Below are 72,089 nucleotides of genomic sequence, written 5' to 3' on the forward strand. Positions count from 1 at the left end.
GACGAACACTCTCCCCTCTCGTTGCTATACCATCACCATGATCTTGCGTGTGCGTAGGAAATTTTTTGAAATTACTACGTTCCCCAACACCACCCGTGTCATTGTAAATGTCCATGACAGCTCCCTGGAAATCAGATGCGATCCACATATTTTGAAGAAGAACTTTAGCAAGTGAGAGTGCCTCATGGCAAGCAAGCGTTTCAAGCACTGTAGGATTTGTCATTCCATGAGGAACTAGAGTTGGTGACCCTATATCATGGCATACTGAGCTGATAACACCAATTTGGTTCGGCTCACTAATAGCCCCATCGAAATTTATCTTAAACACACTAGTTGAAGGCGAGATCCATCTCTGTGGCTAAGCAGGGATCATCCTAATGTTTTGCTAGGATTTAGGTGGCATCGCCAACTCAAGGTCTGGGAGAAATCTCTTGGTGAACATATGTGTTGACACAGGGCTTTGATGACCACCTTCATGAATTAATTTCCGACGAGAAGTCCATATAGCCCAGAGGGTCACCATCATATTAGTAAATTATGCATGCGATAGTGAATCCATCATGGAAAAAAGCTAACCTTTTTTGCATTAGACTCAGCTGATGACGACATGTGCTCCACTAACTCATGATTTTACAGAGACCACACACATTGCACCATAGTGCAAAGTAACAATGAATGCATCTACTAGTCTTCGTTGCCACATATATCACAACAAGATGCCATCGACATATTTCTATGATTCCTGACATCATTTGTAGGCAAAGAGCATCGAGCTAATCTCCATAAGGACACCTTTAGTTTGGATAGGACATTAGTTTTCCAAACTTTGGTCCAACTCTTCTGTTCTCTTCCATTGTCGGAATTGTCAGCATGACCCTGAAGCCATGCTTCTCTACTAATTTTGGTTGTCACCAGCATTTTATAGGCCGATCGTACTGAAAAAACTCCTTTCTTGTCATGCCCCCACGCCCAGAAATCATCCTTCTGACGTGTACTTAGAGGAATATTTAGGATCAAACATACGTCAAAAAGGCAGAAATACTTCCCTGACCTTTTGCTCGTACCACCTTGCTGCAATCTCGACAATCAGCACGCTAGCCATTTGTGGGCGATCAGCAACCAAGCAAGCGATATGCCACATGTCGTGTGCTCTAGGTATCCAGTTCTCCTGCCAAATGTCATTGTGTTTGCCATCTTCAACTCGACGGATCAAACCGTTTGTGAATACCTCATTTCCCTGATTCCCTAGCACTCCAAATCTAAGAGGGTTGGTTGCCTAGTTGTGCCTCTAGAAAACCAGATGAAGGCAAATATCTTGCCTTCAAAATCTTTGTGCTGATATTGCCCGGGAACTGCAAGGTACACCCCAGCGTACCTTACATACTTGGCCAACCCATGTAGGAGATAGTGTCTAGCATCTCTTCCACCCAGTTTTGTGAACATTCCAGAATGTTCCGCTCATGTTTTTTTGGTTTCCCTTTCGGCTCTATCTTTTGATTTTTTATTTTCCTTTCCTTTTTTCCGCTTTTATTTTCTTTTCTTCTTTAGTTTCTTCATTTTCTTCATGCTTGCCATTTTTTTTCCAAATTCACGAAATTTGTGTCAAATTCATGATTTTTTTAAATTGATGGACATTTTTCAAATTCGCAGACTATTTCTAATGCACGAAATTTTTTCACCTTCGTGAATTTTTTTAATCCAAATTCATGAGATTTTTAAAAATTTGTGAACATTTCGAATTTTATGGACTTCTAATGCACAATGTTCTTCAAATTTGTGTTTTGCCTTTCAAATTGATGAACTTTTTGAGATTCATGGATATTTTTCCAAATTCATGAACTTTTTTAATGCGCAATTTTTTAAAAAAATTCATGAAATTATTCCTGATTTTTTCACATCCATGAACTTGGTTAATTTTTTTGCAATGTCAATGGTCAAGGTCAAACAGACGACCGAGCGAAGCAGCATCGAGCGAGCTGCTGGTCTAGTAATCAATCAAGCGGTCACTTGTGCTTGATGAGCCGGCCCAACAGACCGGGTGGGTGAGCGCCATCTCGGCAAGTGCAACCTCAGAACCTGACGCACGGCTGTGGCTCTTTGCCATGAATGAATCTCTTCCACCGGAGCAATTTCAGTTGATGATTGTTACTTTATGGGCGATTTGGAGTGCAAGACGGAAAGCTATACATGAGGATATATACCAGACTCCGTTTGCCACTGACAACTTCATCAAAGCTTACTTATCAGACATAGAGTCTTTGAAGAAGAAGGAGGAAGCACATGGGATAGCAGTACCACGACCCCACACGTGGATTCCACCACCAACAGATTACTACAAACTCAATGTGGACGCGGCCGTGTCACGCCCGGGTACATTTGGCGCAGATGGTGTGGTTTGCAAGGATGAGAGAGGTTTGTTCATGGGAGCGTCAGCTCTCGTTTTCAGAGGACTGCACACAACCCCCAGGTGCTAGAAGCACTAGCTGTTCGGGAGGCATTAGCACTTTCAGAAGATCTCTATATCAACCATTTACTTGTTGCCTCCGATTGCAAGGTGGTGGTAGATGCAATCAGACAGGGAAGCTCAGCAGAATTTGGAGCCATTGTCGAAGAAATCAAGGATAGAGCAACTACCTTTATTTCATGTTCGTTTGCTCATGAGTATAGGACCTCCAATATGAAGGCTCATAATCTCGCAAAGCATGCGTTATCTTTAGGCTTTGGCCGACACACTTGGCTAGGACAACCCGGCGATCTTCGTTTTGTACCTATGAATATTATGACTCAGTAATAAAGCTTTGTGAGATTCTCAAAAAAAAGGATCTCTCACTCTCGTCTTAAAACCGCGGTAGTTGGCACTCACACAGGCCCTAACGGCCCTCTACCTAGATATCTCTCACAGTCGTTTTCTCTGTTTGAAGTATAGCTCTCAGAGCCGCTTTTCGCTAGCTCTCCCAGCGTTGACAAGCTTACTTCGTCAGTAGCACATCGTACTAGTTTAGGCAAAAAAATCTATTTTTAATAGATTTAAAATCTCATATGTTCAACCTTTAAAAAATCATGAAATTTCAAAAAGATAAATATAAAAATATCATATATTTAAAAATATTCATGGGATTAAGAAATGTTCACAATTTAACATATATTAATGGATTTGTAAATGTGCCTGAGTTTTAGAAAATGACAATTTTAAAAATTGTTGGCAAATTAGAAAAATCTTTTGTTAATTCAGAAAAAAACTAAATGTTCACAAATTCTAAAACGTTCTGGATTTGAAAAAATTCTTAAAAAATTGCAAAACGTCTATGCATTATAAAATGAAATTATGAATTTGAAAAATGTTCACAAATTTAAAAATTATGCACGGATTTAAAAGTGGCCGGGAATTTGAAAAAATATTTGACGAATCTTAAAAAGAAAAAATAAAACAAAAAGAAAAAAATGGAAAAAGAAGAACTTCTGAAAACTTCTTGGAACAACCTAAAACCAGTGCAAAGAGAAGTCCTACATGGGCCGACCCATCGAAACAGAGTGAAAGCTTCGACTCGTGGGTGCTATTTGACACGTTAAGCACCAAATAGAAAATACAAGCATCTGGCAGTCATCAACAAACAAAACATTTTGCTTCAAGAGTAATTATGTTTCTTTCTCTTTGTTTCAGAATCAACCCATTCATGACACTAGCCCTGGGCATGAGAAGTCCAACCAGACGATAAGACCCGAGCTCGGCTAAAAAAGGGTGTGACCGAGTTGTGCTTGCCTCTCAGGCTGGGCTCGAAGGTTGTTTTTGCAGCTAAAAGACAGTTCGCCCATACTCGGACTTCTATTTTTAAGGTTTTGGACCGGGCTTTCATACTTAAGTATTGAAAAACAGCGTGCGGGCCATACTTTCCTTGTTCAGCATATTGTCATCGAGTCGAGCTTGGGCTTCTAGTTTTGGGGCTTTTAGGTCGGTTTCCACGCTTAAGGACTAAAAGTCATTTTTTGGGGTGGGCTTTCACGCTTAAGTACCGAAAATCAACGTTTGAACGGGCTTTCACGCTTAAGTACTAAAACTTAGCCTCCGTACTTCAGGCTTGAGAAAAAAAAATGGGGTCTCGGGCCATGCTTGGACTTGAGAACAAAGCTCTTTTCGGGCTTCGGGCCAGGCTCAAGCCTATTTGAGAATGAGCTTTTGTAAACCAGACCCGACCCGATACATGTGCATGTTTGCTTGAAACAATTTATAGCTGGGTGGGAGAAATTAAAGAAAGAGTTGTGACCTTCATATTAATTAAAGGTACGGCAAGACACAACACGCTGGAGCCGTGTGGCTGGACCATTGAATAATTTGAAGCACATGACAGCAAATATCGCCATACAACAAAAAAACCCTAATGCCACCTCTTCAAAGAGACGACGGTAACCTACGCCAGAGCTCCATCATCTACGTCCAGAAGGACGTACTCGAGTAGGATCGGAGCCTAAAAGACAAACTCAAAGAAGAAGTGTCGCCATCCACCCAAACATAGCACCTGCGAGTACTAAAAAAATTCTAACCTAAACTACTAACTGGGGCAGAGGCACCGGGATTCCCCTCCCCTCCACCGGCTGTCGGAGCGGCAGGCAAAGGGAGGAAAATCCACGGGCTCACTGATGAAATCTGGAGGGAAGAGTTTGCCCTAGCCGTCAAGGGATAGGGAAGGATACACTAGTTCTAGGTTTCTTCTTTGTTTACATTGTTCCTCGACTATGACAACGACAACAATGTGTTGCAAAATGATTGCCATCCTTCTCCTTTAACATGAGGGCCTTGCCTCTAGTTGGTGTCGATCAAGATGTGGGGTTTGTGTCATGTCGATCCTGGGTCTTAGTTTTCATGACAGTGACAATGGATCCTCTCAGCCATGGTCGGGGAGATGCCCTTTCCAATGCGAGAAGATTTTTTTTAAGGTATCCCCTCATATGACAGATTCCTTAAGTATTGGATTTCAATAGACCACAAAAACAACGCCACAAAAACCAACTCTACCGGTCTGGAAGCTTCGATAAAAAGATGCTACCTAATCATATATGTGAAACTACAATAAAGAAAGTTTAACCATATGTTTAAAATATCTCTACCATGATATTTAAATTTTAGAAATATTAAGACACACCCACACCCACACTCACACCCACACACACCAAACACACGATTCACACTATATAATGTGCATTGCCAAAAATGAATTATGGATATTTTTTGTTTTTCAAAATCGGTTTAACTTGAGCAAAACGCAAATGGCTTTGCAATTGATATTATTACAGTTGTATAACAAATATTGCTACATATAATATTAATTAATAGTTTAATATGTGTAACTACATCAACTAAGTAAACTATACTTGTTAATACTACACAATCATAAAAATAAGTTATATTGAATTATAAAAGTTAAGTATAAACTGTATTAATTCAAGTTTGTGCTGACTCGAATTTGATTAGTTTTTTTTCGACAAAGGGTGTTCTTTATTGACTTAAGATATAGCATCGAGGGATACAATTATAGTGAGTACACACCCTGCCTCTGCATATCAAAGATGCACACAGCCAACACTAACACACGCACACAAAGTACCACGCCGGCAAATAGCAAAGTTATTAAAGACCGAAACTATGCATAGGCGGAGACAAAAGAAGGAAAAAAATCCCGTAAGCAATGAAAACAACGATTGATGACATACACCAATGACCATCCGCACCAACCATCTCTTGACAGCATGATAACTACGATGAAGATTCTCCAAAAGCGATGCCTTCGGGAAGAGAACGACACGCAAGCGCTGCCGTCGCCCGATCCAACCACAGAGGTTAGACCGTGGGTTTTCACCCTGAAGATCAAGTCCGAATAAACTCCAAACAATGCCTTCATCAAGGTAACGACGCGAAGAACGTCGCCATTGTCTGGTATAACCAAGGGTCAGACCTATGGTTTTCACCATGGAGCTCGAGACCATCCAATCGAAGTCATTTTATGTTGTCTCCTCCACTTGCCTCGATCCCAGCAGCTGCATACGCCCATGGTCTTGATGACGTGTTGAGGAGCCATGGTGAGAGCTGGTCGCGACAACACGACAAAGTATTTGACGGAGAGGAATGACACCGGCATGGCCAAAATCCCGACTCCGGGACGCTTCGAAGACCGTGTACCGTCCTCACAAGTAGCAGTCAATGGCTGATCTGCATCAGACAACACCACCGCCCACTGCTACTAGCTCTGTCTTCCTCATCGCAAAGCATATGTGACGCAGGAAATTGCCGTTGTCGCCGAATCAAAAGGTCGATACCGCAGGCCACACTGTCTAGCCGCTGCCACAACCACTTGGGTCTAAGGCAGTGCCATAAACAGCATATGGCAAGATCCATGGCGGCTCCAGCCTTGAGTCGGAGCGGAAGACCACCATGGCCGCCACCTCCCGACGGGCAGCTTGGGCGACGGTTGCGACCTGTAGGCTGGCCACCGCCTAAACCCGCTGCACCCTTGCGTTGGCACCCCAAGATCTCGTCTTCATGGCGGCTGTATCTCCCGCATCTCTCTCGCGTGATGCACCTGCGCCTTCAGGGAAGGGACGCGGAAAACCTCCGAGGTCGCCGCCCAATCCCGATCCGGCGTCGTCGCTGCAAGCTCCACCTTCACGGCATCTGATCACTGCTCGTACGCCACCAAAGCACTGCCTAAACGCCACAGGAACGAGGCCCCACCGCCGCCGTCGGCCGCGCACGCAAGCCCGGTGGCGCCGACAGGCGGCGGCGAGGAGAGGGCGCCCGGAGAGCGCGGCCGGAAAAAGGGGATCAGGATCCGCCCGAGCCGCCCAGAGGACGACGGCAGTTGCGGGGTCAAGATTTTGTGATGGGGTGTGTACTCGAATTTGATTAGTAACATTACAATATTTTTCTTTACGCATGAGGGGCGGCTTTTCTCGAGATGGATGTCCGCACTAACACCAACAAAAACATCAACCTCCACCAAGTGAGAATGTTTTGGTGTAGGTAGCTACCCGATATTAACGACATGTCAATGCAGAAAGGGCTTCTTCGATGCCGGCATTGGCGGGACATCATCTGGTGCGCGAAAACAACGTCAATGCAGAGTTATGTCCACGACCCCCAATGTTTTCTCGTTCTCGCTCATGTGAAAAACTCTTAAATGTTGGATTTTCAAGCTGACCACATGTCCTACGCCAAAGCAATGGGAATTCAAGAGTTCCAGGTTGGTAAATACGAGAAATTTTACTTTCATTTGTTTGTTTACTCTTATCTCATTCATTTGTTTATTGTGAGTTCAGTGTGGAAATTACTTCACATGTTTTTTAATATAAAAATGTCCAACTCTTGTAATTCTTTTTGTAACCGAATGTTTTTTTATCTAATTTATTATCAGTTTATTAATGGATTTCTATAGGTCATAATAGGAAATCAAAACTTGCAATTGTACTCTGCCTCGTCCTCTTTCTTGTGATACTTCCTTGTATCACCGGGAGGCTATGAAAGATGGTGTTGGTGTGTTCTTAGATCTTGTTCTTCAGGGCCGGTGTTTTTCCTGCAGCGTTGTCTTGGTCACGCTGCCTTGCGGATGATTATATGTCTTGGTCCTCTGGCTCCAGTTCTGATCGACGAAGCTTGGTTAGTCTTAGTCTCGTCGGAAAGCATGAGAGGTTTGTGTTCACCGACTCCGTATGTCCAGGACTGGAGTTCTACAGGCTCTCTTCGTTGTTTTCTTCTTCAGGGCGGCGATTTGCTATGCGGATCGTGACCGTCGACATCTTCTGGTCTATGTCGACGACTTCTCGACCGCTGCTTTTACAAGCTCCAAGGTTTAAACAGGTTTGCTCCACTGAGACGGAGACGAAGACATAGAGACGACAACGAGCTTTGCTCATGATGTGCCGCCGATGGATGTGGGAGGAAGAGGACTTTGACACTCCCAAGAATTTAAATGTATTCTTTTTTATTTCTACAAGTGTGCTTTTGTAAAGTTTCTGGCTTTCTGCTACTACTTAATACTTCCTCCGTCCCAAAATAAGTGTCTCAACTTTCTACTAAATTTAGTATAAAATTATACTAAACTTGATACATGGAGGGGGTATGACTTTGGCCTTTTCGTGAAATAGACAAAAAATAAATTGTACTCTGCCTTTCCTAATGGCAAAGGTATTCTTTTTTAGGGAAAGGCAGAGCTCCAAATGGCTTTTATTTAGACAAAGAGCTCTAAATGGCTGCCACTCTCCAAGACGCCATGCGTTCATGGCTTTACCAAAGCCCAGCACAAGATGACGAAGACATGGGCTCTTGGCCCGTGCGGCTGTGAGTTTCCAAGTCTGAACTCCACTCCCGACGACCGCTCCAGTGGTTGGTTCATTTGCACCTCTGTGAATCACTACTTCCCTCTGCGAAGGGACTATCTATTTAATTTTATGTTGTGTCATCACCTTCTAAAAACAAGCGCCAGAAACTGAGCAAAGCACAACTGTCATGATTTATGCATTGAGTGTAGTTAATGTTGGTTGCATCATGACTGGATCTTTTCTATCATGAATTGCAATGTTTACTCTCTTGAACTTTGGAGGTGCTCTGCATTTATGTTTTGCGGTCTCAAAAAGGGCTAGCAAGATACCACTGTTGTCATATTATATCATGGTTATTTTGACAACGTGTTGCCGTTTGAGATCTCTTATTATTGCTCGCTAGCTGATTATGTCATTGATATGAGTCATTATAATCTTTAAGAGTTATTGTTAACATGGTTAGTTATAATGTTGACTGAAAACCTGGGTGCTGTTTAAGCTTATTTATGCAAACAAGAGCAAAAGAGTTCGTAAAAGTCACTTTCAATTTATCAACTGAATTGCTTGAGGACAAGCAGCTTGGAGGAGTTGATACGTCTCCAACATATCTACTTTTTCTCACGCTTTTCCTCTTGTTTTGGAATCTAATTTGCATGATTTGAATGAAACTAACCCCGGATTGACGCTGTTTTCAGCAGAACTATCATGGTGTTGTTTTTGTGTAGAAATAAAAGTTCTCACAATGAAACGAAACTTTGCGAGAATTTTTTATATAATAAAAGAGAATTTCTGGAGCCAAGATCCACCGAGAGGGGCCCCTGGGTGGGCACAACCCACCAGGGCGCGCCCCCCTCTCCTGGCGTGCCCAGGTGGGTTGCACCCACCTGGTGGCCCCGCAGACCTCAACCCTGACACTATAAATTCCTATTTTCAGAGAAAAAATCAGGGAGAAAGAATTATCAAGATCCACGAGACGGAGCCACCACCAAGCCCTGTTCTTCCTCGGGAGGGCAGATCTAGAGTCCGTTTGGGGCTCCGGAGAGGGGGGTCTTTGTTCTTCGTCATCACCAACCCTTCTCCATCGCAAATTCCATGATGCACCCCACCGGGAGTGAGTAATTCCTTCGTAGGCTTGCTGGTCGGTGAGGAGTTGGATGAGATTCATCATGTAATCGAGTTAGTTTTGTTAAGGCTTGATCCCTAGTATCCATTATGTTCTTAGATTGATGTTGCTATGACTTTGCCATGCTTAATGCTTGTCACTTTGGGCCCGGGTACCATGAACTCAGATCTGAACCGTTTATGAATTCATCATTATATCGATGTGTTAGATCCGATCTTGCAAGTTATGGTCACCTACTACGTGTTATGATCCGATAACCCTGGAGTAACAATAACCGGGACTTCTTCCGGTGATTACCGTAGTTTGAGGAGTTCATGTATTCATTATGTGTTAATGCTTTGTTCCAGTTCTCTATTAAAAGGAGGTCTTAATATCCCTTAGTTTCCAATATGGACCCCGCTACCATGGGAGGGTAGGACAAAAGATGTCATGCAAGTTCTTTTAGTAAAGCACGCATGACTATTTACGGAATACATGCCTACATTATATCGATGAACTGGAGCTAGTGTCGTATCGACCTAAGTTATAACTGTCACATGATGAATATCATCGAACAAGTCACCGATCCAATGCCTACGAACTTTTCCATATTGTTTCTGCTAAGTTACTACTGTTATCATCACTGTTACACTTGTTACAAAATTACTGCTATCACTGTTACTGTTACCGTTGCTGCTGTCACTACTATCAAAACTATCAAACTACTTTGCTACTAATCACTTTGCTGCAGATAATTAATCTCCATGTGTGGTTGAATTGACAACTCAGCTGCTAATACCTTCAAATATTCTTGGGCTCCCCTTGTGTCGAATCTATAAATTTGGGTTGAATACTCTACCCTCGAAAACTGTTGCGATCTCCTATATTTGTGGGTTATCAAGAGGCATATACATAGCCCATTGGTTAGTGGCGTCGATGTGAGACTTCCTTACCTTTTGTCTTCTCTATATTTACCCCTATCATCATACTCTATTCCACCCGTACTGCTATATCCATGGCTTGCGCTCATGTATTGCGTGAGGGTTGCAAAAGCTGAAGCGCGTTAAAAAGTATAAACCAAATTCTCGGCTTGTCATCGGGGTTGTGCATGATAAATACTTTTATTAAGAAGACAGAGCATAACAAGACTAAATGATTTTGTAGGGATAGCTTTCTTTAGCGTTGATGTTAAAGACATGATTGTTTGTTGGGATGCCTGTGTTGGGGAACGTAGCAGAAATTCAAAAAATTTCCTACGTATCACCAAGATCTATCTATGGAGAGACCAGCAACGAGTAGAAGGAGAATGCATCTACATACCCTTGTAGATCGCTAAGCGGAAGCGTTCAAGTGAACAAGGTTGATGGAGTCGTACTCGTCGTGATTCAGATCACCGATGATCCTAGTGTCGAACGGACGGCACCTCCGCGTTCAACACACGTACAGCTTGACGATGTCTCCCACGCCTTGATCCAGCAAGGAGAGAGGGAGAGGTTGAGGAAGAATCCATCCAGCAGCAGCACAACGGCGTGGTGGTGATGGAGGAGCGTGGCAATCCTGCAGGGCTTCGCCAAGCACCTACGGGAGAGGAGGAGGTGTCACGGGAGGGAGGGAGGCGCCAAGGGCTTAGGTATGGATGCCCTCCCTCCCCTCCACTATATATAGGGGCAGGGGAGAGGGGGGAGGCGCAGCCTTGCCCCTTCCTCCAAGGAAGGGGTGCGGCTAAGAGGGGGGAGGAGTCCATCCTCCCCAAGGCACCTCGGAGGTGCCTTCCCCTTTTAGGACTCTCCCCTTTTTCCTATATCTTGGCGCATGGGCCTCTAGGGGCTGGTGCCCTTGGCCCATGTAGGCCAAGGCGCACCGCCTACAGCCCATGTGGCCCCCCGGGGCAGGTGGCCCCACCCGGTGGGCCCCCGGGACCCTTCCGGTGGTCCCGGTACAATACCGATGACCCCAAAACTTGTCCCGATGGCCGAAACAGGACTTCCTATATATAAATCTTTACCTCCGGACCATTCCGGAACTCCTCGTGACGTCCGGGATCTCATCCGGGACTCCGAACAACATTCGGTAACCACATACAAACTTCCTTTATAACCCTAGCGTCATCGAACCTTAAGTGTGTAGACCCTACGGGTTCGGGAGACATGCAGACATGACCGAGACGTTCTCCGGTCAATAACCAACAGCGGGATCTGGATACCCATGTTGGCTCCCACATGTTCCACGATGATCTCGTCGGATGAACCACGATGTCAAGGACTCAATCGATCCCGTATACAATTCCCTTTGTCTAGCGGTATGGTACTTGCCCGAGATTCGATCGTCGGTATACCGATACCTTGTTCAATCTCGTTACCGGCAAGTCTCTTTACTCATTCCGTAACACATCATCCCGCGATCAACCCCTTGGTCACATTGTGCACATTATGATGATGTCCTACCGAGTGGGCCCAGAGATACCTCTCCGTTTACACGGAGTGACAAAATCCCAATCTCGATTCGTGCCAACCCAACAGACACTTTCAGAGATACCCGTAGTGTACCTTTATAGCCACCCAGTTACGTTGTGACGTTTGGCACACCCAAAGCACTCCTACGGTATCCGGGAGTTGCACAATCTCATGGTCTAAGGAAATGATACTTGACATTAGAAAAGCTTTAGCATACGAACTACATGATCTTGTGCTAGGCTTAGGATTGGGTCTTGTCCATCACATCATTCTCCTAATGATGTGATCCCGTTATCAACGACATCCAATGTCCATGGTCAGGAAACCGTAACCATCTATTGATTAACGAGCTAGTCAACTAGAGGCTTACTAGGGACATGGTGTTGTCTATGTATCCACACATGTATCTGAGTTTCCTATCAATACAATTCTAGCATGGATAATAAACGATTATCATGAACAAGGAAATATAATAATAATCAATTTGTTATTGCCTCTAGGGCATATTTCCAACAGTCTCCCACTTGCACTAGAGTCAATAATCTAGTTCACATCGATATGTGATTAACACTCAAGGTCACATCCCCATGTGACTAACATCCAAAGAGTTTACTAGAGTCAATAATCTAGTTCACATTTACCATGTGATTAACACTCGATGAGTTCTGGGTTTGATCATTTTATGCTTGTGAGAGAGGTTATAGTCAACGGGTCTAAACCTTTCAGATCCGTGTGTGCTTTACAAATCTCTATGTCATCTCCTAGATACAGCTACCACGTTCTATTTGGAGCTATTCCAAATAACTGTTCTACTTGGAGCTATTCTAAATTGTTGCTCCATTATACGTATCCGGTATCTCTACTCAGAGCTATCCGGATAGGTGTTAAGCTTGCATCGACGTAACCCTTTACGACGAACTCTTTTACCACCTCCATAATTGAGAAAATTCCTTAGTCCACTAGTTACTAAGGATAACTTTGACCGCTGTCCTGTGATCCATTCTTGGATCACTCTTGTACCCCTTGACTGACTCATGGTAAAGCACACTTCAGGTGCGGTACACAGCATAGCATACTGTAGAGCCTATGTCTTAAGCATAGGGGATGACCTTCGTTCCTTTCTCTCTATTCTGCCATGGTCGAGCTTTAAGTCTTAACTTCATACCTTACAACTCAGGCAAGAACTCCTTCTTTGACTGATCCATCTTGAACACCTTCAAGATCACGTCAAGGCATGTGCTCATTTGAAAGTACTATTAAGCGTTTTGATCTATCCTTATAGATCTTGATGCTCAATGTTCAAGTAGCTTAATCCAGGTTTTCCATTGAAAACACTTTCCAAATAACCCTATATGCTTTCCAGAAATTCTACGTCATTTCTGATCATTAATATGTCAACAACATATACTCATCAGAAATTCTATAGTGCTCCCACTCACTTCTTTGGAAATACAAGTTTCTCATAAACTTTGTATACACCCAAAATCTTTGATCATCATCAAAGCATACATTCCAACTCCGAGATGTTCACTCCAGTCCTCAGAAGGATTGCTGGAGCTTTGCATACTTATTAGCATATTTCAGGATGGACAAAACCTTTCGGTTGTATCACATACAACCTTTCCTCAAAAATCGTCGAGGAAACAATGTTTTGACATCCTATCTGCAAGATTTCATAAATAATGCAGTAATTGCTAATATAATTCCAACAGACTCTTAGCATTGCTACGAGTGATAAAGTCTCATCGTAGTCAACTCCTTGAACTTGTCGAAAAACATCTTAACGACAAGTCGAGCTTTCTCAATGGTGACACTTACCATCATTGTCTGTCTTCCTTTTGAAATCCATCTGTACTCATACATGGATCCTCTCTCGGATTTTATGGCTTCTAACCATTCGTCAGAATTTGGGCCCACCATCGCTTCTCCATAGCTCATAGGCTCATTGTTGTCTAGCAACATGACTTCCAAGACTGGATTACGTACCACTCTAAAGTAGTACGCATCCTTGTCATCCCACGAGGTTTGGTAGTGACTCGATCCGAAGTTTCATGATCACTATCATAAGCTTCCACTTCAGTTGGTGTACGTGCCACAGGAACAACTTCCTGTGCCCTGCTACACACTTGTTGAAGTGACGGTTCAATAACCTCATCAAGTCTCCACCATCCTCCCACTCAACTTTTCGAGAGAAACCTTTCCTCAAAAAAGGACCCAATTCTAGAAACAATTCATATTGCCTTCGGATCTGAATTAGGAGGTATACCCAACTGTTTTGGGTGTCCTATGAAGATGTACTTTATCCGCTTTGGGTTCGAGCTTAATCCTGAAACTTTTTCACATAAGCGTCGCAGCCCCAAACCTTTAAGAAACGACAACTTAGGTTTCTCTAAACCATAATTCATACTGTGTCATCTCATCGGAATTATGTGGTGCCCTATTTAAAGTGAATGTGGTTGTCTCTAATGCCTAACCCATGAACGATAGTGGTAACTCGATAAGAGACATCATGGTATGCACCATATCCAATAGGGTGCAACTATGACGTTTGGACACACCATCACACTATGGTGTTCCAGGCGGTATTAATTGTGAAACAATTTCCACAATGTCTTAATTCTGTGCCAAACTCGTGATTCAGATATTCATCTCTATGATCATATCATAGACATTTTATCCTCTTGTCACAATGATCTTCTACTTCACTCTGAAATTACTTGAACCATTCAATAATTCAGACTTTTGTTTCATCAAGTAAATATTCTCAACATCTACTCGAATCATCTGTGAAGTAAGAACATAACGATATTCACTGCATGCCTCAGCACTCATTGGACTGCACACATCAAAATGTGTTACTTCCAACAAGTTGCTATCTTGTTCCATCTTACTGAAAACGAGGCTTTTCAGTCATCTTGCCCATGTGGTATGATTTGCATGTCCCAAGTGATTCAAAAACAAGTGAGTCAAAACGGTCCATTTGCATGGAGTTTCTTCATGCATATACACCAATAGACATGGTTCGCATGTCTCAAACTTTTCAAAAATGAGTGAGTCCAAAGATCCATCAACATGGAGCTTCTTCATGCGTTTTAAACCAATATGACTTACATGGCAGTGCCACCAGTAAGTGGTACTATCATTACTATCTTTTGGCATGAAAATGTGTATCACTACGATCGAGATTTAATAAACCATTCATTTTAGGTGTAAGACCATTGAAGGTATTATTCAAATAAACAGAGTAACCATTATTCTCCTTAAATGAATAACCATATTGCGATAGACATAATCCAATCATGTCTATGCTCAACGCAAACACCAAATAACAATTATTTAGGTTTAACACCAATCTCTTTGGTAGAGGGAGCGTGCGATGCTTGATCATATCAAGCTTGGAAAAACTTCCAACACATATCGTCAGCTCACCTTTAGCTAGTCTCCGTTTATTCCGTAGCCTTTTGTTTCGAGTTACTAACACTTAGCAACCGAACCGGTATCTAATACCCTGGTGCTACTAGGAGTACTAGCAAAGTACACATTAACACAATGTATATCCAATATACTTCTATCGACCTTGCCAACCTTCTTATCTACCAAGTATCTAGGGTAATTCTGCTCTAGTGGTTGTTCCCCTTATTACAGAAGCACTTAGTCTCGGGTTTGGGTTTTACCTTGGGTTTCTTCACTAGAGCAGCAGCTGATTTGCCGTTTCATGAAGTATCCCTTCTTGCCCTTGCCCTTCTTGAAACTAGTGGTTTCACCAACCATCAACAATTGATGCTCCTTCTTGATTTCTACTTTCGCGGTGTCAAACATCGCGAATACCTCAAGGATCATCATATATATCCCTGATATGTTATAGTTCATCACGAAGCTCTAACAGCTTGGTGGCAATGACTTTGGAGAACCATCACTGTCTTATCTGGAAGATCAACTCCCACTCGATTCAAATGATTGTTGTACTCAGACAATCTGAGCACAAGCTCAACAATTGAGCTTTTCTCCTTAGTGTGCAGGTTAAGAAAAGTCATCGGAGGTCTTATACCTCTTGACATGGGCACGAGCCTGAAATCCCAATTTCAGCCCTCAAAACATCTCATATGTTTCGCGATGTTTCAAAAACGTCTTTGGTGCCTCAACTCTAAACCGTTTAACTGAACTATCACGTAGTTATCAAAACGTGTATGTCAGATGTTCGCAACAACCACAGACAACGTTCGAGGTTCAGCACACTGAGCGGTGCATTAAGGACATAAGCCTTCTATGAAGCAATGAGGACAATCCTCAGTTTACGGACCTAGTCCGCATAATTGCTACTATCAACTTTCAACTAATTTTTCTCTAGGAACATATCTAAACAGTAGAACTATAGCGTGAGCTACGACATAATTTGCAAAAACCTTTTGACTATGTTCAGGATAATTAAGTTCATCTTATGAACTCCCACTCAGATAGACATCCCTCTAGTCATCTAAGTGATTACATGATCCGAGTCAAACTAGGCCTTGTCCGATCATCACGTGAGACGGACCAGTCATCATCGGTGAACATCTTCATGTTGATCGTATCTTCTATACGACTCATGTTCGACCTTTCGGTCTCCGTGTTCGGAGGCCATGTCTGTACATGCTAGGCTCGTCAAGTTAACCCTAAGTGTTTCGCGTGTGTAAATCTGTCTTACACCCGTTGTATGTGAACGTTAGAATCTAACACCCGATCATCACGTGGTGCTTCGAAACACGAACTGTCGCAACGGTGCACAGTTAGGGGAGAACACTTCTTGAAATTGTTGTAAGGGGTCATCTTATTTACTACCGTCGTTCTAAGCAAATAAGATGTATAAACATGATAAACATCACATGCAATCAAATAGTGACATGATATGGCCATCATCACTTTGCTCCTTTTGATCTCCATCTTCGGGGCTCAATGATCATCATCGTCACCGGCATGACACCATGATCTCCATCATCATGATCTCCATCATCGTGTCTTCATGAAGTTGCCTCGCCAACTATTACTTCTACTACTATGGCTAACGGTTAGCAATAAAGTAAAGTAATTACATGACGTTTAAGTTGACACGCAGGTCACAAATAAATAAAGACAACTCCTATGGCTCCTGCCGGTTGTCATACTCATCGACATGCAAGTCGTGATTCCTATTACAAGAACATGATCAATCTCATACATCACATATATCATTCATCACACCCTTTTTGGCCATATCACATCACATAGCATACCCTGCAAAAACAAGTTAGACGTCCTCTAATTGTTGTTTGCATGTTTTACGTGGCTGCTTATGGGTTTCTAGCAAGAACGTTTCTTACCTACGCATGAACCACAACGTGATATGCCAATTGCTATTTACCCTTCATAAGGACCCTTTTCATCGAATCCGATCCGACTAAAGTGGGAGAGACAGACACCCGCCAGCCACCTTATGCAACTAGTGCATGTTTGTCGGTGGAACCGGTCTCACGTAAGTGTACGTGTAAGGTTGGTCCGGGCCGCTTCATCCCACGATGCCGCCGAATCAAGATAAGACTAGTAACGGCAAGCATATTGAACAATATCGACGCCCACAACTACTTTGTGTTCTACTCGTGCAAAGAATCTACGCAATAGACCTAGCTCATGATGCCACTGTGGGGAACGTAGCAGAAATTCAAAAAAATTCCTACGTATCACCAAGATCTATCTATGGAGAGACCAGCAACGAGTAGAAGGAGAATGCATCTACATACCCTTGTAGATCGCTAAGCGGAAGCGTTCAAGTGAACGGGGTTGATGGAGTCGTACTCGTCGTGATTCAGATCACCGATGATCCTAGTGTCGAACGGACGGCACCTCCGCGTTCAACACACGTACAGCTCGACGATGTCTCCCACGCCTTGATCCAGCAAGGAGAGAGGGAGAGGTTGAGGAAGACTCCATCCAGCAGCAGCACAACGGCATGGTGGTGATGGAGGAGCGTGGCAATCCTGCAGGGCTTCGCCAAGCACCTACGGGAGAGGAGGAGGTGTCACGGGAGGGAGGGAGGCGCCAAGGGCTCAGGTATGGATGCCCTCCCTCCCCTCCACTATATATAGGGGCAGGGGAGAGGGGGGAGGCGCAGCCTTGCCCCTTCCTCCAAGGAAGGGGTGCGGCTAAGAGGGGGGGAGGACTCCATCCTCCCCAAGGCACCTCGGAGGTGCCTTCCCCTTTTAGGACTCTCCCCTTTTTCCTATATCTTGGCGCATGGGCCTCTAGGGGCTGGTGCCCTTGGCCCATGTAGGCCAAGGCGCACCCCCTACAGCCCATGTGGCCCCCAGGGGCAGGTGGCCCCACCCGGTGGGCCCCCGGGACCCTTCCGGTGGTCCCGGTACAATACCGATGACCCCGAAACTTGTCCCGATGGCCGAAACAGGACTTCCTATATATAAATCTTTACCTCCGGACCATTCCGGAACTCCTCGTGACGTCCGGGATCTCATCCGGGACTCCGAACAACATTCGGTAACCACATACAAACTTCTTTTATAACCCTAGCGTCATCGAACCTTAAGTGTGTAGACCCTACGGGTTCGGGAGACATGCAGACATGACCGAGACGTTCTCCGGTCAATAACCAACAGCGGGATCTGGATACCCATGTTGGCTCCCACATGTTCCACGATGATCTCATCAGATGAACCACGATGTCAAGGACTCAATCGATCCCGTATACAATTCCCTTTGTCTAGCGGTATGGTACTTGCCCGAGATTCGATCGTCGGTATACCGATACCTTGTTCAATCTCATTACCGGCAAGTCTCTTTACTCGTTCCGTAACACATCATCCCGCGATCAACCCCTTGGTCACATTGTGCACATTATGATGATGTCCTACCGAGTGGGCCCAGAGATACCTCTCCGTTTACACGGAGTGACAAAATCCCAATCTCGATTCGTGACAACCCAACAGACACTTTCAGAGATACCCGTAGTGTACCTTTATAGCCACCCAGTTACGTTGTGACGTTTGGCACACCCAAAGCACTCCTACGGTATCCGGGAGTTGCACAATCTCATGGTCTAAGGAAATGATACTTGACATTAGAAAAGCTTTAGCATACGAACTACATGATCTTGTGCTAGGCTTAGGATTGGGTCTTGTCCATCACATCATTCTCCTAATGATGTGATCCGTTATCAACGACATCCAATGTTCATGGTCAGGAAACCGTAACCATCTATTGATTAACGAGCTAGTCAACTAGAGGCTTACTAGGGACATGGTGTTGTCTATGTATCCACACATGTATCTGAGTTTCCTATCAATACAATTCTAGCATGGATAATAAACAATTATCATGAACAAGGAAATATAATAATAATCAATTTATTATTGCCTCTAGGGCATATTTCCAACAGCCTGAGTATTGATGTCTCTATGTCAAATTATAGACTCTTTGAATCACTTATGTCTTAATATTCATGCCATGATTAGATATATGATCAAGTTTATGCTAGGTAGCATTCCACATCAAAAATTATCTTTTTTATCATTTACCTACTCGAGGACGAGCAGGAATTAAGCTCGGGGATGCTGATACGTCTCTGTCGTATCTATAATTTTTGATTGTTTCATGCCAATATTATACAACTTTCACATATTTTGGCAACATTTTATATGATTTATTGGACTAAACTATTGATCCAGTGCCCAATGCCAATTCCTATTTTTTTTCATGTTTTTGTCTCGTAGAAAATCAATATCAAACAAAGTCCAAATGCAATAAAATTTTACGGAGAATTATTTTGGAATATATGTGATTTTTGGGAGTTGAAATCACCGCCAAACGGAGGCCCATACAGCCCACAAGACACCAGGGCGCGCCCCAGGCCCCTGGTGCGTGGTGGTGGGTTGTGCCCTCCTCGAACGTCGGTTGGAGCTCTACTTCGGGCGCAAGGAAGCTTATATCCGGAAAAAATCGTGTTAAAATCTCGCAATCAGAGTTACGGATCTCCGGGAATATAAGAAACAGTTTTCGGCCAGATCAGGCGAAACAGAAGAGAACAGAGAGGGAGATGCAATCTCGGAGGGGCTCCTGCCCCTCCGCCGCCATGGAGGCCATGGACCAGAGGGGAACTCTCCTCCCATCTAGGGGGGAGGCCAAGGAAGAAGAAGAAGGAGGGGGGCTCTCTCTCTCTCGGTGGCGCCGGAGTGCCGCCGCGGCAAGGATCGTGACGGCGATCTACATCAATAATCTTGCTACCGTCAACACCAACTCTCTCCCCCTCTATGCAGCGGTGTAACACCCCTTCTCCCTGCTGTAATCTCTACTTAAACATGATGCTCAACTCAATATATTATTTTCCAATGATATTTGGCTATCCTATGATGTTTGAGTAGATCCGTTTTGTTCTGTGGGTTAATCGTGATCTTGGTTGGTATGGTTGTATATTTTATTTATGGTGCTGTTCTACGGTGCCCTTCGTCTCGCGCAAACGTGTGGGAACCCCGTTGTAGGGTGTTGCAATATGTTCATGGTTTGCTTATTGTCGGTGTTGCGGGGATGACAACAGCCTAAACGCGGATAAGTGGGTTATGGCGTATGGGAGTAAAGAGGACTTGGTACTTAATGCTATGGTTGGGTTTCACGATCTTAATGATCTTTAGTAGTTGCGGATGCTTGCTAGGGGTCCAATCTTTAGTGCATATGACCCAACTGGAGAAAGTATGTTAGCTCATGTCTCTCCCTCATATAAAATTGCAAGAATGATTAAAACTTGATCATCGGGAGGTTTATTATCAGTTTATTAATGGATTTCTATAGGTCATAATAGGAAATCAAAACTTGTACTTGTACTCTGCCTCGTCCTCTTTCCGGTGATACTTTCTTGTATCACCGGGAGGCTATGAAAGATGGTGTGTCCTTTGATCTTGTTCTTCGGGTCCGGTGTTTTTTCTGCAGGTTTGTCTTGACCACGCTGCCATGCGGATGATTATATGTATACCTGGCCATACCTCGGGCCGGGCCGGGCCTAGCCAAGCTCAATGCAAAAAACTCAGGCCCGGGCCCGGCACGGGCCGACCATCGGGCCTGTTTTCTGGGCCCAAGCCCGGCCCGAACACGTAAAAGCCCGTCGGGCTTCGGGCCGGCCCATCCCGACCTTCAGAAAAACGTGAAAACGACGGGCCCAGGCCCGGCCCGGCCCGGCCTTCTGGCTCAAAATTTAGGCCCGAGCCCGGCCCGGAGGCAGCGTCGGGCCGGGCTTTCGATGGCCAGGTCTAATTATATGTCTTGGTCCTCTAGCTCCAGTTCTGATCGACGAAGCTTGGTCAATCTTAGTCTCATCGGAAAGCATGAGAGGTTTGTGTTCCCCGACTCTATATGTCCGGGGGTGGAGTTCTACAGGCTCTCTTCGTTGTTTTCTTCTTCCCGGCGGCGATTTCCTATGCAGATCGTGATCGTCGACAACTTTTGGCCTACGTCGACGACTTCTCGGCCGCTGCTTTTACAAGCTCCAAGGTTTAAACAAGTTTGCTCCGCGGAGACGGAGACGGAAACGAAAACATAGAGACGGCAACGAGGTTTGCTCATGATGTGCCGCCGACGGATGCGGTAGGAAGAGGACTTTGACACTCCCAAGAATTCGAATGTATTCTTTTTAATTTCTACAAGTGTGCTTTTGTAAAGGTTTCTGGCTTTTTGGTACTACTTAATACTTCCTCCGTCCCAAAATAAGTGTCTCAACCTTCTACTAACTTTACTATAAAGTTGTACTAAACTTGATACATGGAGGGAATATGACTTTGGCCTTTTCACGAAATAAACAAAAAATAAATTGTACTCTGCCTTTCCTAATGGCAAAGCTATTCTTTTTTAGGGAAAGGCAGAGCTCCAAATGGCTTTTTTTTTTTTTGACAAAGAGCTCCAAATGGCTGCCACTCTCCAAGACGCCACGCGTTCATGGCTTTACCAAAGCCCAGCACAAGACGACGAAGGCGTGGGCTCTCGGCCCGTGCGGCACTGAGTTTCCAAGTCTGAACTCCACTCACTCCCGACGATCGCTCCAGTGGTTGGTTCATTTGCACCCACGCCACGCCACGATCCCCCCCGAACAAAAATCCGTCAGTCGACGTCGACGTGCAGGTTCAGATACCTCTGGCCATTCTACCGCGGGCAGGCCGGCAGTGGGCGAACGTGGACGGTAACGCAGCGCGCACGCGTGTGCGAGCTAGCCGCGTAGCCAAGGACAAGAACACGATCGCCATTACCAGGCGTTGAGGTGAGAAATCATCCCATTCCCGTCCCACCGCGCGTTGCTCGACACTGCCCACTCGCTGGCTACAGCTTGGTTGACACGGCCGCCTATGCATGTTAGCGGCTATCTTAGCCTAGGCACCCAGCTAACCCCCCGCGGTTTCCTTGTCCAAGATGTCGTTTCGTAGCCTAGTCCGTTAATACGCGCACTGATTCGAGCTGTCATTCCGCTAGTGCTGTTCCCACACTCGCCCCCGGAAAAGGTTGCATCTCACGCACCTAAGGTTTTTACTGACACGCAACCACAAAAATGAACCACCAAATGTGTGTGTGTGTGTGTGTGTGTTGGAAGGAACCATCTGCCTTGGTTCTTCAAATCCAAGGCAAATCCAGTAAGTACAGTACTGTTTTTACTCACTGGCGTGCAACCGAAGTAACGATCAAATTAACGTGTGTATCGGTTCTAGACTCACCCAGAGCGCCAAGCAAGACACTCCTACGAATGGATCTCTTTTTTTAAGTGCTTCTTGGTAAGGCAGTGACTGGCCTGCGCAAGTAAGTAAAATAGCTTCCCACTGAAACAATTGACCGGTGACTCTGCTCTCCACAACAACAACTAGCCGTTCAGTCTTCAGTGGCAGCAGTAGAAAAGGAAGCCGGAGTAGGAATATACACGCACCTGCAGCCGCAGTCGCCATCCCTGAGCACTGCTGGTGGTGATATAGCTTTATCGGTCCACTAATTATCAGTGCTTTATTGACGCTTAACGAAAGCCGACTAGTATGTTCCAACCAACCCATCCAGAACAACCACACCACATCGACGATCAACGATCGATTGATCGGCATACGCTGGGATTGGATTGGAATCTGGGGTAGGAAACACGGAACATCTCCCTGCCTAACCTGACCTCCCTGGCTGCCTCTGCATACGTTTCAGATGGATCCTCGTGGTGTAACAGCAGGCGGTTTACAGTTCGTGCCCTGCAAGCACCACCAACCGGCCGGTGCTCTGCCTCTGGCGCCCTGCTACTTGCACGCAGGAATCTTCCTCCGCTCACTGTCACGACGCAAAATTGTAACTGAATCCTTCTTTATTGGGCATATATTCACATCAGCATGTAAACCAGCATCGATCGATCACGGGCACATCACCAACACATGAGTAACAATCTAATGAAATGAATGGTCAGGTATGAAGTTAGCTGCTGTAACTGTAACTGACAGGAACTGAGAGAAGAGGAGAAAAGGTGTCTGTAAATTTTGATCTATGGTATACTGCTATACGGGATGTTTGTTAACGGAGACGATTATATCGGCCGATCACATCGCAAGAGCTCTGCTTTTCGGCCGGCCCTTCCGCTTGCCGGCGACGAGGTACCGGTGGGCCGCGACCAGCTCTTCCCGGAACCGCGCCAGGTCGAGCCGCACGTTCTGCCGGTCCAGGTACACCTTCTTGGTCACGTCCCAGCCGCGCTGCGCCACGCCGGCGGGGTCCGTCAGCACGGGGTGGCCCGCGGGGTACTCGCGGGCCAGGGAGCTCTCCTCCGGCAGGATCTTGTACCCGACGTACCGCAGGCCGAGGCGCGCCGCCGGCTCGCCGTAGTACTCGTTTGCCGCCCAGTCCGTGCCCAGCGGCACCACCTGGATGAACACCTTGCCGGGGCGCATGAACAGGAAGTGCGTCATGGCGGCGCCGTGCACGCCCACCATCGCGTCGCTCGCGTTCAGGTCGCGGTATATCTTGCACATCTCCGTGCTCCGCTCCGGCCGGACCACGCGCACGTCGAACCCCACGTCCGCGGCCAGCGCCTTCAGCTCCTCCTCGTTCTCGATCACGCGGGACCCCGTCCTCGACACGATCACCAGCTTCGGCCTCTCCGCCGGCGCCGCCAGGTGCTTGTTCGGGAGGGCGAGCTTCGTGGCGGCGGCGCCGCTGGCGCGGCGTTGCTTGCGGGCGGCCTTGCGCTCCATGCGCTCCAGGTAGTTGATGCGGGGGCGGTAGGCGTCGTCGAGGAGGCGCCGGAAGTCGCGGATGCTCCGGCCCTCGGGGGTCTTGGCGGGGTCCACGGTGAGCTCGCCGTGGATGCGGAGGCCGGCGATCACCTCGGGGAAGCAGTGCACGCGGCGATCGGCGGTGAAGTCGATGGGCGGGAACGCCGACAGCCGGGACACGACGTCGCCGTACTTGGTCATCCACCAGTCGTGGTACTCGACGATGACGAACACCACGCGGCGCTGGAGGTGGCCCGCCGTCACGAACATCGGGAGGAGGCCGTCGTTGAACTCGTGGTACACGTTGCCCGTGAACCCGCCCGTGGAGAGCAGCACGGCCGGCATGTCGTGCCGCACGTCGCAGCGCGCGGCGTCGCCGGCGGACACGCGGTGGAAGCGCACCTCGTCGATGGTCTTCATCACGTGCGCCTCCCACTTGCGCGTGTACGGCCGTATCCGCTCCTCCTCCTCCACCGCCGGTCGCCCGGCGGAGGACACGAGCTGGAACGACGCGCTCGCCGAGTGCATGCGCAGGTCGCCGCGCGCGAAGCACATATCCGCGCGCCTCGACGAGCGGTCGCAGCACAGGGTGTCGTTGCCGATCCCGGAGCACCGCTCGCTCTGCTGCTGCTGCGTGGCCGCCGCCGCGCCGCCGGTGCGCGCGAAGGAGAAGAAGGCGCCCGGAGCCGCGAGGAGCGTGGCCAGGCCGAAAAGGCAGATGAGGAGCAAGCCGAAGAAGCCGCTCAGGCTGAGCGCCCTGCCCTTGGCCGGCTTGCCGTTCTTGCCGGCGGCGCCTCCGGTGCCGTAGTCATGGTAGTAGTACATGATCCGGCGGCCGCCGCCCTTGGGCGGCGAGGCCTTGCATGACAGCTCCTCATGATCAGGCTCCCCCTTGTCGAACTGCACGACGTAGATTCTGTGCTGTTGCACCATGTTCCTGCGGTTCTAGAGAGAGAGAGAGGGGAGAGAGTCGACGGGAGAGAGAGAGAGAGAGGAGAGAGAAAGGTTCTCGGGGTTTTGGACTGACGAAGCGAGAGGAGAGAACCCGGGAGCTATAAATGGCACTGCAGAAGGGAGTAGAAAATTAGCGGCGGTTAGAGGTTGAGGAGCCATGCTATGGCAACCCGACCACAGCACCCATGGAACATCCTTGAAGAAAATTGTGGGTCCTTTGATTGCAACGGAGCATCAATGACGGGATATCGGCGTAAAGCTTTTGTTGGGTAACTGGGATTCATTAGTCAAATGTCAAAATCATAAATGAGCACTTATCTTCTCACATTCTTTTCTCTCAAAATTAAAGCCATTCATACATTCAGACACGACGCTTCTATCGTACGCTATCGCTATTCGACACCGATACAACTCAGAAAAGGCGAGTCTTCTCGCTTTTCCCGCGTCAGATCGCTTGATTTGTAGCCGCTCCGTGCATGATACATCTAGACTGACAGAGAATAGTTGTTCAGATAAAGCGGTGTGGTCTATCTCTTGTGATGGTATATCGTGCTCGATTTGAAACAACTCACAAATGCAGGATATCATAGCGACGATAGTTGTCTGGATGGTCGGTCCATATCTTGTTGTGCTCAAGTGTCGCATTAGATCGGTATCTCTTGTATATCCTCCTCGGTTTGAAACAACTCACAAGCGCAAGACTTCAGAGTGACGCTAGTTTGTTCGATGCTAGATATATCTTGTTGCGCCTAAAGTCACATTGCGCCCAGATGTCGCATTAGATGATAGACTCATATCTTGTTGCGCCGAGTGTCGCATTAGTTGATAGACCCATATCTTGTTGCACCGCATGTCGCGTTAGATGCTAGGTTTGTGTTCATTGTACAAATGTTTATTTTTTGCTATTCTTTAGTAAATTTAAGAATACCAAATATGCATCTTGTGTCCTTCTAGTGTGCGCCACCACCCTCAAAACAAACACCTACAAAGAAGGCAGAAGTATACATAGACAATTTATGTGAATCCCTCATATGTCGGATGATTTACTTTTATGACACTGGAGGCCTTCGGAAAAACACACATACATGGCTTATATATGGTGCTAGTTGACCAAGCATCTTTATTCAACACCGATATAACCCAGGAAACGAGAGTCTTCTCACTTTTCTTGCGTGAATTGCTCGATTTGAAGCAACTCCACGCGTGACACATCTTGGGTGACAATAGTTGACCAAATAAAGCGGTGAACACTATATCATGTGATAATATACAATGCTCGTTTTGAATCAACTCACAAATGCAAGACATCAAAGTGACACTATTTGCTCGAATGGTAGATACATATCTTGTTGCACCAAGTATCGCATTAGATCAATATCCGTTGTATAAATACATGTCCTTCTAGCGTGCGCACCCACCTTGAAAACAAAGAAGTCAAAAGTACACATAAACAATTTATGTAAAGCCCTTAAATCTCGGATGCTTTTCCTTCATGAAAAAGACTGGTGCTTGGCCAGTTCGGAACAAACCGTAAATGTCACATGCATATACGCAACTAATATACGGTGCTAGTTGACTAGATGTTCTAACGGTAGCACTTTACCTCTTGTGCCCGACGGTGCTTGTGCATTCAACAAAACACCGTGGTCTAATCTTACGCCGAACCCATTCTACCCGGTTGTGATATGATGGTATTTCTTTTGCGTGGCACTTGGGTGTGTGGATCTAGCGTTTTCCATGTGAGATTGGGGTTGTTTTGAGTTGGCAGTGTGCCAGGCTGGAGGGTGGTTTGAGCAAAGCATCGGGGCTAGCCAGGGTCCATGTGGAATTATTATTTCCGAGGGGGTTCCAATCCAAGCCATCTCAGTTCCATTTGACCAAGCAACCCACCACCCGTCTGCATGTTCTCTCACATTTTTTCTCAAAAGCAGCACCGCGTACGTCGGAGAAACCTTGGGATCCTTGCAAAAACAAGGGAAAATACACAGGGAGGACGAGGAGGAAGAGGATGCACTTGCATTGGCCACTGGGTGCGTAATTTCTCCAGTTTATAGTGCAAGCTGTGTTTGTATGGTATTATTTTTTCACGAATACGCAAAAATAATAATTACTCCCTCCGTTCCTAGATGTAAGTCTTTGTAGAGATTCTACTATAAACCGCATACGAATGTATATAGATGTATTTTAAATATAGATTCATTCATTTTGCTCCGTATGTAGTCCACCTTGTGCAATCTCTACAAAGACTTATATTTAGGAACGGAGGGAGTATGTATCATTGCATTGATAGACAGAAATGCTTGTACGGTAGTTGATGTAAGTTAAGATGGCGGATCCTAAGTAACATCATCGCATTTGGCGCCGGTGTGATGAACACGACGGTACTTGCACAATGTGTATGGGATGCTTTAAGAACGGGCTTCATACCATTGGTACTTAGGCGGAGTTAAGTGGTTTATTCATTCACTTTTCTTGGATGAACTTGGCAGCGGAAGGAGCTGGCAGATCAGTTGAACTGTTAAGTTCGGTTGGTGTCTAACTCTGCAAGTACCAACTCAGATGGCTAATCACACTCCAAAGGCGTATCTTCATCGTCTGACCAATGGTTAACAATCCAATAATGCATGATTTTACGTGTCACAAAATTAATATTATCTCTGTATCAAAATATAAGACATTTTTTTGACACTAGACTGTCAAAAAAGTCTTACATTCTGATGCGGAAGGAGTGCTGTTGAAGTCCTACATAAAATCATTCAAAATAATGGAAAATAAACAATACAGGAATCAAACTAGGGCAGTCAAGGAAGCTTTACTTTTTTTCTTCTGGCGAACAGAATATATATGCTCCATGTGCTCAGAAATGTCAAACGTTCATTTGGTTCGCGATGGACGGAGAGGCTCACGAAAGAAAGAAGAAAATAAGGAGATAAATTAAGATCAACCATTCTTCTCTTGATTTGTTTTGCCGAGCTTTTGACCAGTTTTAAGTGTCCTGTAATGTGAACTTCAAAGGAAGCAATGACGTACACCTTTCCATGGGCTAACTTTGCGATGCATGCTGCTGGTGCTGATGATAATAATAATGTATCCATGAAACTGACAAATGAAGCTGTGATCCGTGCCACTTTTTGTTGGATCCAACTAATTAACTATGCTCCGTCCTAATCTCGTGACCTCTCCTTGCAGAATAATATTCATTGTTTTACCAATATATTAATACCTGGTGGTAAAAGAAAGAAAACCGCCATGTTAGTCGCATCCAAAAAGTTGGTTGATCATATATGACGGCAATGTCTGTTGTTTTTAAATGGTGGAATTCACAAATTTGTCTCACAATCATAGCTAAAATAAAAGAGTCAGTGAGTCACCGCTCACATTTCTTTCTTCTTGTTGATCATATATTCAACAACTATCAACGATGGTACCCTCCTGCCCTTCCCCTTTCCCTCCCCATCCAAGTTGATTGGCCTTGCATCGCTGGCTCACCTCTTGACCTGACCTACTCGCATCTTCTCCGTCCGATCCCCTCTCCCCTCCCAACTCCCCATTTGCACTAACTCTAACCATCGTTGTCAGCGGCCATCTCACAGTCACCAATAATTTTGTGAGGTTGAAGAAGCTGATCTGACTGCGATGAAAAACCGAGGTCGCCAACAATACTTTGCAAAAGAGTGAAATAAACCACAATTGGGATGGACCCTAAATTACTTTTTCCTTGCATAGTCATTGTTATTATCACAAAGAACTGCAATTCCCCGCGTACATTCATCAATATTCCCATAAAAACTGAGGCCATAAATGAGACTTTAGAGCTTAAATAAAACTTACATTGAAGGGTATGCGACTAACTGCTTAATTTTAGAGCGTATTCAACTGCCTCAACAACTAGATTAAGATTCACTGTTGTTTCCTTCATCAAACTCTTGACGCCTTCTGACACATACTCATACATTTCTCCTGCTACCACCCCTCCAGCCCCCTCCAAGTCGACATGTCTTGCATCGCTGGCTCACCACTCATCCTACCGTGGCGTCAACTCCACCTTCCAGTGTCCCCTCCCCTCCCCACTCCACTTGCACATAACTCTAACTGTCGTTGTCACTGCTCATTGCACACCAACTTCACGAGTATGAATAAGATGAATTTAACTGTGATGGAAATTGAGGTCATCAACAATACTATGCAAAAGACCGAAACAAACCACAATCAAGGTGGATCCTAAATTACTTTTCTCTTAGTCATCGTCGCAGGAACTACAAATTTCTCGCGTACATTCGTCAACAACCCCATATAAAACAAGGTCATAAACAAGATTAAATGTGATTTTTGGTAGTGTGTAATCGGTACTTGGTCATCATAGGTAGTATTCAAGGACGGCGTGAAAAGTTGCATGATGACTTGTTTTTTCATTGATTACAAAATCATCCAACGATTTTCATGTGATGTCACGGATGAGGACCGGTAAGGTAATCATCCCATTAGTTAATATATGTATAATCACTATAGGAGCAGATGAATGCAGAGTTGGTGCTTGGTAGGGTCATGAGTACAACTTAATTACCAATTCACATAAAACAATATTTATTTCCCCTCAATTTAATGGCACCAAAAGCTCTCAATCATGAGTTGTTAATCTTCTTATTTTGCTTCCCCTCACACACAAAAACAAGCAACCTATGTAGTAGGGAATTTTTCCAAGGAAGCAAATACTTCAAAAAAAACCTATGAAATTTGACTCCACCCTTTTGCCCCTCCTCTTTCCTCACCAAGTCGACCTCTCCTTCACCACTGGCTCAGTGCTCATCCTGCCAGCATCCCCCCCCCCCCTGCCTCAATGGGCACCAACTTTGCGAGGTTGAAGAAGTTGAACTAATTGCAAAAAAAAATCATGGTCACCAACAATACAACAAGAGAGTAAAAAAAAACTGGAATCAAGATGGACACTAAATTACCTTCTCTTACATAGTCATGTCCCAGAAACTGCGATTTCTCACATTTCGTCAACAATCCCATACAAATTTGAGGTCGTAAAAAAGATTATATTTGGTTTTTGGTAGTTTGTAATCAATACCCGGCCATCGTATGTAGTCTAAAAGGACGGCTTGAAAAGTCGGATGATTTCTTGTTTAGATTGAAAAGAAAATCACCTATGTTTAAAAAAAACATCCGGCGATTCTGATGTGATGTCACGAATGAGGACTAGTAAGGCAATCATCTCTTAAGTTAATTAATCACTAGAGGAGCAGATGAACACAAAGTTGGTACTCCGTCCGTCTGGAAATACTTGTCATCAAAATGAATAAAAGGGGATGTATTTAGATGTATTTTAGTTCTAAATACATCCCTTTTTGTCCATTTTGATGACAAGTATTTTCGGACGGAGGGAGTACTTGGCAGGATGAGTACTACTCCTGCTTAATTACAGTTCTAATCTTATATCACATAAAACTCCCAGTACTAGTAGTACTACTAATCTTATCACATAAAACAGGATTTATGTTGCCCTCGACTTAATGCCACACAAAGCTCCCAATCACCAGCCGTTAATCTTCTTTAGTTCCACCGCAAGGGAATAAAAAAAACATTTTTAATGAGGGGAGTTGCGGCTTGCGAATCAACATGGTTATCAAAGACCAGGGTTTGTCATTAGTGTCATAGGGCCATACCCATCCATACGTAGGAGGAGCGGTTGGTTAATGGTCACTTTGGTTCGGTTAGGCCAGCCACCAGGCAATCAGGCGCCAGCAGAAAGAGACGCGGGACGCCGCCGCGCACGCACGCGCCCAGCGTAAACCAGCAGGCAGGCTTGCCGAGGAAGATCGTCCGTGCTGGACTGCAGCCCCAGAGGGGATAAGGACCAGCCAGCGCAAAGCGCCCGCCCGGCCCCGAGGAGCGTCGCCGTCGCCGCCGTGACCCGATCGACGGCGACACGTCCGTTAGCCTTGACCCGTGCGTCGACCCGCTCGCTGTGTGAGTTAGCTCGCGTGTCGCTGCCCCGTTCGCGCTTTCGTTGCGTGCGTGGACGGCCGCCCTTTTACGTGCATGGACGAGGTCTCGCTCGCAAAAGCTGGGTTGGATTCGAGGAAAAACGAGTGATGGCTCGCGCTCAGCTCTGGCCCGTGGTACACGGCTCAGTGCGATAACTTTTTCCGGAAGCTATAAATAATAGGGTCACGATAATTGCCACACGTGTGGCGAAAAAGAAGACGCACTACACATCTCTAATGTAAATGGGTCGCGCTAACTGCCACACGTGTGGCAGGAAGGGAGACGCATCACACGTCTCTAATGTAAACAGATTGCCACGTCATCGTATGCATGCATGCAGGAATCTTTTTGGATTTTCAGTTTTTAAAATGTTTTATCTCTTAAACGAAAAATCCGATTGAAAATCCGTTTTCACCATTAAATCCCTCGCGATGAGATCTTCGAAACTAGATCCCATGTTGATATGTTTTGATGAAATTTTTTTTGGATTAAAAGTTGCCATGTCTATTGCATATGAATTGCCATGATGTTTACACTGAAGTTGCCATGATATGTTTCACCTATTTTCTTCTACATTTAAAAGTAAATTTTGACATTTATAAAACGGGGAATTAAGAAACTAGACTTGCCATGAACCATAAACTAAAATTGCCATGATACATGCACGTAAAATTGCCATGGTTCATAAAAAAATAATTTTCATGGTCAAAGTACTGGAGTTGCCATCATCAAAATACTAAAATTGTCATAATCTACAAACTAAAATTGCCACATGGCAACTTTAGTTTAAGCCATATGGCAACTGCAGTGTAAACATCGTGGCAACTTCTGGCAAAAAAAAAAATTCGTCGAAACATATCAACATGGGGTCTAGTTTTGAAGATCTCGTCGAGACGGATTTAATGGTGAAAACGGATTTTTAGTTCGCTTTTTTATTTAGGAGATACAACATTTTAAGCCGAAAACCAAAAAAATTTCTGCTGATGTCATTTATTCATACATAGCAAAATGAATGGTGATGGAGGCGTGTGGGCGTTAACATTTCCGATGTAAATAGATTGCCACGTCATCGCATGCATGCATGCATGCGAGAATCTTTTTGGATTTTCAGTTTTTAAAATATTTTATCTCTTAAATGAAAAATCCGATTGAAGATCCGTTTTCACCATTAAATCCCTCGCGACGAGATCTTCAAAACTAGATCTCATATCGATATATTTCGGCGAAATTTTTTTTGGTTAAAAGTTGCCATGTCTATTGCGCATGAATTGCCATGATATTTACACTGAAGTTGTCATGATATGTTTCAACTATTTTCTTTTATATTTAAAAGCAAATTTAACATATTATAAATCAAAGAATTAAGAAACTAGACTTACCATGCACCATAAACTAAAATTGCCATGATACATGCACTTAAAATTGCCATGGTTCAATAAAAAAATATTTTCATGGTCAAAGTACTGGAATTGCCATCATAAAAGAACTAAAATTGCCATGATCTACAAACTAAAATTGCCATATGGGAACTTTAGTTTAAGCACTATGGCAACTATAGTGTAAACATCATGGCAACTTCTGGGCAAAAAAAAATTTCGTCGAAACATATCAACATGGGGTCTAGTTTTGAAGATCTCGTCGAGACGGATTTAATGGTGAAAACGGATTTTTAGTTCGTTTTTTTATTTAGGAGATAAAATATTTTTAAGCCAAAAACCAAAAAGATTTTTACTGATGTCATGTATTCATACGTGGCAAAATGAGTGGTGGTGGAGGCGTGTGGGCGATCTGCAAACGCCCACACGTGTGGACGTTAACATTTCCGAAATAATATTATCTCTCTGTTTTTTACTGGAGGGTGTCACGTTCATACGCGGGGGTGATTCGTGACGAAGTCGGTCAACAACACAAGCGTGTGACGGAGCGGTCTCGCGTGTCACTGTCGTCGCGTCGATTTCGTTAATTTTGTGTGCTGGAAAAAAGATCAACTAAACCGGGGGAAACCCCTTCCATTCAAAAAAATGAGGAAAAAGATCGACTACGTAAGAAGAATTCAGGGCAACCGTACACCTCAACGACGTACAGTATCGGCCAGTGGAAGATCTTAACTTGCACCAAAATGTGCAAGTTAAAACGGACAAAATAAATCTAGTAGGCAGCAAACTGTACGCTGGAATTCCAATGAGTGCATATGCATGTCAACAGTTGTTAGGATCCGGCGTTTCATTTCCCTCCTATTTCCCCCCATCACTGCCGACCTTCATCGGAATTGCTGGCTGGCCACTGGCCGTGTACATGCATACATTCCTTCTCGAAACACGCGAGAATGGAAAATGGGGCTGATTATAAGGCCCCGTTGCTTGCGCGCCACTGGATATGATAATGGCGGCGCGGCGGCGCTAGCTAGCCTTGCGATCGATGCTCGGCTGGCTCTCGGCGATCACCCTCGCTCGTGCTTGCAGCTCACACCCAGCTGCCCGGCTACGTACGTTATCTCGATCGCCACCATCCTCGCGTACCAACGAACGAACGGGAGATTTTCCGTCGGTTTTGGACCTGGAAATGGCCCGCGGGATTTACCTGGTTCACCCACGTACGCTTCACCGGCGGGCAAAATTCCAGGACGACTTCTCCTCCTCTCCAGGTGCCACGCTTCCACACGTGTACGTACGTAGGAAACGCGCGCGCGGTACGTGCGTCCAGCTCGACTGAAAAAGAGGCAGGGTTTATTTCCGGGCGACGAAAATTCGTCGAATTAGCTTGACCTAATCCGTTCTTGCGTGCCCGGTCTATTTGGCTGCACTGCACACCGGGTCGGGTCTATTCTGCTGCACTCCATACACGGATTGGTATGCTTTGAACCTGTCAAGACAAGAGACGTACTACTACATGTTCCATTCAGGGAATTAAACGTGTACATTGCCCGCGTTAATGCGCTACAGATACATCAAACTAATCGTGATTACCTGAAGAAATAGTTAGCTTTAATGGCGACCCACTTTTTTTTTTTTGATAGAACCCGCTGGAGATCGGTCTGGATTTTTTTAGCCTTTTTGTAAGGGTCGATTTTAGTGAACAACGACATGCCCTATTCTTTTCGAGAAATGTGTATTTTCTCGGTAACTTAATATATGATGTTTTTTGACACTGTCATAGCCTCCAAAAACGTCTTATAAAAATAGAATGACACACTTCATCATGGCACACACTCTCACAGGACGTCAGCGCAAAAATAGACTGTCAGAGTCGTGAAGTTTCAAGATTGATGAAGTCACCATAGAAATAATTAGGATGCAATATATTCCGAACCCAAAACTTATCTCGCTGAAATTATGAAAAATAATATTCTTATATTAAGGTACATCTACCATGACACAATATTTTAGGTTTGAACCCAATTCAGTAATAAATTCACTAGGTTATGAATATGACCCATTTAATACTGAATTTGACATATTTGTTTCTCGAGCTATGTATTGAATTAAATACTTATTATGATGTATGCATGATCTATATTTTTTAACTAGTAAGGGTGATTTTTGCGGTTGAAAATATCGGGAGCATCAGAACGATGGGAGCCCCGGTACAACCAAAAGTGACCACATTTACATCGCTATCTAGGAGAACATTACCTCTCATTCAAAGAAAAAAATATATCTTACCACAATATATATGGCACACAAGACGTTAAACATGGGTTTTATGTTCACACAGAAGAGTTTTCATGGCGCAAGATGTGTCACACATGAGTAACAAAAGAAAGAATGTGTTCAAAAAATAGAAAAATAAAAAAAACTGTTTTTTTTCTTGCATGGAAGATGTTTGAGTGTGTAAGGTCCGTGCCAATTTTCAACTCGTTTGGATATCTGAGTAACTCTCAACAAAATAAAATTGGGGTATGTGAAAAAGTTTACTGTTTCTGCATTGTTCGGGTCGATTTATTTTGCTGAGAGGTACTCGGATGTTCGAACGAGCTGAAAATTGGCATGGACCTCATGCACTCAAATATCTTTTGCCTTCACTTGCAAAAAAAATTCTTTCATGCAAAAAAGAAATCAGTTTTTTATTTTTTTGGTATTTCTTTTTATTTTACTGTTCATCAAAATCAAATGAGCTCGTGTTAAGAAATGGACATTCGTTCGTGGTGCATGTTTTTATGCCGCAGGCTAGAAATGCAAATTTACAGTAGTGTGACTTCAATGTTTCTAGTGATCTTCAGTCCTTCTCTGCAGAGAAACCACACTATATTATACACACATCAACCAGATACAATGACACAAGCTGAGGTATATATGGTGATCGAGTAGTGGGGTGGGATTACAAACAACAAATTCTTTTAGCCAGGGTGGAAGCTAATCATCGCACTGGATGGTGACCGCCGGCCAGGGTTAAGCTAGAGTTGCCACCAGCATCGCCGAAATCACGAACAACCCCGTGGATTGGCTCGGCCTGTGATGGACAAAACTTGCCGTGGCTATACATGGAGACGCCGCGCGTGACCGGCCGATTGATCCAACCGATGGTGGTTAAAATAAAAATAGAGACGCCGCTCGTGACCGATTGGTATGATATGATCAAACAAACTAATCGTGGTTGCCCGTGACGGATTGGTGGAACCATGATTCGTTTTGATGGGCACTGGCATGGCACGGGCCTCCTCGTCCGGTGGGGGGCGAGAATGACATGGCATCGACTAGCCAGGCTAGGCTTATCATGGGGACATTGATATAGTACATCGAGATTAATAGTCGAAGCCGGCCAACTAGTGGCGCCGGGAGGAACCTCCTGATAAGGACGCGACGTCACACGCGCACGCACGCGCGCGCGCGCCGGTCCGGAGGATGGAACAAGCTAGCTGTCGCGAGTCCATCGATCGATCGGCGCGGCAACAGAGCCCATGAATGAACGCGTCGTCACGCATAGTGGGACTATTATACGCGGGCGATCGGGTGTCGAGTATTCCTACTTGAGAAGACTAACTCGGCGGCTGAAAATTAGACGGGTAAATTTCGTGGGATTTAAGTATGATCGAGCGTTGAATTTTGCGCCGGAATTTCGTGGGTAAAATTCAGGCGGCCGGAACTATGCTATGCATCATTAATCAGATTCAGTTGGCAGTGGCCACTGACGTTCGTTTTCCTCAAAAGAGCTGGCTAGCACCTTCCCTGAAAAAGGACAATGGTGAGTGCTCTATCGGTTTTAGATTTTTCTTTATTCAAATGAGTATTCGGTTCTTCTTTTTTAGTATATCTACATACTCCTGCTGTCCTATACGCATGTAACCATTGCTATCAATGATTTCTTCTCCTTTCTTTCATATTCATTCATGAGAGCCAATCAAACGCCAATAATTGGGCGCCTATGATTGGCCCGCTCCGGCTCCAGCTCTCTCTCGTTTTCACGTTTGATCAAACCTTTTGGCCATTTGCCTTTCTGGATGTCCTTTTGGTTTTGTACGTGCCCACTTATCCACTAACTAATGCCCACACCTCGCAGTTTCTTAGGTATATTATGAGGGATTAGATATAGAGGAACATACAAAAATGAAACTATAGAGCAATACAAATATCAGTTTCAGATGTCAAAGTTCTATAACAAAAAAAAAAAGAGTTCATCGCTCAGTCTCTGTATCACAAGATGCACATGCCCCGAGTTCGAGCGCACATTTCAGATCCTCCCATTTATGCATGATTCTCTCACATCATCCTATTCTTATCCGTTAGCCTAGACTTTGCTTAGGGGAGGCGATCCAACTGTTGCTTAGTCAGCGTAAAGCAAGATGCGTCTTTCAACACTGCAAGTAAGCTAGCCACTGTAATGCTACCTAGTTCTAGCTGCAACATGCATGTACACTCCACTGTCTCTGCATCAAAAGTCACAAGCAGGTAAATATTATTCCGGCGATCCAAAACTGAGCTGCATGCCACACACTTCTGATCTGATCTGATCAGCAGGCGCACTGCATGCAGCTCGATCAATCATCAGGGAGCTGTGCATGCTTGTTAGTATGTTCCTGCACGAGGTGGCAGAACGTACTGTTCTTGGAGGTTCCATCACTTGTTGTTTCACTTGGTCACTCCATCATCATATATCATCTCTCGATCTACTCCCTCCATCCCATAATATAAATGATTTGGTTTTTAACAGGATAACTACTATTTATCTTTTGCAGGTTGTATTCCGTGCTACGGCGCTGATCCGTATGTGGTCCTTACTCACTCCGACGAAGGCCAGGGAGCGTTTGGTTACTGGATCTGTCCTGTGGGAGATGGTAGCGCGGGATATCTTCAACCGGTTTGGTTGGCGGTCATGTAACAGGATAGGCAATTAGTTTTCCTATCTTCATTTTACCAGCCGGTTGTGGCTTATGGCTTTTTCTTGGCTTATGGTTTTTTCTTGATTTAGCTTCGAGGTTCTAGGTGAGTTTGCTTTTATTTTGTTGAAGACTATACGACTTTGTTGAACCTATTTTATTTATTGAGGTGTGTTAGACTGTATTTACATGTGTATATTGTAACGTTGTATACCACCTCATTATATATATATATATATATATATATATATATATATGTGTGTGTGTGTGTGTGTGTGTGTGTGTGTGATAGGCCACCCTTAGAGGGTTGTGCCGGTTCCCCCCAAAGCCTATTGTCTTACATGGTATCACGCTAGGTTACGTCCGCTTCCGCCTAAAAACCCTAAACCGCCGCCGCCGCCACCGCCGCCGCCGCCGCGCCCGCCGTCGCCGTCGCCCGACTGCTAGGACGTCCGCCGCTGCGTCCGGCTCCACCGCCACCGGTTTTCTGCCGGCCTCCCTCGCGGCACTTCTCTCGAGGCCGCTGGATGCCGCCTCCCTTCAGGCGCCGATCGGGACACGGAGCGTCGGCTCCCTCTTCGCGCTCCCGCCGGCTGCTACTTCGCCCGGGCAGGCGCTTGTGGCCCACACCGCCGCCGCCCCGTGAACCGCGGCTATCGCGCCCTCGGCCACTGCGCCGCTGGTGGCGGAGGACGTCGCGCTGGCAGGCTTCGCGGCGTCAACCGCGGCCATCGCGCCCTCTGTCACCGCGCCGGCTGCCCCTCTGACTGTCTCCACGGTGGTCTCACCTCAGCCAGTCTCCTCGATGGGATCGCAGCCGCCGCCGCCGTTTCACTTCGGCCATCTCATCACCATCAAGTTGTCGTCGGACAATTACATCTTCTGGCGCGCGCAGGTTCTTCCGCTTCTTGGGAGTCACTATCTGCTTGGCTATGTCGACGGCTCTCTCCCTTGCCCTCCTGCGCTGGTTGACAGCATGCACGGTCCGGTCTATAATCCGGCTCACCGTGTCTGGACAGGGCAGGATCAGGCGAACCTCTCCTCCATCCAGGGGTCGCTCTCTCCGGCCGTTGCTGGGCTTGTTGTCTTCGCCAAGACGTCCCACGAGGCATGGACTATTCTTGAGCGCTCGTTTGCGGCACAGTCGCAGGCTCGTGTATCTGGGCTCCGTCGCCAACTTGGGGAGTGTCAGAAGCTTGACTCCACCGCCACTGAGTTCTACAACAAAGTCAAGAGTCTCGCCGACACGCTGGCCTCCATTGGACAGCCCCTCACCGACTCCGAGTTCAACTCGTTTATTGTCAATGGTCTTGATGAGGAGTATGACGCCCTAGTCGAGATCATCAATGAGAGAGGCAACTCCACGCCCATGCCAGCACACGAGGTCTTTTCACGCCTCCTGCTTACTGAGCAACGAGTCGAGACGCGCCGATCCAGGGGCAACGGCGCCCTCTCGGCAAACGCCGCCACCAAGGGTGGTCGCTCCTCTGCTTCATCCAGGGCTCCTTCGGGGCAGTCACCACCACCCGCCTCGGCCCCTCCTCCTACTGCGACGCTATCAGGGGCTGGCGGTCCACGTGTGTGCCAGCTTTGTGGTCGCGATGGGCACTGGGCCTCGAAGTGTCACAAGCGCTTCCAGCGGGGTTTTCTTGGTCTCGGCAATGACGGGAAGGATACACGCAACTTTGCTCGTCAGGTCGCCATGGCTGATCGTCCGCCGCCGCAGAAGCCACAGGGACACACTCAGTCCTACTCCATTGATCCCCACTGGTACATGGACTCTGGGGCGACAGAGCACCTGACCAGTGAGATGGGGAAGCTTCACACTCGTGAACCCTACCATGGCTCCGACAAGATCCACACCGCCAATGGAGCAGGTATGCACATCTCTCATATTGGTCAAGCATCACTTCTCACTAGACATGCCAATAGGAGTCTTCAACTTCGCAATGTTCTTCGAGTTCCATCTGACACGTAATCTTCTTTCAGTTCCTAAACTCACTCGTGATAATAATGTGCTTTGTGAATTTCATCCTTTTGATCTTTTTATTAAGGATCGGGGCACGAGGGACATTCTTCTTAGTGGGCGGCTCTGCCAAGGTCTCTATCATCTGGAGCATCCTGGCGTCGCTCGCGTCTTCAGTGGAGTTCGGGTATCTCCGTCACAGTGGCATGCTCGTCTTGGTCACCCAGCCACACCTATTGTCTGGCATGTTTTGCGTCGTCATGAGCTTCCTAGTGTGTCTAGTAATAAAGATGTAGCAGTGTGTGATGCTTGTCAGCAGGGGAAGAGTCATCAACTTCCTTTTTCGGAGTCCAGTCGTGAGGTGAAACATCCTTTAGAACTTGTGTTTTCAGATGTATGGGGTCCTGCTCAGACTTCTGTTAGTGGTCATAATTACTATATCAGTTTTGTTGATGCTTACAGCCGCTTTACCTGGCTTTATCTTATCAAACGTAAATCTGATGTGTTTGACATTTTTGTTCAGTTCCAAAAACATGTTGAACGCCTTCTCAAGCACAAAATTGTTCATGTTCAGTCGGACTGGGGTGGCGAGTATCGCAACCTCAACTCCTTCTTTCAGTCGCTTGGGATCACTCACCGTTTAGCATGTCCACATACACATCAGCAGAATGGTTCAGTAGAACGTAAGCATCGTCACATTATTGAAGCTGGTCTGACTCTTTTGGCCCATGCATCTGTTCCGTTTCGTTTTTGGAGTGATGCTTTCACCACTGCATGTTTTCTCATCAATCGTACTCCCACTCGTGTTTTGAATATGAAGACTCCCATTGAAGTTCTCCTTAATGAACAACCGGACTACACCTTTCTCAAGGTGTTTGGGTGTGCTTGCTGGCCCCATCTCCGTCCATATAACAAGCGTAAGCTCGAGTTTCGTTCCAAGAAGTGTGTTTTTCTTGTTTATAGCTCTCTTCATAAAGGATACAAATGTCTTCATGTGCCCACTAATCGTGTCTACATCTCTCGGGATGTTGTGTTTGATGAGCATGTTTTTCCCTTTGCCAAACTCCCTGTGTCCACTACCGAGCCACCTGTCATGCATTCATCCTCTGTTGCTTCTGACCAATTTGATGATGTTGCATATTCTCCTCTATTGTTGCCTAACCATGGTGCAGGCACTGGTCGTGGGGCTCGTTTGGAGATTCTGGAAGTGCCATCTTCCTCTTCGTCGCCATCGCCTTCATCCTCGGCACCTTCTGTTTTGCATGAGGAGCACATGGCGCCCCTGCATGGCCTCGGTTTCCGTGCTCATGCACGGCCGATCGACGTCCTGGCCCGGTCGCCTCTGGCTTTTGGGCTGCCTTCGCCATCGTGCGCCCTGCAACCCCGTCGACTGGGCTGGCCTCCTCGGTCCCCGTCTCGCCCAGGGCGTCGGGGCAGTCATCACCAGGCCTGGCCTCGCCCGCCCCTGCCTCGCCCAGGGTGTCTGGGCCCTTCTCATCAGGGCCGGCCTCGCCTGCTCTCACCTCGCCAAGGCCGTCTGGGCCGGTGTCACCGGAGCTGGCCTCGCCCACTCTCGGTTCGCCCATGGCCTTTGAGCCCCTGTCGTCGGGCCAGTCTTCGCCATGCAGCCCGAAGTCGTCTGTCCCGAGCTCGCCTGAGGTGATTCCTGCATCTCCGGCGACCGTCACGTCTCCGTCACCTTCGCCTCCGCCGGCTCCTGCTGCTGCTCTACGTCCACATACGCGCAGTCGGAGTGGCATTTTTCAGCCTAAGCAACGTCACGATGGCACAGTTGCTTGGTTAGCGGTGTGCATGTCTGCTGCTCTCGCAGATCCATCCTCTGAGCCACGCACGTATCAAGCTGCTATGCGTATTCCTCATTGGAGAGAGGCCATGGAGCAGGAGTATCAAGCGCTTCTTCGCAATCAGACATGGACTCTTGTTCCTCCATAATCACGGCTAAATGTCATTGATTCCAAATGGGTTTTCAAAGTGAAGAGGCATTCTGATGGGTCCATTGAGCGCTATAAGGCTCGTCTGGTTGCTCGTGGTTTTCGACAGCGTTTTGGACTTGACTATGAAGACACCTTCAGTCCAGTGGTCAAGCCTACTACCATCAGACTTCTTTTCTCTCTGGCTGTTACTCGAGGTTGGTTTCTTCGTCAGCTTGATGTTCAAAATGCTTTTCTTCATGGTGTCTTGGCGGAGGAGGTTTACATGCGCCAGCCTCCGGGTTTCTCTGATCCGGATCGCCCTGATCATCTCTGTCGTCTGTCCAAGGCAATTTATGGTCTGAAGCAGGCTCCTCGTGCTTGGCATGCTCGTCTTGCAATGGCTCTTCGTGCTCATGGTTTTGCATCATCAACTGCTGACTCCTCATTGTTTCTTCTTCAAAGGCCTGAGGTTACTATGTACTTGTTGGTCTATGTAGATGATATCATTTTGGTCAGCTCCTCTCAGTCGGCTGCTACTGCGCTTGTTCGCTCACTTGGTGCTGATTTTGCGGTCAAGGACCTTGGGAAGCTTCATTACTTTCTTGGTCTGGAGGTTACTTCTCGTGCTGCTGGCCTTGTTATGACGCAGAAGAAGTACTCTCTAGATTTGTTGCAGCGAGCTGGGATGCTTAAGTGCAAACCGACGACTACACCCATGTCTACCACTGATAAGCTCAATGCTGTTGATGGTGTGCTTCTTTCTTATTCTGATGCGACAGAGTACAGGAGTATTGTTGGTGGGCTCTAGTACTTGACGATCACGCGACCAGACATTTCCTATGCTGTTAACCGAGTCTGCCAGTATCTGCAGTCACCCCGTGACACTCATTGGTCTGCTGTTAAGCGGATTTTGCGCTATATTCGTTTCACGGTGGCTCATGGTTTGCATATTCGGCCGTCTGACTCTGGTTGTCTTTCAGCATATTCTGATGCAGACTGGGCTGGCAATCCGGATGACAGGCGATCCACGGGGGGTTATGCTGTCTTCTTTGGCTCTAACCTGATTGCCTGGAGTGCTCGGAAACAGGCTACTGTCTCGCGTAGCAGTACTGAGGCTGAGTATAAGGCTGTGGCCAATGCCACATCAGAGATCATCTGGGTACAGTCCTTGCTTCAGGAGTTAAGTATACCCCAATCACAGGCTCCTGTTCTTTGGTGTGATAACATCGGTGCTACATACCTTTCTGCAAATCCGGTATTCCATGCCCGAACGAAACACATTGAAGTTGACTATCACTTTGTGCGTGAACGTGTCTCTCAGAAGCAACTACAGATCAAGTTTATTTCTTCCAAGGATCAACTTGCTGACATCTTCACCAAGCCATTGCCTTTGCCACAGTTTGAGACTTGCAGGCGCAATCTTACCCTTCTAGATTCATTAGAAAGTGGCTAAGATTGAGGGAGGGTGTTAGACTGTATTTACATGTGTATATTGTAACGTTGTATACCACCTCATTATATATATATGTGATAGGCCACCCCTAGAGGGTTGTGCCGGTTCCCCCCAAAGCCTATTGTCTTACAAGGTGGCCGTATGCATCGTTCTGATGTAGAGGCCGGGGAGTCCCCGCTTTTCAAAAAAAAAATCCATAATATAAAAACTACATTAATGTTAAAAACACTCTTATATTATAGGACGGAGGGAGTAGTTAATTAACTAACCTTTCTTTGGCACTTACGTCAGCGCATTATGCAAAATCTTAAGCACCATCGACATTGTTGCACGGAATGTAATTAATACTCTGCAGGAGCTGTACTCTCAGAAAATCATTCTCGGGCATGCAGTTCCATCCAGTTTGTCAAACAAACCTCCCAACAGCATTAACTTTTCAGTTCGTTAGTTGAAGTAGTACTACTTGACCTTCTTGCTGGTCAGAGAGTACTTCGTGGGTAGTACCCATCTGGGAGGTGCCTGGATATTTTTTACCAGAATGGATCATGGAAGAATCATGGAGAAATCTAAGTACAAGCTCACCTACAAAAAAAATCTAAGTAGTGGCGATGGTGCAGTAAAATAACCACCCCTACATGTTGCAGCATGTGGTGGCTATTCATGTGTCTGCTGTAGGTTATCAGAAACTGCCATATGCAAATGCAACTCTCCCACTGTTATCCTGCCTGCCTGCAGAGTCCATGAATCTTTAACATTACTGACGCCATGCTTGTTTAACAATGCAAGTGGTACCTTAACCTGTACATACTACATAGGGATCCAGGACTACTGCCTGCATCACAGGAGCACTTTTGCTGCAAGCAAACTATAGCTAGCTACTCCCTCCGTTCTAAAATAGATTAGTACAAAGTTGGGTCATCTATTTTGGAATGGAGGTTTACTTGGAACTGCTAAGATATTCTCCCAAACCATCAGCTCATGACATGATCTTCTGTTAGTTACCACTAGTACAACACTATCTGAGCTAGAAGCAGCGGCAGCATGGCCATCAATCAAATCTGCTCAGCTAGCTGCAGGTGCAGCTAGGTGCCTAAGTACCGCTGCTGCAGGTATGTGTGGTAGGGCAGCAGGGACCGGTAGTTGAGCTGATGCATAACCTAGTAGTGCTGGACAGCTTGGTGCTGATAATCCCCGTGACCTTCTGAATTAATGGTGATGATTAGTACCATGTAGATACTCTAGCTGGTGTTACTAGGATAGTCTTTCATGGATTTGGACGAGCCTAATGAGATCTAATTAGGTAAACCAGCCGACCTAATGTTGCCATCAGCTAGGCTCTGCCTCTATTGCTCAGAGGGTGCTTGGATACGCTTTAGTCCCATGACTAAAAGTAGTGGGACTAAAACTTGCTAGCCTCACCCATGCTTGGATACAAATACTAAATAGACTAAAATTGAGTTAATGAGCATTTATTATCCTCCAAACCCTCCAATTCAGAACTCTCATGTGCTAAAAGAGAGGAGTTAAATGAGGAGAGAGAGGACTAATCCACATTTTAGTAGGGTTTCCTTGACTAAAATTTTTTAGTCTCAAGACTAGTTCTAGCATTTCTTTAGTCAGGGGTGATTGGAACTTTAGCCTCTAAACGAGACTAGTTTTAGTCAGACTAAAAATAGTCCCTTGGATCGAAGCATGCCCTCAACTACTGGATTGGGTTGCATCAACCGCTAATAATGCATTCTGAGGATGGAGATTAATTATTCAGTGGTTCTAGGTACTGGGGGTGCTTAGGTTGTTATTAGTTCAGTATAATATGGTGGTAGCTGTTTTTGGTTGATACTTCTGGATAGGTAGTGCTGAAATCTGAGATGGGCTCTAGGCCCATATTGCAATTTCTGAAAAATCTCTAAGGGCCCATGTGGGTTATATGGCACTAGGTGTGGTGGGAAGTTTAGTCCCACCCCGGAAGTGGAAGGAGAGTTGGAGTGGTTTATAAGGGTTTCTCTTCTACATGCTATTGGAGCTTGAGAAGAGAAGATGCCCTCGCGCACTCCTCCTCCGCCGCCCGCCTCGCCACGCCACGCCACGCCTCGTCACGACGCGCCGCGGGTGGCGGGTGGCGGGTGGCGGGTGGCGGGATTGAGCCGAGCCGAGCTCACACCTACGCGCTTATTTTTGCCAGTCACTAACGGAGAGTTTTCTGACGGCTGGGCCACGATCTGAGACGTCGGATCGTGGGCTGTCACGGACTCGGACGTGGGTCGAGCCCACGTCTCTCCACGCGGCTGCGCCTATAAGTATGCGGTGTCTCCTAACCCTAGCCGCCACGAACAGATCACATCTGCTCACGCGCACGCCCACCGTCGTTCCTTTGCTGCTGCTGCCGCCGGTGACTCCATCCCGTCCGCCACGTACACGGTCGACGGGAGAGCAGGTCTCCGAAACCACGCCCTTCTGGTTCCTGTACGGGGTGAGGGGCGAATAGGTTTTTGGGAAGCGATTACGCGACTGCTCGCTTCCGATCGTCTACTTCCTCTACGTCCGCGTCGCCTTCATCATCACCATGTCCACCGACGCCGACCGTGCCGCCGCCGAGAAAGCTGAAGCCGACAAGAAGGTCGCCGAGGACGCCGCTGCTGCCACCAAAGCCGCGGCCTCTGCGTGGCCTACTGGAGGGTATAACTCGTTTATCCCGCTCCTGATTATTTTCATATTAGCAGTACTAGCAGTATGTGTAGATTTGTCTACTGTTTGCTTAGTACGTGCATGTTTAGATCAGAGTCAGTACGTCATCAACTTAGTCAATGCCATGCTAGTGATTTACTCATGGATTAATTTAATCGAGAAATTGCCTATTTACTCAACAATCCAAAAACCTATTATGTGTAGGAATTTCTCGGCAAGTGGCTTTGCCGCTGCACTGAAACCGGATAAGTTTACCGGTACATACTTCAAGCGTTGGCAGACTAAGACCACGTTATGGCTCACGGCTATGAACGTGTTCTGGGTCACCGGTGTCTCCATGGGAACGATTGCTCCTGAACAGGAGAAGGCGTTCAAGGAGGCTACCGTTGTGTTTCTCGGAGCAGTTCTTAGCGTGATCGGAGATAAACTGGTCGACGCATATTTACATGTGCATGTCGCCAAGGACTTGTGGGAGGCGCTCGAATCTAAATTCGGGGCCGCCGATGCAGGGAGCGAGATGTATATTATAGAGCAGTTCCACGATTACAAGATGGTTGAAAACCGTCCTGTATTGGAGCAGGCTCATGAGATAATATGCATTGTTAAGGAACTTGAGCTTCTCAAGTGCGAGTTACCGGGCAAGTTTGTCGCGGGCTGCATAATCGCTAAGCTCCCTAATTCCTGGAGGAACTTTGCCACCACTCTGAAACATCAGAGGCGTGAATTCTCTGTGGAGGATGTCATTGGCCATCTGAGTGTTGAGCAGAATTCGAGGGCAAAAGACTCGCACGGAAAAGGGGCCGAAGGGACTTCTGTTGCCAACATGGTGAACCAGAAGAACTTCAACTCCCACAAGCCCAAGGGAAAGAACGGTGTCCAACACAATACCGACTTTAAGAAGAAGGGTAAGAAGACCTTCAAGAAGAACAAGAAGGACGAGGGCTGCTTTACTTGTGGTTCGGTTGAACATTGGGCCAACAAGTGCCCAAACAAGTACAAGAAGTCAGGACAGGACTCCAAGTCTGTCAACATGATTGTGGGCAACAATGAGAATGGTGCATCTGGGTACGGTAATTTATTTACTGTTTTTTCAGTGTTTCAGCCCAACGATTGGTGGGTGGACACAGGTGCAGGTGTTCATGTGTGTGCTGACATTTCATTGTTCACTTCTTACCAGGTCACAGGTCACGGGTCCGTATTGATGGGGAATGGCGCGAGTGCTTCTGTTCATGGTGTTGGCACGGTCGATCTGAAGTTTACTTCGGGAAGGATCGTGCAGCTGAAGAACGTGCAGCATGTCCCTGCCATCAAGAAGAACCTCGTTAGTGGCTCCCTTCTATGTAGAGAAGGGTTTAAGTTGGTTTTCGAGTCTAATAAATTAGTTGTTACAAAATATGGACTCTTTGTTGGAAAAGGTTATGAGAGCGGAGGGATGTTCCGCCTTTCCCTTGCAGATTTTTGTAATAAAGTCGTGAACCATATTCATTCGAATGTTAATGAATCTGAAGTTTGGCATTCACGTCTTTGTCACATTAGTTTTGGTGTTATGACGCGGCTAGCCAAGTTGGATTTAATCCCGAGTTTCACTTTAGCCAAAGGTTCTAAGTGCCTTTCATGTGTGCAAGCTAAGCAACCTCGCAAGCCTCATAAGGCCGCGGAGGAGAGACACCTGGCACCATTAGAACTCATACATTCTGATCTTTGCGAGATGAATGGTGTGTTGACTAAAGGTGGAAAGAGATACTTCATGACATTGATAGATGATTCCACTAGATATTGCTATGTGTATCTGTTAAATACTAAAGATGAGGCTCTACACTACTTTAAAATCTATAAGGCAGAAGTTGAAAATCAACTTGAAAAGAAAATTAAACGAGTCCGGTCAGATCGTGGTGGAGAGTACTTCTCGAGTGAGTTTGATTCCTTCTGTGCGGAACACGGCATTATTCATGAGAGGACGCCTCCCTATTCACCCCAGTCAAACGGGGTTGCCGAGCGGAAAAACCGTACTCTAACTGATTTGGTTAACGCCATGTTAGATACATCGGGTTTATCCAAGGCATGGTGGGGGGAGGCTATATTGACGGCATGTCATGTCCTGAATAAAGTTCCGACAAAGGATAGTGAGATCACTCCCTATGAGAAATGGGCAAAGAGAAGGACGACACTCTCGTACTTGCGCACTTGGGGCTGTTTGGCGAAAGTCAACGTGCCGATCCCCAAAAAGCGTAAGCTTGGACATAAGACCGTGGACTGCATTAATTTGGGCTACGCTAAGAACAGCGTTGGCTATAGATTTCTAGTAGTGAAATCTGAGGTACCTGACCAGAAGATCGGTACAATTATGGAGTCTAAGGATGCTACATTCTTTGAGGATATTTTTCCTATGAGAGATATGCAAAGCACTTCTAGACAGGAATCTGAGGAGACTCCTGAACCTGCCATCCCTATGGAATATTATGAACAAACACATGATGAAAATCCCGAGGAGGATGACGAGGAAACCCTTGGTAGGGGCAAGAGACAAAGGACTGCAAAGACCTTTGGTGATGATTTCTTCGTGTACCTCGTGGATGATACTCCCACTTCTATTTCAGAAGCGTATGCCTCTCCAGAAGCTGACTACTGGAAGGATGCGGTCCGTAGCGAGATGGATTCCATCATGGCTAACGGGACATGGGAGATCACTGACCGTCCCTATGGTTGCAAACCACTGGGATGTAAGTGGGTGTTCAAAAAGAAGCTTAGGCCCGATGGTACGATTGAAAAGTACAAGGCTAGGCTTGTGGCCAAGGGCTATGACCAGCAAGAAGAGGAAGATTTCTTTGATACTTATTCACCTGTGGCTAGACTGACCACCATTCGAGTATTACTCTCGTTGGCGGCCTCACATGGTCTTCTCGTCCATCAGATGGATGTTAAGACGGCTTTTCTAAATGGAGAGCTAAAGGAGGAAATCTACATGCAACAGCCTGATGGCTTTGTGATAGATGGTCAGGAAAGAAAGGTGTGTAGGTTGATAAAATCTTTATATGGCCTGAAACAAGCACCTAAGCAATGGCATGATAAGTTTAATACAACTCTGACATCTGTTGGTTTCGTTGTTAATGAGGCTGACAAATGTGTATACTATCGCCATGGTGGGGGCGAAGGAGTTATACTGTGCTTGTATGTTGATGACATACTGATATTCGGAACAAACCTCAAAGTCATTGAGGAGGTCAAATCGTTTCTATCTCAGAACTTTGAGATGAAAGACCTTGGTGTGGCTGATGTTATCTTGAACATCAAGCTACTGAGAGATAATGAGGGTGGGATCACACTTCTGCAATCCCATTACGTTGAGAAGGTGTTGAGTCGTTTTGGATATTCGGACTGCACACCATCTCAAACACCATATGATCCTAGCGTATTGATTCGAAAGTCCAAAGGCATGGCTAAAGATCAATTGAGATACTCTCAAATCATTGGTTCACTGATGTACCTAGCGAGCGCAACGAGGCCTGACATCGCGTTTGCTGTGAGCAAACTGAGCCGGTTTGTTTCCAAACCGGGTGATGTACATTGGCATGCTGTTGAGAGAGTTATGCGCTATCTGAAAGGTACTATGAACTATGGACTTCACTATACCGGATACCCGTCGGTACTTGAAGGGTATAGTGATGCGAATTGGATCTCTGATGCTGATGAGATGAAGGCCACAACTGGGTATATGTTTACTCTTGGAGGTGGCGCTGTTTCCTGGAAGTCTTGCAAGCAAACGATCTTAACGAGATCGACAATGGAAGCAGAATTAACGGCATTAGACACATCTGGTGTTGAAGCGAGATGGCTTCGAGATCTTTTGATGGACTTGCCATTGGTTGATAAACCGGTTCCGGCTATCCTTATGAACTGTGACAATCAGACTGTCATCACCAAGGTGAAGAGTTCAAAGGACAACATGAAGTCCACCAAACACATAAGAATGAGATTAAAAGCTGTCAGAAAATTAAGAAACTCCGGAGTGATAGCGTTGGACTATGTCCATACGGCTAAGAATCTGGCAGATCCCTTTACAAAAGGGCTATCACGTGTTGTGATAGATAATGCATCGAGGGAGATGGGTATGAGACCCACATGAGTTGCCATGGTGGTAACCCAACCTATGTGATCGGAGATCCCGTGAACTAGGACCTGGGAAAACAAGCCAGTGGTGAACTGAGGAGAGTAACTATACTAACCCACTCCGTTGGAGATGCAATACTCTCGATACTGTATGGTAGGATGACTACGGTCTCAATGTGTTCCAAAGCTTATAAAAGCAAGATGCTATCCTACAGAGCGATCTTTGGAGGAACACACCTATATGAGCCCGACTGCTGGTCACAGTCTATGAGATTGGGGTGATCTCTAGTAAGCTCATGAATAGGCCAGGAGTGTGACTTATATGCTCCACCCGAGGGGTCAGCCTTCGGCAGCCTAGTACTAGTAAGACATGTAGTGAAACTTCTTTACGCCAAACTGACAATTCAAGGCATAGTCCATTGTTCAGTTGTGAAGGAGTGTAGCCACTTGTTCTAGGTGAAGTTCAACCTTAACAGGTCTTTACTGAAACACTGGTATATCGAAACAGCAATTGGAACAGAGGACACAATGGGCCCTCGAGATCTGGTGGGGGATTGCTGAAATCTGAGATGGGCTCTAGGCCCATATTGCAATTTCTGAAAAATCTCTAAGGGCCCATGTGGGTTATATGGCACTAGGTGTGGTGGGAAGTTTAGTCCCACCCCGGAAGTGGAAGGAGAGTTGGAGTGGTTTATAAGGGTTTCTCTTCTACATGCTATTGGAGCTTGAGAAGAGAAGAGGCCCTCGCGCACTCCTCCTCCGCCGCCCGCCTCGCCACGCCACGCCTCGTCACGACGCGCCGCGGGTTGCGGGATTGAGCCGAGCCGAGCTCACACCTACGCGCTTATTTTTGCCAGTCACTAACGGAGAGTTTTCTGACAGCTGGGCCACGATCTGAGACGTCGGATCGTGGGCTGTCACGGACTCGGACGTGGGTCGAGCCCACGTCTCTCCACGCGGCTGCGCCTATAAGTATGCGGTGTCTCCTAACCCTAGCCGCCACGAACAGATCACATCTGCTCACGCGCACGCCCACCGTCGTTCCTTTGCTGCTGCTGCCGCCGGTGACTCCATCCCGTCCGCCACGTACACGGTCGACGGGAGAGCAGGTCTCCGAAACCACGCCCTTCTGGTTCCTGTACGGGGTGAGGGGCGAATAGGTTTTTGGGCAGCGATTACGCGACTGCTCGCTTCCGATCGTCTACTTCCTCTACGTCCGCGTCGCCTTCATCATCACCATGTCCACCGACGCCGACCGTGCCGCCGCCGAGAAAGCTGAAGCCGACAAGAAGGTCGCCGAGGACGCCGCTGCTGCCACCAAAGCCGCGGCCTCTGCGTGGCCTACTGGAGGGTATAACTCGTTTATCCCGCTCCTGATTATTTTCATATTAGCAGTACTAGCAGTATGTGTAGATTTGTCTATTGTTTGCTTAGTACGTGCATGTTTAGATCAGAGTCAGTACGTCATCAACTTAGTCAATGCCATGCTAGTGATTTACTCATGGATTAATTTAATCGAGAAATTGCCTATTTACTCAACAGGTAGGTAGGATGCGGTTGAAACAACCAGACAGCTTTCTCTGTTTCCAGTGGGGGCAACTAGATTCTTATTCTCACTTTTAGCAGCCCCTTTTGGTCTCTGGATCTCTCTAGCTGTCTATAGCAATTCAGAATGCCAATACAGTAGTAGGAGTAGTAGATTTCCTTTCTTTCCAAACTGGTAAGGGCATGTACAATGGTGTCATATGGATACATATGCCTCATGATAAAAAGTAATTTGAGGCATCTACATTTATTTTTTCTCCCCAATGCAAGCTACCACTAGTGGGTCTCATTAAGAAATAGAAAATAATGACTCTATTACACATGCATCTTTACTTTTCACTCCAACCTTTTCAGCTTTTGTCACCGGAACACACTTTTTCTCTTCAAGCACCCGTCTCCTGAAGAGGATCCCGCTTTCCTATCCGAACCTACTTTACGTCATACCCGATCCTACATGACATGCGAGGTATCACCTTGAGGCTATGCATTGTACATGCTCTAACCTCTAAGTGGGATTCACTTAGGTGTATATCTGAAGGCGGGCACTTCTCCTGCGTATTCTACTAAAAATGTTCAGACAGCCCACAATTCAGATGATTTTTTGCAAATGTAAGCGATACATGCAGAAAAAACAAGAAGACTACGAATAACGTAATGTGTAATCAGTGGAATATTTAGCACAACAAGATTCGCTCATTCTGTACTTATCTACTAAGCAAAAATACAACTATGTATGCATCATTACAGGTAGTATTCTGCAGGTTTCTGTTGCCACCTTCTGAACACTAGCTAGAAACGGCCGTTGTCCCCTGAGCAGACACACCGGCATGAGTGATGGCTGGCGAGGCCATGGACCGGGCAGGGGAATTTGCAGGCTTTAGTCTAAACGCAAGTGCATGATTAGATTATCCAGGCTGCATGCAGGGAGGCAGCAGCCAGAATGCCAGGTTAAGTAGGGCAAGTTGCTGCTGTTGGGTCGGTACCCAACTGGCACGGCACATGCAGAGGGAGGGTGAGATGATACTAGATTCAGATGCTGCTAATCTGGGGTACAACCACAGCACAGAGGGAGTGGGTTGTTTGAGGGCAGGAGCTATATATGCACTGTTTGACATTGATGGATTGACTATTTATCTTTTGGTTGTACATAGATTTAGTCACAAGTGCCATTTTCGATGTAATGTAACGGCAAAAATGTTACAGGTTCGACGTTTCCTGGGGGCTATGAGCATGGGACGCCAAAAAGAAATTGAAAAAAAATCCCTAGCAAGGATGCAGGTGGCGGCCATGATTTCCTAGGAGCTTGGCTTTCCTTGAAATTAATCGCAATGGAAATGACCTTGAGTCAGGCCCATTTCTGCTAGTAGTGATTAGTGAATGACCCTGCTATCTTTTCTCCTGGCTCTCCTCTCCTAGAATCGTGTGAGCTATGTGATGCAGCAGCTATGGAAGCAAAGAAATGGTTGACTGGAGAGCCACGAGGAGCGAAGACGCTCAGGCTTGAGGGTCCTGGTGGACTTGTCTGGCTTGGTTCTTGCCGGCGCCGCCTCTGGTGCCGTAGTCGTGGTAGCAGTACTTGATCCGGCCGGCGGCCACCGCCCTTGGGCTGCGAGGCCTTGCATGACAGCTCCTCCTGATCAGACCTTGCATGACAGCTGCTCCTGATCAGGCTCCCCGTTGTCGAACTGCACGGCGTAGATTCTGTGTTGTTGCACCATGTTCTCATCTTGCTGTTCTAGAGAGAGGATGTTCTCGATGGGGGTTTTGGATTGTGACAAAGCCAGAGGAGAGAGCCCGGGAGATATATATAAATGGCACGAGGGGTTATCAAAGACCAGGGTTTGTTATTAGTGTCATAGGGCCATACTCATACGTAGGAGGTGGAGCGGTTGGTCAAAGGTCACTTTGGTTCGGTTAGGCCAGCCACTAAACCAGAAAGAGACTAGCCGATCGATCATGTACTAGCTAGCTAGCGGCAGCTGGCCGGACGCCGCCGCCCCAGCGCCAGCAGCTCCGACGATCGTCCTCGTTAAGCCTGTTGGGGTTTGGCCCGTGGTGCACTCGCAAAGGGGATAGGGACTAGCCAGCGCCCGCCCGGCCGGGAGGAGTGTCGGCGTCGCTGCCGTGAACCGACGGCGACACCTCGGCCGCCTTGACCCGTGCGTCGACCCGTTGCGTGCGTTAGCCGGCGTGCCGCTGCCCCGTTCGCAAGCGCTTTCATTGTTGTTTGCATGGACGGAGTGGCCCGTGGGCCGCCGCCCTTTTACGTGCATGGACGGAGTCTCGCAAGAAAAACGAAAAAGAAGGAATCCGGACCTCTGTGGAGGAAAAAAAAAGCAAGTGAGTTCGAGTAGCCCGTGGTACACATTTTAGTTTTTTTTTATAAAAGAGAGCTTGCCACTCCGATTTCATTCAGAGAAATCAAATGTTTACAGACTCCAGGACCGACGCGGACTAATATAAATAAACTTCCTAAAGCTGACGATGCTGAAGGAGAGATCCATCCCTCCCTCCTCCCACGCAGCATTTACGTGAAGATTGGCTAAAACCCCAGCACCAAACAGCGCCAGAGAAGCCCCAGATAGCTAGAGTTATAAGTTTTACTTGCTATTACATAGGGGATTAAAGGTCTCTGCCATCTTGGACCAGAAGTTCAGATCGCAACCCAAAAGGAGCAGAAAAGGAGAAAAACAAATGAGCTACAGGCAGCATTGAGAGACGAGCTTCAGCATAGTCTGATCTTCAGGAGCCACCCAGTCTTGGAACTCCAGTCGTCCATCCACGCGTCGCTTTGAAAATCTCCGTAGCCACCTGCACAACTTGCTTTACGCCCTCCTTCATGCGATTTATTCTTTCTTGGTTTTTCTGCAACACACACCATTCATGCAAATTTTTAATGATCAGATTCACAGGAACACAAGGATTAATAACCCTGTGATTGTCAAAAACTAGTCTGTTTCTCAGTTTCCACATCGTCCAAAGCATAGGCGATATTCCCACTGTCATAAGATTCTTATCATTTTTTTTAAAATTTGTTTATCCATCTACCAAATATGTCATTAGTTTTATCAGGAACATCATGTATGTCGAAAGAACATTTCATAACCATCCAAGGCATTTTCGCCACCGAGCAATGTACAAAGAGATGCTCTATATCTTCCTCTCGACCACAAAAGGAACATTTTGTATCCCCTTGCCATCCTCTTTTTTTCAGGTTTGCTTGGTAAGAATACTCTTCCTCAGCAACAACCAGAAGAAAACCTTGACCCTAGGGGCATTTTTGTTTTCCAAAGGAATTTGTATGGATAGCGTAGCCCACTCTGGACCAAGTGTCTGTAACATGTTTTGACAACATATTTACCATCTCCAGACATAGTCCATTTAATTTTGTGTTGAGTTTCATCAAATGTCACACTCTCACACACCTCTCTAATGTGCTCCCATAGATGTAAAGATTCCCCACATAAAGATCTTCTAAAGCTAACTTTAGCAAGTCCTTCTTTCAAAATGTGAGCCACTGACTTTTCCTTATCAAAACAAATGTTGTAAATGTGTGGGTAACTATCTTTTAGAGCTTTAGGGCCAATCCACCAGTCTTCCCAAAATCTGGTGTTCTCCCATTGCCGACCTCACATTTACATAAAGAAAAGAAAAAGTTCTTGTGTTTCATCAGCTCTCCCTAGAATTGTGAGTCACCTTTCCTACTTTTGACACTGGTAATGCAATTCTTTTTAATGTATTTATATTTCAGGATCCTCTGCCACACCCCATCTGTGTTATAAATTTTCCACCACCATTTGCATAACAATGCTTTATTCATGAAGGCTAGATTGTGAATACCCAAACCACCCATATCTTTTGGTTTACATACCTCTCCCCATCTTACCAAGTGATACTTTTTCTTGTCATTACTTTCTTGCCATAATAACCTAGCCCTAAAAAAATTCATTCTTTTTTCCACTCCCACAGGCAAACCATAAAATGACATCATGAATTATGGGATTCCAGTCAGTGAGGATTGGATTAAAGTCAATCTCCCAGCACTAGCTAGCAGCCTCCCTTGCCATGTTCCACACTTTCCTTCCATTTTATTTTCAGAAGGTTTCCAGTCTTTGTTCTTAACTCCTCTCCTTCCTTCTCCCTCTCCCTCTCATCTTCTCTCTCTCTCTCTCCTGCAGCAGGGACTGATCCATGGCGCTACATCGAATCGAGTGCCGCCAACGCCCTCCATGGCTCCTCTCGTATGTCCGCCCCGGAGGCGGCGGCGACTTAACTGAAGCCGAGCTACGACCGGGCGGATGCTCAACTACATCTGCTACTCGTGCTTCCCCTGTTGAGCACCGACGACGATGACGAGGTCGAGTAGAGCAGCTAGGGAAGGTGGAGGAGAAGGCGGACGACGAGCCAGTGGGATGCGCAGAACCAGGATCGGGGGGGGGGGGGGGGGAGACGATAGGAGACCACGGGAAGGTGTTGGATGGCCGCCGGGGTCGCCGGAGCGGGCCGGAATCGGCCGGCGGCTGCTCCCCTTCTCCAGATCGAGGATGCACTCTCCTGGCCTCTCCTGCTTTAGATCGAGGCCATGCTCCAGAAAAAGAGGAAGAGGAGGTGAGGCGGGGAGGCGGAGCTGCGACAAGCGGCGGTGGAAGGGAGAGAAGGAGACGGACCAGGCGCCGTCGACGACGGAGGGAGGTGGAGGGGCTACGCTGAGGGAGCAAGAGGAAAAGAAGGAGGCGGAGGCCGTCCGCGTTGGGCGAGAGGGAGTAGGCGGCTGGGTGGAGAGGAGAGGAGGCGGTCGAGGTGCTGCAGGAGAAGGCGGGAGGAGGAAGCGAGCGAGGGGAAAGGGAGAGGAGAGGATGCTGGATGCGGCGCTCGCCACTGTTTATATACAAATAAAAGGAGACGTGGCCACAGCCGCTAGTTGGACGCAGCCCCTCATCCTTTATATGTTAAATAAAAGGAGACGTGGCCACAACCGCTAGTTGGACGCAGCCCCTCTTCCTTTATATGTTCAATTCTTTTCTTATCAGTTGGGAGACCTAAGTATCTCATAGGAAGTTCTCCCACAGGGCAGGTGAATATGCTGGAGTATTCCTGCCTTTTATCGACAGCTGCCCCAAACAAGAATATCTCACTCTTGTGGAAATTGATTTTTAAGCGAGACATTTGCTCAAACAAACATAATATGTATTTTAAATTGCAAGCACTTTCATAATCATCTTGCAACAAAAAAAAGGTATCATTTGCATATTGTAACATATTAACTCCCCCCTCTAGAGTATCAACCAGTAGCCCTTTAATCAAACCAGCTTTTCTTGCATTATCCATCCAGATAGCTAAATCATCTGCTGCTAGATTAAACATTAAGGGCGACAGAAAATCCCCTTGTCGCAGCCCCTTAGTGTGATCACATTTCCGAAAGTTACTATATACGTACTTATCTATTTTCTTTCATCTTTTTTTTTACTACACAGTGTCGGTTTTCGTTAATTTGATGTGCCCACCTCAACCACGTACTCCCTCCATAAGTACATATAAGACGTTTTAGAGACTTGACACAAGTCTCTATAACATCTTATACTAAGAAGACTAGGCCCGCAAGGTTTCCTTTTTTCTGGTTTTTTTGGAAATTTTTTTACCGTTGTTGTTTGAATGACGCGTGTGCACGGTAGTTTTCTAAAATGTGATTGATCATATTTTTTTGCTTGGTCGGTCTTTTAAGCACGTTTGATTTTGTTGTCGTATGTGCCCTTGTCTATTCACGTGTGTACGGCACATCCTACAAGAGAGAGTTCCTCCTTTTTTTTTAAATTTGATTGACTGTACGTGCCTGTTCCAGAGTTATGTAGGTCAGGTGCACGCCACGCGCCGCTGCATGTCGCCACGTCTGCCTCACATGCAGTTGACCAACAATTTCATCGGTGACACGTTGTCTTCTAGAATTTGCTGGGATTTTGTCTCCTTCAAATTTGTCTCTCTCCTGTATTTCCTTCCTTCGACGCGTCCATGGGCATGCATGTCTGCGCCATGCATCTCGCCACGTTTGCCTGCTGGGCTTTTCTCGTGGGTTCTATTTTTATTTTTTCTCTTCTTTTAGTTGCCTATAAGTACATGTTTGCTTCCTGTTCCTTTGGTTTGGGCTACTCCGCTGCCGGCGGCCTTGTCCTGATTGGCTTGGACGAACTCGGCGCCTTTCATTGCCGCAGCGGAGCGAGATCGCCAGGCTCGCGTTGCCCGCCGGCGTGACGGCGAAGCGGCCGGCAAGGGGTGGAAGCGGTGCAAGGCGCGCACGAGGAGTTCGATTAGCGTGGACGAACTCGGCGCCTTCGTCGCCGTAGCGGAGCGAGATCGTCAGGCCTGTGCTGCCCGTCGGCGCGATGACGAAGGGGCCGGAAAGGAGGTGGAAGCGGCCCAAGGCGCGTGCGAAGGACGACGCGCGCTGTTCGACCGGCCGGAGGCTTGCGCAGGAGGACGCCATTCTGGCTGTAGCCCATGGTAATCCGCCGCAGGTTCCATGGCGTCAGGTGGTCGGTGTCCGGCTCCGGCGGCAGTGAGTTCTTCGGCGGCAGTGAGTTCTTTTGTTCCTCGTTAGTATTGCTCTCTCTTCGCCCCGCTCCAGCTCCGGCCCCTTGGTTGCGGCCTCCTGCGACTTGCGAGGTGTTCTATCGATTGACCAAACCCAAACCGAGCCAGGTCTGAGCATGGACGATGGACATGCATGTACTTTCCTTCCTTAAGTAGTCCTCCTCCTCGGCGTCCTCCGCGGGCGTCCACGATTGCGGCCGCCACAGCCGGGACTACGTCGAGCGCGGCCCCCCAACGGGGACTTCTACACGGGGTAGTGGCGCGGCGGCGTGCCGCACGGCGACGGGAAGTACCTGTGGACGGACTGGTGCATGTACGAGAGGGAGTGGTGGCACGGCAAGGCCACGGGCCGGGGCAAGTTCTCCTGGCCGTCAGGCGCCACCTACAGGGTGAGTTCAAGGACGGCTTCATGGACGGCGACGACACCTGCACCATCGCCGCCGGGGACCCATACAATGCCTCCTAGTCCATGAACCTCCAGGATGGTGACGGCAGGAAGAGCTACGCCAACGGCGACCAATACGACGGCGACTCGCGCTCCGGGCTGCAGGACGGCGCCGGCCGCTACATCTGGCACAACGGGACCGAGTACAGGGGAAGTGGCGGGCCAGCCTCATCGACGGCTGCGGCGCGCTCGCCTGGGCCGACGGCAACCGCTATGACGATGGCTTGGAGGACGGCTGCCCGCGCGGCCAGGGCACCTTCCGATGGGCCGACGGCAGCGTCTACGTCGGCTTCTGGACACGAGAAGGCCTGAGCGGCATTGTCCAGCAGAAGGGCGTCTACCAGTACCACCCGTCTCCGGCGGCGTCGTCCCCGACAGCGCGCGACCCCCGCGATGGCTTCACGAGGGAACTGCCGGGGTTCACGTCGGCGCCACCGAGTCCACGCCGCTGCAGAGGCCGCTCAACAGTTCGGGTAACCGGACGGCCAATGTGCGGGCGAGCTCCGTGTCCGGGATGAGCAATTGCTCCATCGGCGACCCGAAGTACGACAAGATTTGCATCTGGGAGTCGGACGACGACATCACCTGTGACATTGTGGACGGGGCCGCTCTGTTGGACGACGCGCGGAGGAGCGTGAGGACGGAGGACGGCGGGGAGAGCGCGGCGCTTCTGCCTCCGCCGTCCCAGGCGCCGCGCATTGCCAAGTCAAGTGGGTGTCCCCGTCGCTGACGAAGCAACAGGGTGACCATCGTCAAGGGACACAAGCACTACGAGCTCATGCTGAACTTGCAGCTCGGGATCAGGTGGGTTGCTTCTGTCATCTTCCTTCATCAGCGAGTCTGAAACTCTAAATTACGAAGATTTTGGAACTTTTGGTTGTGGAATTCGATCAACCAGAGAAATTTGCATTTGCTTACAGTACCTCTGCTTCACGCAGAGTTATAGGAATATAGACAAGACTGAAATATGTGTTCATGAAGCCTATAGACGCTAACCAATATTCTTATGGCCCATGGTCCTATGTAAAGTATTCCAATACATTTCCACAAATCAGTTTTATATTCTTCACGTAACACATGTTCATGTCCAATCAGGGATGGATTGAAGTGGTGCTGGGACATGTATAGAGAAGGAGCCCACCTGTATGGACAAGTTTTGAATTGGGATGTGCTGCTTCCTACCTGGTGGTGTAGACGTTAGATGAGGGATCTCCATATAAGTAGAATGTCACACATATGAATGTTGCATCTGCGATGATTCATAGAAAACAAGCCAAGAGAACGATTCATCAGTTGCATATCTTTTTTTATGTTCTACATGTTATTCCTTTCTCTTTAAGTTGGTCTGCTGTTCAAAAAAAAAGCTGAGAATGTAATTATATGAGTAGCCTAGTTAAGTGTGTTCAAGAAGTATACATAGAAAAAAATAGACTGCTAGGCGTAAAAACTCGAGCTGGCTACAAAGGTACGCACATGCAGAACGTACAACAAATTTTCAGAAACTATATCAAAGCAAACACATACTGAACCAATGGGTGCGGCGTGCCGCCGCACATGCTTCAGTGGATCGACTTGAATAGGTTGGCTTGTGATGATATGTCACTTAGGACCAGCAGCGATGGTTTGATTCAGATCTTCAGATGTAAAGTTCACTACCACTACATCATGATCAATATCTTAGGTCTAAGGAGAGAACATGAGCTTCATACTTCCACTATCACTACATGTTGTAGATCACTTAAGTATGTATCTACTAGATGTATCTTTTTTTTCATGAACTACTCTGCCATGAATCAAGTCTTGGGACAACTTATCAAATATTTTAAAAAAACTAAATATCTTATCAATCCATATGGCGCAGCGTGCCGCCGCGCACTACTCGCTAGTATTTATCTACAGAGGTAGACCATCGCAAGTGGAAGATCTTAGGGCATGTTTGGTTCCCAGCCTAAGGTTGCCGTGCCTATCCTTAGTCATGCCATAACATCTTAGACATGTGTTTGGTTCATTGACGGACGCGGCTAATCTGCACCCGAGCTCATATGCTCCCGCATGAACAGTAAAATCAAAAAAATATCGAAAAAAATCAAAAAAATCCAATTTTTTTTAGAGAAACATTGACAAAAGTTCTAAGTGCCTGCAAAAATTCGTCATGAAATCACATTCCTAGAAGGCGTGGCAAAAAAAATTGTACTATGAAAAAGCTACTTTCAAACCCATTTTGAAGCACTGAATTTGTTTTTTTTTTGCCACGCCTTCTAGGAATGTGATTTCATGACGAATTTTTGCAGCACTTAGAACTTTTGTCAATGTTTTTTCCAAAAAAAATTGGAATTTTTGAATTTTTTCGATTTTTTTTCGATTTTACTATTCATGCGGGAGCATATGAGCTCGGGTGCAGAATGGACTTTTCGGTTCATTGACACATTTGTGGCTTGCCACATTTTTCTAGTTGTATGGTCCACATGTCATAGGCTTAATTTTTTGCCAAATCTTGCCACACTTGTGATGGTCATTTTGTTAGCCACACTTTTTTTATGGAAGCCACACTTTGCCTAAAGTTAGTTGTGGCAAAGTTAGTCATGAACCAAACAAGCCCTTAACTTGCACCGAAATGTGCAAAAGGGAAAACATCCGCATGCTTGTGATCAGTTGTTTGGACCTGGTGTCGTTTTCCTTCCTATATTTCCCCATCACCCCCGATCGTCATCGGAATTGCCGGCTGGCCATTGGGCATGTACGTGTAAGTTCCTTCTCGAACGGCTGATCATTAGCTCTTGCGCCACTGGATAAGAAGGGCGCGATGCTCGGCTGGCCCTCGGCGATCGCCCACTAGTGCTTGCAGCTCACGCCCAGGCGCCCAGCTGCCCCTGCCCGGCTACGTTATCTCGCTGCGCCTTCGCGCCACCCTCCTCTGGTAGGAACGAGCGAACGGTCGTAAAAAAATTCACGAAGAAACCCGTAGACTGAGCTTGTCGTGGTTATAAATAGAGACGCCGCTCGTGAACGATTACTGATCGAACTAATCATCGTTGCAGAGACGCTCCCCGCCCGTGACGTATTGGTCGAACCCATGCATCCAACCTGGGCATGGCACGGGCCTCCTCTCCTCGATTGATGGGTGCGTGAATGACATGGCATCGAGTAGCTAGGCTATGCTTATCACGGGGATATTGATATACTCCTACGTCGAGATTAGTCCAAGCCGGCAAACTAGTGGCGCCGGAACTGATAAGGACGCCACGTCACTCACGCGCGCCGGTCCAGATGAAGGAACCAACAAGTTACAGTAGCTGTCGCGAGTGGATCGATCGGCGCGGCAACAGAGCCCATGAATGATCGCGTCATCACGCATAGTGGGACTATTATGCGCGGCGATCGAGCGAGCATTGAGTATTCCTCATTGAGAAGACTTGTGACGTGTCCGTGCGTTTATAAGAGTGAGTTCTGTGTTAAAAATAGACTTGTGACGTGTTTGGTGCGTGATGCACAGCGCATTGACCATTGAGCTTTGGGTCTGCTATCTTCTTGAGGACTTTGTTGTGGTTAGAACATCTACAGCCACAATGTACAAATTTGGCCCCCAAACATCCGAGTACGCGCCCGGTCAGCGTACGGGCGTGTCCGCTTTGAGTCCCTATTTTTTTCGTTCACGCAGGCATGTTTCTCAGTTTTTCTTATATGTCCGGACACATGCATGTAAAAAATAATAAAAAAGAAAAAAGTTGCTCCATGATGGGCCCAATCCTAGTGGCAGGCGCAGGACCACTGACCGGGCACGCTCGGGCACTCCTCAGAACATCTTTAGCAGACCCCATATATCTCGTAAACCCGCATAATTCCGGTGAGTATACGGTCTCGACCAAATTTTCTGGCCAGAACAGAGTCCATATACTCGTCCGGCCCGTAAATTTTTTTACCGCGGCCCGCAACCCCCCCTCCCCCTGCGACGCCGTATATGTACGGGTTTGCGGGGCAGATACGGGTCGAAACCCTATACCCCTGCCGCCGCGTTTCCACGCGATTCCCCACTCTCTCCCCCGCATTTCTCGCCGCCGGTGAGCCCTCTTCCGCCTCCAAACGCCATGTGGGGTCGTATGTGGAGCTCCGGCCGCAGCGGCGACCCCGAGCGCGAGCGGTGTGTCCGCGCGGACGGCGCGAGGCGAGGAAGTGGACGAACCAAAGCCTCGAGCCACCGTCAAGGCTCCTTCGCCGCGAGACAGAGGAGTATGACCGCCGGCACAGGCGGCCACCCTCCTCGGCCGTGGGCTCTTCCTCCGCCGCGAGGGGTCCTTCCGGCGCGGCACTTCTCCCCGTGAAGAGGGAGTGGTAGAAGGAACCAGAGGACCTCGAGCTCGTCGCCGTCAAGCAGGAGCCAGAGGAGATTGAGCACCAAGGCGTCGTCGGGCCCGAAGATTTCGTGGCCGATGTTGACGCGGTTGTGGCCGCCATTGCCAAACAGAGCTTGCGCGAGGAGGCGGAGCGCCAGCACCACGATGAGGAGCTCGAAGACCTCATGCTCAAGCAGGCGGTCACGGCCAACCTTGCCGCGAAGGACAAGGACGACGAGTGGCGGCGCATCCGCAAGGAGCAGAGGCAGAAATTCATCGATCTCGTCAGCTCCGACGAGGAGGACTGAGGTCCTCCACCGCGTCCTCCTCGGTCGCGAGCTTGTCCATTTTGGTACATCGATCTCTGCCTCGCCGCCGCGAGATCCCCCACCCCCCTCTAGTAATAGAACGTAAGTAGTACAATGTAGTATGTATAATGAACTATGAATGATCATTTAGTATGTGATGAACTAGCGTGGTTGTCATTTCTCCCATGTTTTTTTTAAATTATACATATTCATATACGGGGTCTACTCTGTCGCGCATGATTTCGACCCGCAAAACATATCTTCGTCGAACTGTAAACGCCTTATGCGGGTCGGCATTATACGTGGTCTGCTAAAAATGCTCTCATACTCATCTCATATATGAGATGAATATGAGGGCTGCCGGACAACCCGGGCATTTAAGAAGGTTTCGAGGGGTCCAGTTTAGTCAAAATTTTTGCTACTTTTTGCTTTTCTCTCTTGTCCGGTCGATGGTCACATCTTGGATTCAGCAGCGGCGGTGCTTAGTGTCGTTTTCCCTTTTGAGGGTGTTGTAGTCGAGTTTAGTGTCCTACGGCATGTCGTGGCTTTGTATTCAGCCATGCCTATGTTATGCTTTAGGCAATCTAGTCGCGTGTGTTTAGACTGTTCGTTATCTAGGGTTCTGCTTTGTAAGAAGTCATCTTCCTACTTGTATTGTTCAGACATGTACTTTTATGTTTGCTTTATCTATAAAAGCCGAAAAATGCAAACGGCGAACGGGTGCATCGGATGATATGAAAAAAACATAATTTTACATCACAAAAAAAATATAGAATTATTTTGTACATACACAAATACAATAACGTTCAGGAAAATTTTCATAACAATATACTTTCATACGTGGCATAGACAATAAATACATACATGAAAATGGGCTTTTTTTTGTTGTTGGGCGGGATTTGTTTTTGTGCAGCTAGCAAATCATAATATTTTTGTGTAGAAGACTATAGGATGCAACTCAAATTGTATTCATCGGAGTTTGTTACAATATATACAGGTGGTGTCTTGCGTGACAAGCCAACTAACCCTACAATATCTCTAAGAATCAACTATACAAGGCTAGAGATAATAGGAGAATCAGTCGGTAATAAATACAAAGATATCACGTTTCTGTTGGGGAACGTAGTAATTTCAAAAATTTCCAACGCACACGAAAGATCATGGTGATGCATAGCAACGAGAGGGGAGAGTGTTGTCCACGTACCCTCGTAGACCGAAAGCGGAAGCGTTAGCACAACGCGGTTGATGTAGTCGTACGTCTTCACGATCCGACCAATCAAGTACCGAACGTACGGCACCTCCGAGTTCATCACACGTTCAGCTCAATGACGTCCCACAAACTCCGATCCAGCAGAGCTTTGCGGGAGAGTTCCGTCAGCACGACGCCGTGATGACGGTGTTGATGATGCTACCAACGCAGGGCTTTGCCTAAGCACCGCTATGATATTACCGAGGTGAAATATGGTGGAGGGGGCACCGCACATGGCTAAGAGATCAAGAGATCAATTGTTGTGTCTAGAGGTGCCCCCCTGCCCCCGTATATAAAGGAGGGAGGGAGAGGTCGCCCTAGAGGAGGGCGCGCCAAGTGTGGGGAGTCCTACTAGGACTCCCAAGTCCTAGTAGGATTCCCCTTTCCTTTCCGGAGTAGGAGAGAAGGAAAGAGAGGGAGAGGGAGAAGGAAAAGGGGGCTGCACCCCTTGTCCAATTCGGACCAGAGGGGGGGCGCACGCCTCCTTCCTTTTGGCCTCTCTCCTCTATTCCTGCATGGCCTAATAAGGCCCATATACTCCCCAGCGAATTCCCGTAACTCTCCGGTACTCCGAAAAAATACCCAAATCACTCGGAACCTTTTCGAAGTCCGAATATAGTCGTCCAATATATCGATCTTTACGTCTCGACCATTTCGAGACTCATCGTCATGTCCCCGATCTCATCCGGGACTCCGAACTACCTTCGGTACATCAAAACGCATAAACTCATAATACCGATCATCACCGAACTTTAAGCGTGTGGATCCTACGGGTTCGAGAACTATGTAGACATGACCGAGACACGTCTCCGGTCAATAACCAATAGCGGAACCTGGATGCTCATATTGGCTCCCACATATTCTATGAAGATCTTTATCGGTCAAACTGTATAACAACATACGTTGTTCCTTTTGTCATCGGTATGTTACTTGCCCGAGATTCGATCGTTGGTATCTCAATACCTAGTTCAATCTCGTTACCGACAAGTCTCTTTACTCGTTATGTAATGCATCATCTCGTAACTAACTCATTAGTCACATTGCTTGCAAGGCTTATAGTGATGTGCATTACCGAGAGGGTCCAGAGATACCTCTCCGACAATCGGAGTGATAAATCCTAATATTGAAATACGCCAACTCAACAAGTACCTTCAGAGACACCTGTAGAGCACCTTTATAATCACCCAGTTACGTTGTGATGTTCGGTAGCACACAAAGTGTTCCTCTGGTAAACGGGAGTTGCATAATCTCATAGTCATAGGAACATGTATAAGTCATGAAGAAAGCAATAGCAACATACTAAACGATCAAGTGCTAAGCTAACGGAATGGGTCAAGTCAATCACATCATTCTCTAATGATGTGATCCCGTTAATCAAATGACAACTTATATCTATGGCTAGGAAACTTAACCATCTTTGATTAACGAGCTAGTCAAGTAGAGGCATACTAGTGACACTATGTTTGTCTATGTATTCACACATGTATTATGTTTCCAGTTAATACAATTCTAGCATGAATAATAAACATTTATCATGAAATTAGGAAATAAAGAATAACTTTATTATTGCCTCTAGGGCATATTTCCTTCAGTCTCCCACTTGCACTAGAGTCAATAATCTAGTTGACATCACCATGTGATTTAACACTAATATTCACATCTGCATGTGATTAACACCCATGGTTCACATCGTCATGTGACCAACGTCCAAAGGGTTTACTAGAGTCAATAATCTAGTTCACATCGATATGTGATTAACACCCAAAGAGTACTAAGGTGTGATCATGTTTTGCTCGTGAGAGAAGTTTAGTCAACGGGTCTGTCACATTCAGAGCCGTATGTATTTTGCAAATATTCTTTGTCTACAATGCTCTGCACGGAGCTACTCTACCTAATTGCTCCCACTTTCAATATGTATCTAGATTGAGACTTAGAGTCATCTGAATCGGTGTAAAAGCTTGTACCGATGTAACTCTTTACGACAAACTCTTTTATCACCTCCATAATCGAGAAACATTTCCTTAGTCCTCACTAAGGATATTCTTGACCGCTGTCAGTGATCTACTCCTAGATCAAAATTGTACTCCCTTGCCAAACTCAGAGCAAGGTATACAATAGGTCTGGTACATAGCATAGCATACTTTATAGAGCCTATGACTGTGGCATAGGGAATGACTTTTCATTCTCTTTCTACTTTCTCCCATGGTAGGGTTTTGAGTCTTACTCAACTTCACACCTTGCAACACAGGCAAGAACTCCTTCTTTGACTGTTCCATTTTGAACTACTTCAAAATCTTATCAAGGTATGTACTTATTGAAAAATCTTATCAAGCGTGTTGATCTATCTCTATAGATCTTGATGCTCAATGTGTAAGTAGCTTCACCGAGGTCTTTCTTTGAAAAACTATTATTCAAGTATCCTTTTATGCTATCCAGAATTTCTATATCATTTCCAATCAATAATATGTCATCTACATATAGTTTTAGAAATGCTACAGAGCTCCCACTCACTTTCTTGTAAATACAGGCTTCTCCAAAAGTCTGTATAAAACCATATGCTTTGATCAACTCATAAAAGCATATATTCCAACTCCGAGATGCTTGCACCAGTCCATAGATGGATCGCTGGAGTTTGCACATTTTGTTAGCACCTTTAGGATTGACAAAACCTTCTGGTTGCATCATATACAACTCTTCTTTAATAAATCCATTAAGGAATGCAGTTTTGACATCTATTTGCCAGATTTCATAAAATGTGGCAATTGCTAACATGATTCGGACAGAGTTTTAAGCATCGATACGAGTGAGAAAATCTCATTGTATTCAACACCTTGAACCTGTCGAAAACCTTTTTCGACAATTCGAGCTTTGTAGATAGTAACACAACTACCAGCGTCCGTCTTCCTCTTGAAGATCCATTTATTTTCTATGGCTTGCCGATCATCGGGCAAGTTAACCAAAGTCCACACTTTGTTCTCATACATGGATCCCATCTCAGATTTCATAGCCTAAAGCCATTTTGCGGAATCTGGGCTCATCATCGCTTCCATATAGTTCGTAGGTTCGTCATGGTCAAGTAACATGACCTCCAGAACAGGATTATCGTACCACTCTGGTGCGGATCTTAATCTGGTTGACCTACGAGGTTTGGTAGTAACTTGATCCGAAGTTTCATGATCATCATCATTAACTTCCTCACTAATTGGTGTAGGAATCACAGGAACAGATTTCTGTGATGAACTACTTTCCAATAAGGGAGCAGGTATAGTTACCTCATCAAGTTCTACTTTCCCCCCACTCACTTCTTTTGAGAGAAACTCCTTCTCTAGAAAGGATCCATCTTAGCAACGAATATCTTGCCTTCGGATCTGTGATAGAAGGCGTACCCAATAGTTTTCTTTGGGTATTCTATGAAGACGCACTTCTCTGATTTGGATTCGAGCTTATCAGGTTGAAACCTTTTTCACACAAGCATCGCGGCCCCAAACTTTAAGAAACGACAACTTTGGTTTCTTGCCAAACCACAGTTCATAAGGCGTCGTCTCAACGGATTTTGATGGTGCCATATTTAAAGTGAATGCAGCTGTCTCTAATGCATAACCCCAAAACGATAGTGGTAAATCAGTAAGATACATCATGGATCGCACCATATCCAATAAAGTGCGGTTACAACGTTCGGACACACCATTACGCTATGGTGTTCCATGTGGTGTGAGCTGTGAAACTATTCCACATTGTTTTATATGGAGGCCAAACTCGTAACTCAAATATTCTCATCCACGATCAGATCGTAGAAACTTTATTTTCTTGTTACGATGATTCTCCACTTCACTCTGAAATTCTTTGAACTTTTCAAATGTTTCAGATTTGTGTTTCATTAAGTAGATATACCCATATCTGCTTAAATCATTTGTGAAGGTCAGAAAATAACGATACTCGCCACAAGCTTCTCATTGGACCGCATACATTGGTATGTATTATTTCCAACAAGTCAGTAGCTTGTTCCATTGTTCCGGAGAACGGAGTTTTTAGTCATCTTGCCCAAAAGGTATGGTTCGCAAGCATCAAATGATTCATAACCAAGTGATTCCAAAAATCCATCTTTATGGAGTTTCTTCATGCGCTTTACACCGATATGACCCAAACGGCAGTGCCACAAATAAGTTGCACTATCATTATCAACTTTGCATCTTTTGGCATCAATATTATGAATATGTGTATCACTATGATCGAGATCCAATAAACTATTTTCATTGGGTGTATGACCATCGAAGGTTTTATTCATGTAAACAGAACAACAATTATTCTATGACTTTAAATGTTTTGCAATAAGCATAATCAAATCATATTCATGCTCAACGCAAATGCCAAATAACATTTATTTAGGTTTAACACTAATCCCGAAAGTATAGGGAGTGTGCGATGATGATCATATCAATCTTGGAACTACTTCCAACAGTCATGTCACTTCCCCTCAACTAGTCTCTGTTTATTCTGTAACTCCTGTTTCGAGTTACTAATCTTAGCAACCGAACAAGTATCAAATACTCAGGGGCTACTATAAACACTAGTAAGGTACACATCAATAACCTGTATATCAAATATACCCTTGTTCACTTTGCCATCCTTCTTATCCACCAAATATTCAGGGAACTTCCGCTTCCAGTGACCATTTTCTTTGCAGTAGAAGCACTTAGTTTCAGGCTCTGGTCCAGCTTTGGGCTTCTTTACAGGAGTGACAACTTGCTTGCCATTCTACCTGGAGTTCCCTTTCTCTTCCTTTGCCCTTTTCTTGAAACTAGCGGTCTTATTAATCATCAACACTTGATGCTCTTTTCTTGATTTCTACCTTCGTCGATTTTAGTATCACGAAGAGCTCGGGAATCGTTTTTGTCATCCCTTGCATACTCAGTAACTTGGTGATGCTGACTAGAGAACTTTGTCAATCACTATCTTATCTGGAAGATTAACTCCCACTTGATTCAAGCGATTGTAGTACCCAGACATTCTGAGCGCATGCTCACTAGTTGAGCAATTCTCCTCCATCTTTTAGGCAAAGTACTTGGCAGAGGTCTCATACCTCTTGACACGGGCATGAGTCTGAAATACCAATTTCATCTCTTGGAACATATTATATGCTCCGTGGCGTTCAAAACATTTTTGAAGTCCCAGTTCTAAGCCATAAAGCATGGTGCACTAAACTATCAAGTAGTCATCATACCGAGCTTAGTCAAACGTTCATAACGTCTGCATCTGCTCCTGCAATAGGTCTGTCACCTAGTGGTGCATCAAGAACATACCGTCTGACAAAGGGAATAGTATACGGGGTTGCTTGAATCATCGACATCATGGTTCATCCGATGAGATCATCGAGGAGTATGTGGGAGCCAACATGGGAATCCAGATCCCGCTGTTGGTTATTGACCGGAGAGCCGTCTTGGTCATGTCTGCATGTCTCCTGAACCCGTAGGGTCTACACACTTAAGGTTCGGTGACGCTAGGGTTGTATGAATATGAGTATGCAGTAAACCGAATGTTGTTCGGAGTCCCGGATGAGATCCCGGATGTCACGAGGAGTTCCAGAATGGTCCGGAGGTAAAGAATTATATATAGGAAGTGCTGTTTCGGCCATCGGGAAAGTTTTGGGGTCACCCGGTATTGTACCGGGACCACCGGAAGGGTCCCGGGGGTCCACCGGGTGGGGGCCACCTATCCCGGAGGGCTGAAGAGGGAGGGGAACCAGCCCCTAGTGGGCTGGTGCGCCCCCCACTTGGGCCCCCCTGCGCCTAGGGTTGGAAACCCTAGGGTGGGGGGGCTCCCCACTTGCCTTGGGGGGCACTCCACCCCCCTGGCCGCCGCCCCCCCTGGGAGATTGCATCTCCCAGGGCCGGCGCCCCCCCTGGGGGCCTATATAAAGGAGGGCAGGGGGGAGGGCAACCACACCCTGTGTCTTGGTGCCTCCCTCCCCCTGCTACACCTCGTCCTCCTCCCGCAGCAGCTTGGTGAAGCACTGCCGGAGTTCTGCTGCATCCGCCACCACGCCGTTGTGCTGCTGGATCATCATCAACCTCTCCTTTCCCCTTGCTGGATCAAGAAGGAGGAGACGTCATCCGCTCTGTACGTGTGTTGAACGCGGAGGTGCTGTCCGTTCGGCACTTGGTCATCGGTGATTTGAATCACGACGAGTACGACTCCATCATCACCGTTCTCTTGAACGCTTCCGCACGCGATCTACAAGTGGTATGTAGATGCAATCTCTCTCCCATGACTCGTTGCTTAGATGAACTCATAGATGGATCTTGGTGAAACCATAGGAAATTTTTTATTTTCTGCAACGTTCCCCAACACCCCTTGCATGCGCATCGACCAGTGTCATTGACGCATTAATGAGAAGCGCCTGATGATCTGACTCCTCTGTCATGACGTGTTGGACCTCAATCCGCGGGAAACGTTGTGCAAAATCTGCATTGCATGTTGCACGGTCCAGCCGCACCTGGATATTCTCATTTCCATCACGCTTATTGTCCCATGTGAACGGATAGCCCGAGAAACAGAGATCAGCGAGCCCGCAGTCGGACAAGCAATCCTCAAATTGAGCTATCTGGTTCAGGCTTCTCGGATTGCCACCTTGCTGCTCGTGCTGTCTTAGTGCCTCATTAAAATCGCCGGCGCAGAGCCAAGGTAGATTGTCTTGCTTCCTAAGGTAGCGGAGAACCTCCCATGTTTCTGTTCTTTTTTCAGTACAAGGCTCCCCATAGATTCCAGTGAATCTGAAAGGGGAACCGCCATCCACAATTTGTGCGTCGATGTAGTACTGGCACCACGGTCGAACCATAACTTGTACATGATCCCTCCACCATAGCGCGAGACCTCCACTTTTGCCTTTGCACTCCACCGCTACTCCGTTATTGAAACCCAATCTACATTTTAACCTTTCCATCGCTCCCGCTCTCATCTTCGTTTCTAATAAGAACACCACCCCTGGGTTGTATGACCTAATCAGGTCCCGTAGCTCGCCCACTGCCGAGTCCAACCCCAATCCTCGGCAGTTCCAGGCTAGGATGATCATTGATCGCGGCGGCCCTGCTCCCTGGCAGGGTCCGCCGTTGCACCATCAATCCCAGTAATACGATCGAAGACAGAAGCAGTCTTCTGTCTAGTGTCACGGATGAAATTATTAGCACCCTCCTTTTTCTCACCTCCTTCCTCGGCTATCCACATCTGCCTAGGTCGCCTCTTCCTCGAGTCAGGAGTGGTAAGTGGGCTCTTTTCCTTCTCCCTATACTCCCTGCGATCATGCCGAGGCCTTCTCACATAGTACCCTCTTTTCCTCTCTGTAGCATAATGGGGTTTATACCCATATCCCTCATTTGCACTTCTGGGTGCCACATCTCTGTCATTTTGCACCCTCCTCTTATACTGTGCACGTTCATCCTCCCTCTGTCTCTGTTGCACCCTAAGTTGCTCTCTCAGAAACCTCTCCTTCTTCCTTTCAATCTCATGTCTGTGGTCCCTTTCTTGCGGCCACTCGCCCTTATATCAATCTTTCTTTGGGCTATTCACTTCCCCTCTGTCCATCTTTTGCTTCCCACCAGTGCGGGAGCTCTCTGGTCTATCAAACTCCGCAGACAGATTGCGCTTGGTTGGTATATCTCGTACCCGCGCAAAAACCTCCTCTCGGGTATTCCCTTCAGACTGTGAGCTCATGAAGCTGCCACTGTTTGTTGTTTTCCCTCCCTTTGCCTCGGTTTTGGAGCCAGTGCTCCTCCCCGGTGAAGCTCTCAGCCATCCCCCCCCCACTGTGCCGACTTGTCGACTAGAGGGTTACAACATCCATCCACATGCAGTAATCTCCCACATTCAAAACAAAAGTGGGGAATCTTTTCATAATGAAAGTCAAACCAAGTGCGGGTCTTATCTTCCGGTGATGCCTTGAGGAAGAAACCCCGAACTAGAGGCTCAAAGATGGAGATTCGAGCCCTAACTCACATCTGGTTCCCCCTTGCCATACCATCTTTATCCACATCGACCTTGATGACCTCTCCCAGCCAGTTACCTAGCGCTCTACTAAACACATCTGTTCTCTTTCCTGGTGGTAGATCATTCACTCTCACCCAAACATCCACCT

General features: G+C 46.7%; 1 protein-coding gene and 1 pseudogene across 1 annotated transcript; one reads left to right on the forward strand and one right to left on the reverse strand.

The window, feature by feature from the left end:
* Nucleotides 1–23,179: 23,179 nt before the first annotated feature.
* Nucleotides 23,180–25,132, reverse strand: LOC123043887 (xylan glycosyltransferase MUCI21). Its single transcript, XM_044466481.1, has one exon. It carries the CDS (start codon nt 25,026–25,028, stop codon nt 23,424–23,426), a length of 1,605 nt encoding a protein of 534 aa, XP_044322416.1. The 5' UTR covers nt 25,029–25,132; the 3' UTR covers nt 23,180–23,423.
* Nucleotides 25,133–57,535: 32,403 nt separating this feature from the next.
* On the forward strand, nt 57,536–58,917 carry LOC123039104 (phosphatidylinositol 4-phosphate 5-kinase 4-like; annotated as a pseudogene).
* Nucleotides 58,918–72,089: the final 13,172 nt, after the last annotated feature.

The sequence above is a fragment of the Triticum aestivum genome, chromosome 2B (assembly GCF_018294505.1).
Source record: "Triticum aestivum cultivar Chinese Spring chromosome 2B, IWGSC CS RefSeq v2.1, whole genome shotgun sequence".
Classification (NCBI taxonomy): Eukaryota; Viridiplantae; Streptophyta; class Magnoliopsida; order Poales; family Poaceae; genus Triticum; species Triticum aestivum.

What these genes read in the sequence shown, in the direction of transcription:
- LOC123043887 (XM_044466481.1), bottom strand. Translation starts at nt 25,028, where the DNA reads ATGGTGCAACAGCACAGAATCTACGTCGTGCAGTTCGACAAGGGGGAG.